Below are 57,318 nucleotides of genomic sequence, written 5' to 3'. Positions count from 1 at the left end.
TTTCTAGGAAGTGAGAAGGGAAGAGGAAGGGGAGCTATAAGTGATGATGAGCTCAATGATTTTAGGAAAACATGTAAAGACTTGCATGAAATACTGAAGAGTGAAATGAGCAGAACCAAGAAAACACTGTATACGGTAACAGCAACATTGTTTGAAGAATGATTTTGAATGAGTAAGTTACTTTGACTACTAAAAATACCCAAATTAACTATAGAGGACATATGGATGCTATCTGCATCCATAGGAAGAACTGATATGTGTGTACCTATTATATCTAATGGTAGCCATCTCTAGGATTGAGGTGGGGGGAGGCAAGAAAACAAAGAAATTTTCATAATTTTGTTGTGTATTTGAAAGGAATAGCAAGTTGTGCATAGTAGATTTGTAGTTTCATGTGCAATCATCTTTTTTATTGTACTGTGTTGTGGAAATGCTTGTTTTATTCCATAAATTAAAAATAAAATTTAATTAAAAACTCATGCTTACTTATTAATGGGCTGAATGTGTCCAATGGACACTGCATTTTTTCTAATCTTGAAATCAGACTGGACACCACCATCCTCATTTCCTGTTCTACATTGATTTTTACTCAGACTGTCAAAAGCTCAGTTGCATGAAGATATGACAACAAAAACAAGAAAGCTCAAGAAGTTACTAGTATAATTGAAAATCAAAGTAAGCAAAACATTCAAGGGCGTCATGGAAAGGAATGTAGTGAAAAGTAATAATTAAATGAAACTGTGAGCTACCTCAGCTACCACAGGTTCTTGTAGTGTCTTACAGTTTAGTAGTTTTCTGAACTATTCTTGTTTATCAATTCAGAATTGCCAAATGACTGATACTAAATGTAACAAATTAGCAATACCTTTTAGAGGAGGTGAAAAAGAATAATTCTTGCCTGTAGTGCTTTTCAGATTTTTGGCAGTTGTATGTCTCTCTGACCTTACAAAATTGCTGACAGATACTATAAAGGATTGATATTTTCTTATTGTCTCAGCTCTAAATAACTCTTTGACTTACTGGATCTCTCTCACTTCTTTCGTTCCTTTAAGTTTACAAATATTATCTCATTTGATCCTCATAACAATCTTGTGAGGTAGGTGCTATCATTATCCTTATCATTACTTTACAGGTGAGGAAACTGAGGCAGAAAGATTAAGTGATTTGCCAAGGATTATACTGCCTGTGAGTATCGGGGAATGGATTTGAACTCAAGTTTTCCTGACTCCAGACCAGCAACTGTTTCCCCATTCCATTAACCTGAATATGATAATCTAAGAGAGCCACAAAATTCATATAGGAAAGCATTGATTTTAGATTTCAATTATAATCATATACACATACATACATACATAATATACATATACATCTTATAATGTTATTGCCTACCCCATGCTATCAAATATGGTTGCAACCATGCTATGTTTTTGTTACTATTTGCTATGTAGTAATAAACTCCATGGAATGTAGTTTCTTTTCTTTTTAAGTAAAAAGTACAAGAAATTTTAAAAGAGATTTTGAATATATTTGTTTTAAACATCTGTGAACTAAAATTGAGTTGCATATGCAAAATGTTATAATGTTTTAATAATATTTTGTTTATTTCAATGCACAGCAGACCTATCAGAAAACATGATTCTTTTTATATTGTGCTTTATAGATGGAATATTAAAATGTCAGACAAACTCAGCCTTCCTCATAATTTAATACAAGTGTATCTATATTAGTCTTGGATACCCTTGGTGGGGACCAGATCTTCCAGCTTATGGGTCTGGGCTTCTACTAGAGCACAGGTTCTTTGTAGAGAGGGGCTTGCCTGTAGTGCAGAGAAAATTGAAAGTTTTCTCACCCTTTACTGTCCAACACCTGAGCATAGTGTAGTAAATAAGAAGTCATCAGACCACGCTTCAGTTCTCATTGTACTTTCTTGGTTATATAAAAAAGATGTCTGCTGGTTGTTCTGTTTGTCCTTTGTTCTCGAAGAGGACTATGACACCAGGGATATGATGACATGACTTGCAGTTGATTTTGATTTGAGTGAGGGAGGACTGTGCAAGGTCACCAGCCTCACTTTCTCCTCCAGAGCCATCTGGGTCCAGTGGCCTGATATTCAGCAGGATGACTAGAGATGGCCCAGGATGCATTGGGGGACCCTGGCCCTTTTCAGCTAAAGTCTTTTCAGGTGCTCACTGTGAATGAGGTAATGCCCATTCAGTGAATAGGCCTCTTTAAGAAGTTAATCAAAGGATGGCCCCTTTAATCAAAAACAAAAAAAATCGAACTGGGAGGAGAAGACTCTCAGGGTTCCTGACCAAAAGAGAAAGAATTACTATTTAGTATTTACGTTCACTCTGTGTTAGGAGGGCAGGGATCTATAGTCCAATCTATGGGCTCCAGAGTCTGCTGGTTGTATACCCCAGTTGAAATAAGCAGTGGGTATAGAAGGATTTTACACCTTAGACTTTTCACAACACCTTTCTAACTGACATTTACTTTATAAGAGATAGGCTAGTTCAATGCTATTATAGTGGACAAAAGGTCCATCTGAGAAGGAGGGTCATTACCTATAGTCTCCAGCTTCTATTGAGAAACCTGCGAGATAACTCATACTTTTGTTGGCCAGACAGTTCAATATGCTTTTACAAAGTGTCCTCTCCCCAGGGCAGGCCTGGGAGAAATGGGATAAAACAAAGATGCCCAAATCAGGCATGATCAGAGGGTCATAGATTTAGAGGTGGAATGGATCCAAGAGGTCATCAAGTCAGAGCCTTTCATTTTACAGATGAGGAAACTGAGCATCAGAGAGTTTAAGTGACTTGTCCAGGGTCACACAGCTAACAAATATCTAAAAGAATATTTGAACTCAGGTCTTTCCAACTCCACATCCACCTCTCTATGCATTTTGCTACTTCATTTCCTAAACTCCAGGCTCACATTACAAAGGTTCCACTATCAATTTGATGCTTCTAAAGCTTCTCCATGCAAATTGATAACACTCTATTTTGTTGAGCTGTTTCCTTTCTGGTAAAGCAGATGCTGAGAAGTCCCCTAAATCTTACCGGAGGTAAAGGGTTTGGTTCATACCTCTTCTTCATGAAAAAAAAAACATTTCTTTCCTGGGTCATAAAGCCATTGTGGTACTCCCAAGTCCTTCCTCCATCTTGGTTTTCTCAGTCCAAAGTAATTCACTGAAGCAAGAATTTTCTAAGTACTTTATTGGGACCACAATAATTTCATTATACTTTTTTCTTTTTAGCATCGCTACGCTGAATTTCAAAGAGTTCATTTTTGCTTTTAACATTAGAAGAAAATGGAATGCTAGAGTCAAAAAACTTGTTTTCACATACTGTGAATACTTCAAATCATCTTTCAGATCCAAATAGTAATTACTGAATATGTTGAGACATTCTTACTGAAACTTCAAGGACCAAATGACTTGATAATTTACACATGTAAGAAAATAAGTCAAATACCAATTTTAGTTGCTTTCTCAAAAGTCAAGTTTTATCATAAATGCTTTAATGCAGTCCTACATAAATGTTGTAACCTGATTTTGACCCTGAAGTTTTAAATTCAACTCATGGAAATGGCCAGGGATATCTATAATGAAATCCAAATCCTGAAACCAGTTCATATTACTAAGTTGTTTTGGTGACTCTCATTTTTAAAAACATCTTGATGGCATGGCAGAATTGTCAAAGTCCCTTCAAAACCATTCATGGCAGGAAAGCCAGCAAACTTCTCTATGAAGTAAACCTTCCTGCTAACTTTCCATTTCCAAGAGAAATAAAGAAAATTGTTAATGATTCCATCCTTGAGAAGATACAATATTCTCTGTTTTCTTTTCTTTCTCTTTTTTTAATTTGTCAAATCTTTATTGGGTAAGTAGGGAAGGTTGGCAGGGTCCAGTTTAGTCATTCTTGGCAGCAGTCTTCCTCATGGCAGCTAGGACATCACTGAGCTCCTCTTTCTTCCTCTTGGCTAGGATGTGAGTTCCCACTCTTTTTTTGATGAACTTAAGGGCTTGCTTATTCTTGGAGACCTTTAAAAATTCCATGGCATGCCACTCTTAAGGGGCAAATCCACACACTTCCTGGATCATCTCTCTCACAAACTTAGTGTATTTAGTCAAGCACCCATGGTGGAAGCAGTGTCACAGCTTCAAAATGTTTTTGGTAACTTTGTGGCCCTTGTTGAGGCCCACAGCCATGGTGTATCAGTTGGCCATGGCAGCGGCACTACTGTAGCCCCAATGGCAGCCATAGGAGAAGGGATATTCCCTGTTTTCTTAACAAACTTCAGCATATGTTCCATTTTCAGTACTTTGGAGTACAAGATGTCCTCGTATAATAATGTGGTGAATAGGACAAAACTTATTTTTTGGAGCAATTTCATTTTGCTTAGCCAATGATTGAGCCACAAATCTATTTCTCCTCTTCATTTCTGCAGCACCATTCATAGCCACACACAGTGTAGCAATTTTGATAATGGAAGATTATACTTTTTTTTAAAAGTCCATATATTTTATTAAAAATATCTTCACTTGTAGTGTCATTAAGAGAAAGAATATCAAGAATGTTTTTACTCACAGCAAGATTTTCATTACATGTATGAATAAATGAGATTGCTTGAGCCAGTCCATTAATTTCTATACTTTCATTGACCATAATCATAAATCACACAATTTTCCAATTTAGATTTGTTTTCTACTGATGTTAGTAGCAATTTTACTAATTCTTTTCACAATACTATTTCATAATAAAATATTCTGAAAAGTTTTAGCTTTTTAGGACAAAGAATTTCAGCAGCTTTTACCATACTCATTCACAAATTTACCTTCACTAAAACACTTTGAATATTTAGTTAGGATTTCTGATATAAAATAACTATCTTTTACCACACATACTCTCTTCATGGATTTTTCTAAGTACTTTTTGTTGGTTATGAAATTCAGATTTCAAATTTCTTTATTTACTTTCTCTTACTTTACCTTAGTGTTGATAATACTCAAAATGGCATATTTCATAGGGACATTTAAAATTATATTCCTTGGGGACACTAAAACTGTGTCTACAAATTAAATATAAAGTCACAGTTTTTATTTTAGAAAACAAATAATCCAGCTCTCATCTTGTCTGAAGAGTTCTGTGTTCTTATATGGGTCTTCTCAAACTGTCTTTAGAATGTGGCATGACATATATTTCCTATAAAATAAAATTTAAAATAATTAAGTTTTTAAAATAACTTATATTTTATATTTCTAGTTAAAAACAAATTTATAATTTTCTTACATAAGTGAAAGACTTCTTTCTCTTAATTTCTCTTACCTATAGTAAAGATTCATTGAATATGGAAGTAGCAAAATACCGTTTCCTGCATACTGTTTAAGGCAGAATGAATTTCAGTGGTGCACAGATCAAAATTATAGATCAATTGTGAGAACTGTGCTTAAAAGAATCTGGAGGGCAAAATTTACTTGGTAGATGGTGGGAAGCCTTCTCCCCACAGGGACACTGATAGGGAGCAAATTTCAAAACAAGACAGGTGCTTCCACGTAGTGCAAGAGAGATAGAACATGCTATGAGAACAGTAATCAGAGAAGAGAACATGCTGCCTATAGATTATTGATTTTGGCTTCTTTTACTGTCTCAGAAATAACATTTTTTGCTTAGTTTCCATATGAGCTCCAGTATATTGCTTACCACCAACATGATATTTTGTCAACATGAATGAAAGTTGGACTTAAAAATGAAGGCTGCATAACCTATGACATGCTCTGATACTGTGTAGGAGGGAGGATTAGTCCCTATAATACAGAAGTGGACAGCATGACTAAGGATAGTGAGCCACAAGGTGCTTAGTGAAGTGAAAATATGTAATTTTATAGTACTTCAATACCAGCTACCATGCAAAGGAAAACTGATATTTCTATTGTTTACTAATAGCCCTTAAAACGCTGAACAGATCAACCTTTCCTTTGCAGAAATAATAGAGTGGCAGGCGAGAAAGATGAGAAGACCATAGGTAAAGTTCCAAGAAACTTGGTGTTTTAGAGTGTTTCCCTGGCTTCAAGATAACTGAGTAAGGAAGTCAGGAGCTCATGTTTTGGGTGGGCCATAGTTGAATTCAGTAGTGCTTGGAAGCCAGGGCACAGAGTATATTTAAACAGGGATGTAAACAGCAATGATATGCCTAGTAAATTAGAGGGAGCCAGATCCAGTCTCAGAAAGATCTAAGTTCAAATCCAGTCTCAGACACTTACTAGCTATGTTCCCTTGGGAAAGCTATTTAACCTCTCTCTGCCTCAGTATCCTCATCTGAAAAATGGGGATTGTAAAGCACATTGCAAACTTTAAAGTGCCAAATAAATTTTAATTATATTATTTATATCTAGTTCTATGCTTACATAGAATGCAATATACATTAATATATTTAGTTATTCTATTATTGGGCCTCAGACATATGTATATTCTTCTTCACTACCAAGCTTAATTTCCTATGATTCTGTGAATCAAAACTCCCTTCCCTGATCATCTTTTTCTGTTCGAATTTAAGATTCTTGAGGACAGTTACTACCTAACTTTAGTACACAGTAAGAGCTTAATTTTTCTTTCATTTATTCATCAGTTCCTTGTCAGGAAAATTGCACAAGTCTGGCCATCTTCGTTCCAGTTATTTTGTTCCATTGATCAGAAATTGTTTTTACTGATAGTTTTTTTACATTACACTTATAGATTACTCCTACTTTATAAGAAGTCCTTTATAACAAAGTAATATAGTTAAGTAAAATTAATGTAATTAATTTCATTTAATGAAAATAAAATTAATAATGCAGCAATCTTATCTAAAAGTGTATGTAGGATTTCAAATAGGTAGCACCCTCCCACCTCTGTCTTAAAATTAAATCCATTTTCCCTTCCTCCCACTGGAAAAAGAACAAAATAGTTCTTTTAATAAATAGGCAAGCATAGTCATGCAAAACAAATTCCCTCAATAGATGTATACAAACATATCCATTTCATTGTGTGTGTATGTGCGTATGTGTGTTTATATCTATATATTGGACAGGCAGGTGGCAGAGTTGATAGAGGTCAAATCTGGCCTTAGACATTCACTAGCTATGTGACCCCAGGTAATTCACTTAACCCTGTTTGCCTCAGCTCCTCATCTGTAAATAATGAGTTGGAGAAAGGAACGGCAAACCACTCTAGTGTGTTGACCAAGAAAATCACAAATGGGGTCACAAAGAGCATGACTGAAAACATTTGAAGAACAATAACAAATATCTGTATATAGACCTACTTATACATATGCCTATGTCTCATTCTCCACCGTAAATCTGCAAGTTTATGGAAACTCCTGGACGAAAATTTCACAAGGAAGGTACAGATTACCTAAGGTCTACATTGGAAGCACTCACAACATTAAAATCCTGGATATCAAAGTATGAATTGTTATTGCTATTGTGACCTCTGGGGTCCATCTTTTCCACTTGTTTGTAGTTAATAGAACAGTTAAAGAGACTGATATTGGCAGACATAATCTTTGGAGACTGTCAGGAATTACATTTTAATATGCTTCAAACACCATAGACAATACAAATCACTGTAGTTTATACCAGTCAAGTCATTGAGGGCCAAGACACAGGAAAACTATCAGAAGTCTCTGGCCTCAAATAATAAACACTTGTCTTCACAATAACTATCTATCTAATGATTACTGGAGGAGGAAAAAGTAATCTATTCTCACAGTTCACACCATATACTACTGGGATTGCCTCTAAGGGCTTTCAGGGGTGAGGTTTCTTTGGCTGACTTCCTCAGAGCTCAGGGGGTTTGGGGTATAACTTGGATCTGACATCATGGGGGAGCAGATGTTAATAAAAGATACCCCTTGAAATGAGTAACATCACAATTTATAGCTGTTTCCTTAAGGCAGTTTCTCAGAGGTACAGACCAACGGATCAAAAGCAACTTTCTCAAATATCCAGGTCAAAACTAATTACTTGCTTTCTTTTTGCTCAGTTACTTATGTTACTTTCCGAGCCAAATCAACTTCTGGCTCTATAAGATAATTGGGAATTAAACTGGGAAAAGTTTATAATGCTTTGAAGGTAAAACTGATATCTCTTGTATGAACATCAACTTAATGTAATATTTTCTTATAAAACCATTTCAATGGTAAGCTTTACAAGGTTCAGAGAGAAGAATCATGAGCAGCAACAGTGGGTCCCAGCCTGCAGCAGTGCAGCTCTGCTATGAGAACATCAATGGGTCCTGCATTCAGACTCCCTACTCCCCAGGACCCCGAGTCATCCTCTACTGGGCCTTTGGCTCTGGGGTTCTGCTGGCTGTCTTGGGAAACCTCTTGGTCATAATTTCAATCCTTCACTTCAAGCAGCTGCACTCTCCAGCCAATTTTCTTATTGCCTCCTTGGCTTGTGCTGACTTTTTGGTGGGAGCCACTGTGATGCCCTTCAGCATGGTGAGGTCAGTGGAGAGCTGCTGGTATTTTGGGGAGAGTTACTGTAAACTGCATACCACTTTTGATGTGGCATTTTGTTATACTTCTGTCCTTCACTTGTGCTTCATCTCTATTGATAGATATATTGCTGTTACAGATCCTCTAGTCTATCCAACCAAATTTACCCTCTCTGTCTCTGGGCTATGTATTTCTCTCTCCTGGACCATCACTATGTCTTACAGTGGTTCTGTTTTTTACACAGGTGTCAATGATGATGGGCTGGAGGAGTTAGTAAGTGCCCTCACCTGTGTGGGAGGTTGTCAGCTTGCTGTGAATCAAAACTGGATCATAATAGATTTTTTGTTGTTTTTCATACCCAGTCTGGTTATGATTATTCTTTACTCTAAGATTTTTCTTGTAGCTAAATTCCAGGCTAGAAAGATTGAAAACACAAGTAATAAAGGGGAATCTTCGTCCTTGGAGACTTACAAATCTAGAGTGTCCAAGAGGGAGAGAAAAGCAGCAAAAACACTGGGCATTGCTGTGATTGCATTTCTAATTTCATGGTTACCCTACTCACTTGACTCATTAATTGGTGCTTTCCTTGGCTTCACCACCCCTGCCTATGTCTACGAGATTTGCTGTTGGTTTGCTTATTGCAACTCAGCTGTGAATCCCCTGATTTATGCTTTCTTTTACCCTTGGTTTAGGAAAGCTATAAAACTCATTGTCACTGGCAAAGTCTTACAGAATGGCTCTTCAGCCATGAATTTGTTTTCTGAACATGAATAAAGGTTAGAATGAGGAATCTGACTATGCATTTCTACTGATATTTATAATTTTATGAAATATTCTCTTTTATTAATTCAGAATTGACAAATGACAGATACCAAATGTAATAAATTAGCAATACTTTCTGCAAGAGGTGAAAAAGAACCATTCTTTCCTTTAGTCCAGGTCATAATGCTTTTCAGAGTTTTGGCAGTTATATGTCTCTTTGACTTTACTATAAAAAATTCCTAAAAGATATCACAAAGGATTAATATTAGTGCCTCAGCTCTAAACAGCACCTTGGCTTATTGGGTCTCTCTCTCACTTACATCTTTCACTCCACTACTCTTTTTTCCCCTGATATGCATTCTTAAGCCATTCTTCTCTACTTCATTTTCTGTCTCCAAAATTTCCCAGGATCCTGTGAAATGTCCCAGCTCTTTCTATCCTGTCCGTCCCTATTTGTTCAATTTCCATTTCTGTGCACTGGTTCCTACTTGTCCCTGTCTGTCCACAGAGATTGACAGCCTCTGGGAAGAGCCTTATTCTCTCTCACCACCTAAGGAAAAAGCACCATTTAACATTTCCCTGTGATATTACTCAAGCAGCACCCTGAGTAGCACAATTTTTATTGGGTGCTGAGTTAGACCCAGGTCCAGTGTGTGATGCGTGGGGGATAATTTTCTAATATTGATTGTCTTACTGATACTATTTCTGCTCTCTAGCTGGTATATCAATACGCTCATCACCAACTTCACTAACACAGTGGTTGGGAATTGCCTGATAACTCTTTTCCCTACACTCTGAAAATCCTGTGTTCTGCTGATGCTGCCCTGAGCCACTTTCACCAACTCATTCACAAAATATCTTGGCTGATTGTATGGCACTAGAGTCTTTCCTTTTCATGTAATAAAACTGAACTGCAACTGATTACTGATGCTTTTTTTGTTTATATGATTGTAAATTATTAAAGAGTTTTTCTTGGTTTTGCTTCAGCAAGTCTTAAGATTCTTTGAGTATTTTCACTCAAGAAGTCCAAAGCACCTAATATTTACATGATACCATTCAACACCTTGAGTGATACACAGATATATAATATATAGACCCTTGCCTATATTTAAAGGTAGAGGACATAGGAAATGTGCACAAGACAAGTTAAAAAACCATGCAGGAAAGAAGAATTCATTTGCCAACTCTCCCCATGGCATATTAAATACCCCTTTGCAGAAGAAAATGTCATGTGACCTTGTTTAATTAAGTATGTATCCTATAGATTACAACTCCTCTCTGACAAAGGTTGAATACCTGCACCAAAAAAAGTTTTCCTGTAATTATATGTAGTACTGTATTGACTCATTAAGTTCACAGATTTTAGAATATTTTATCAAAACTGAAAATGGAAGTTCACAAGCTTTGCAAATTACCTAAGTTCCTTTTGTAATTGTTGGTTGGCATGTAGAAAAGTCAGTGTTTGGGCAAATCTCTGAATAGGCTGGTAGCTCCCCTACATCCAGACTGGTGGCCCCCTCAAACCTCTAGTCCCCATGACTTCATTCAACAACCCCTAGCAGGAAGCCCATATAGATGTGATACTGTGGCTCAATAAAATTTTGTTATTAATGACAATGAAAAGATATTAATTCAATTGTAAATTTAACAAACATTTCTTTTAAAAAACTACTCATTTGATCAGTACTGTGTCAGAATCTGGAGATACAAAAATTAGACAGATATATGGATATTGACATATATAAGGCAGCTAGGTGGTATAGTAGAGAGAGTATCTGGCCTAGAGTCAGGAAGACCTGCGTTGAAATCCAGCCTCAGACACTTACTTGTGTGACCCTGAGCAGCCATGCCCTGTTTGCCTCAGTTTCTTCATCTGTAAATGAGCTGGAGAAGTAAATGGTAAACCACTCCAGTATCTTTGCCAAGGAAACCCCAAATGGGGTCATGAAGAGACAGAAACAACTGAGCAACAATAAGAGAAACATATAAATACATATACATGATGTGTTTTATAATCTACCTGGGAAGAAGCTACGTATACCAATAACTATAACACAAAGAAGAATGAAATAAGTGCAAACAAGGAGACCAGATAAAAAGCTATGAGAATAACATAACCAATTTAGGTCTTGCAGATCATGTAGTCCAACACTCATATTTTATGGAGGTAGAAACTGAGGCTGGGAGAGGTCCGGTGATTCCCCAGTGTCTTTACATGGCTACTAAAGGCCTGAGGCAGAATTAGGAACCAAATCTTCCTAAGTCCAAGTCCAATGCTCTATCCACTATACCAGGTTACCTTTCTAGTTTGGCCAAGGGTTGGAGGGCATCGAGATTGCTCTCACCCAGGAAGGTGGGAAGAGGAAGTCTGGAATTACTTGAAGGATAAAATGGTGCTTGAATTAAGTCTTGAAGGAAAGTACTTCAATAGATTGAGGAGGGGGGAACATACATTACAAGAAAAACTGGGTAAAATGAGCAAAGGCATGAAAATGTGAGAAGTGAGGATGGGACAGAAATTGGTCAGAGGCAATAGCAAAAAACCCTGCACTGGGATTCAGAGGATATAGGTTCAAACCTTGCCTCATTCATGATCTGTGTGAACAAGTCATTAGAGTTTTCTAGGCCTTATTTTCTTCACCTGTAAACAGATAACCCCTGAGGTCCTATCTACCCCTAAATCTCTGATCCTATGATTAAATGTACTGGTTTAACTTAGAATGCAGTCTGCAGAGGTGAATGATATGAGACAAGGATAGAAATGTCCATTGGTGTCAGACTGTAGAGGGCCTTCGATATCAGGCTCTGGAATTGTGTGGTAAGTTAGGGGGAGCCACTGAGGGTATTTGAGTGAAGGAGAGACATAAGAAAGATATCTCCACATATCTCACAAAAGTATCCTCATTATTCACTCTACCATGAATGGAGTTCAGGCTCTCATAAACCTTTGATCAGATTACTGCAAACGTTTCTTACATGATTTCCTTGCTTGACAGTGCTCCCTACTCCAATCTGTCCCTCACACAGCTTCAGATGTTATTTCCCTTAGAGAACAGCTCTGACTATGTGAAATATATTCCAGTAGTTCCCTATTATCTCTAGGATCAAATATAACCTCTTTTCATATGTAAAACTAGTGTCTGGGTTAAAAAACACCCCAAGGTTACAGTTTTAACTATCTATTGCTGTATCCCCAAATAGATCAAAGAAAGAGCAAAATAATTTATATGTACAAAATATTTATAGTAGCTATTTTTGTCATGTTAAAGAACTTGAAATTAATGGGTTGCCCATAAACTGGGGAAAAGGATGAACAAGTTATGTTACATAAGTGTGATGAAATACCAGTGGCATGCTATAAACACATCATGAAGGGAACCGTTTCAGAGAAGCATTAGAAGACTTGCATGAACTGATGCAGAATGAACAGAACCAGAAGAAAAATTTATACAATGACATTATAAAGACAAATAACTCAAAAAGACTTAGAAACTGAACAACGCAATATGATTCCAAAAGACTCATGATTCTTCTGACAAAGAAGTGAACTCATGGTGCTGACTGAGACTTTTTTTGTATATGATAAATGCAGAATTATGTTTTACTGATGATTTTATTGACAAACAGTACTCCCTTGAGGGATGCATTATGGAAAGATTCATACCTGATTTACATTTGTCCCCTGGATGCCTTTTTTATTTCCTTACACCACTTCTTGGGAGGACTACTAGGACTACAGTTAGAAACAGAATTGTTCCTCAGGACCCTGAAGTGGTGGTGGAATTGGAGCACTGGGCATCCTACTTCCCCAATGCAGAAAAAGACAATCATTTCCTTACAGCACACCCTAAGAACTCCTAGACCTTTCCATCCACTCTGATGATGAATCCTAAGGACTGCAAGCCTCTCCATCCTCTGTACAACTGAACTCTCCTTTATTGTCTTGGAGCTTTTCAAGACTGGAGACTTTCATAATTTATTATTAATATTCCTAGAATTTAGCATAGTGCTTGACACATAAAGCCTAACAATCTGAAATTCAACATGTCCAAATCAAAATTAATTTTCTTTGCCCTCAAAACCACCCTTCTTCTGAACTTACTTATTTCTGTAAAGAGTACTATCAGATAGGTTTGCAAAACCGAAATCATCCCTAATTCTTCACTTTATCTCACTTTACAGATCTAATCTTTTGGCAAGTCTAGTTGGTTTTACTATCCCAAGATATCTCACATCTATCCCTCTGTTTTCAAACATGAGGCCCCCACTCATGTTTAGGTCCTTTTCACTATTAACCTGTATTATTGCAACGGCCTTCAAATTGGCCTCCCTTCCTCAAGTTTCTTGTTTCAAATTCATCCTCCACAAAATTTCCAAAGACTGTTAAGGTGACATTCCTAAGGTACTACATCACTTCACTTCTCAATAGACTTCATTTATTCCGTATTATCTCCAGGATCAAATACGAATTCCTCTGTTTGATATTGAAGGTTCTTCACATGTTGACTTGAGTCTCTCTTTGTAGGCATATTATGTATTACTCACTTTCATGTTCTCTAACATCAACCAGGGCTTACCCACAAAATTCCATCCACACAATGCCTTTGTGCAGACTGTCCCCCAACCCTGGAATGCATTTCTTTATCACCTCTGCCTCTTAGAATGCTTAGCATCTTTCAAAGCTCACCTCCAGTGCCTCCTTATAGGGGGGTGCTATCCTTATCCCCCAAATTGTTCAAAGAATCCTAAAACTCGAGCCAAAAATTACCTCAGAGTTCACCTATTTGAAACCTCCCTCCCTCCCCCTCTCTCTCTTTCTCTCTCTTAACAAATGAAAAAATAAAGGCACAGAAATTTATCAATTAGCCAAGAGTCACAAAAGTTCTAATAACAGAGACTTGAACCTAGGTTCTTTGACACTACAATCAGCATTTTTCTGCCTCTCTCCTCAATATTATGTTGTTTTTATATTGTAAGCATTTTTAATACTCTTGTATGTGCACATGTTGTTTTCCTGGGTAGAATATAAGCTCCTTGAGAGTAGTGAATATTTTCATTTTTATCTATTTATCCTTAGAACCTGGCACATGGTAGGTGCTTAATAAATACTTGTCAATAGATTATTTCATCATCAGAAACTTATTTATCTAAAAAACATTAGCCTTTGTTTCAGGGTGAGGCTTAATTTTATTAAAAATACCAAACAATTTCACAAAGGCAATCTTGCATATCCTATTCATATTTAATCATAGGACCAATTCTTTGTTTATCCATAGTGATTACCCAATGCATGTGCACACACATGCACATGCATATACACAAATACACACACACATGAACCAGTTCAATTTTTTTGTCTGTTCACCTACATAAATTAAGCTGATCAATAAGTACTCTTTATCTGCTTTTTATTGTTAGACTGAAATGTTTCTGCATAAATATAAATCTCATTCAGGTCTCCTGAATATTTCTGGTCTTTGTGTAGTTATCATACTGTCACCAACAAATAGGACCACTTGGAAGACTTCATCATCTTTAGGGCATTGATCTTCCATTTGAACTCTGCACTAGACATCATCCATATTGGAGCAAAAAATCTTTGGTGAATATATATTCATGTGTTTTATGTCTTCCTTGGTCTTAATGAGGGCCATTGAACAAAAGAATCTCTTGTGATTTTAACATATGTATGGGAGTTACCCAGTTGGAGGAAAGACTTTAAGGTGTCATTTTGTTCAACAAAATAAAATGTTTATTTTTGCAAAGTAGAAGCTTGTATTCTCTTCATGTTCATACAGGTGTATGACTTCAAGACATGACCTGCTATGGAATGTCATTTACAACAGGTTGCCTATTTTTCTATATTACTTTATCAAGAATGACCTGTCATGAAGTGTGCGATTAACAAATACTTGTTAATTGATTGGTGTGCATAAATTATTCTAATAAATATTTCATAGAGATTACAAAGGATGTATGTAACTCAATAGTTATTGATGTTTTCTCAATTTCATTTTTAATAGGGTCTGATTTTTTAAATCTCCCAAATTTTAGAGATTACATGTCCTCCAGAAATAATCTCCTAACTGTATAATTGGTTTAATCTGGATGTTCTTCTCACCTATATTTTCTTTATTGCTATTTGAAAAATATCCTTAGGTGAAAAAAAATCAAATTAAATCAAGATTGTGATGTTAGAGGACAAATATGGTGACTCTGCTCTCAGTTATGAGCCCATAGAAATCTTGACAGCTCTTTTCCAATTTTTTGCTTGTTTTTTGGTCCCCCTCCCAGTTTCCTTTGTCAACACCCTTAGGAAGAACTGCCTAAATTAAGCCACCTGCCAATTTTCTGTAAATTCCTTCCTTCCCTGCTTCTTGCTGTCTTATAAAGCAATACTGCCCCATAATCTTTCATTTCCCCTTCCAAAGGATTTTAGAAGGATGATGATAGAAAACTATTATTGTCATCGGTCCACAAGCATTTATTAAAAACTGCATCCCAGGTATTACCAAAATGTGCCATAGATACAGAGATAAAAATGAAATAGTCTCTGCCCTCAGGAGTGTTCTATTCTATCCAGGGACACAACATGCACATAAATAAATATATAGGAAATAACTACAAGGTAATTTAGAGGGGAAGGCACCCACAGCTGAGGGGCACTGGAAAGGCTTTAAGTAGAAAGTGGCACTTGAACTAAATTTGAAAGGAAACAGGGGCATTCTTAGTGACAGAGGTGAGGAATGACTACCTTTCAAGCATGGAAGATAGCTAATGCTAAGGCAAAGAGACAAGAGATACAGCATGAATGTAAGGGAACAAGATAGTCCATTTTATTTAAATCATAGAGTACTAATAGAGTAGAAATAAAGAAAGCTAGAAAGGTAATTTGGATGTAGGTTGTAAACAAATGTGAAAATATAGTCTCAGGAGTTCTTATTTGCCCGGTGAGGTAACGGTGAGTAGGAAGTGACATGATCAGACCTGTGCTTTAGGAAAATCATGTTAATAGCTTGTGGAAAATGGATTGGAGAAAGGAAAGTCTTGAATCAAGGAGAGCAATTTGGAGCCTATTACAATAATAGGCAAGAGATGATGAGGGTTATGATATTGCCAAGGTTGGGTGTGGGGGAGTTGAGGATATCTTCTTACAGGTCCAGAGTGGCCCCAGAAGCCTGGATACACCCATCCAAGTAAACTAGTGTCATAGCTGTATGAATAGAGAGCCGGGGACAAATTGAGAGATGGCGAAGTTGAAGAAACAGAAAGATGATAATATCAACTCATTGAATATGTGGGATGAGTGAGAGTGAAGAGGTGAAAATAATTCTGAGGTTCACAGTGCCTGGTATATAATAGGTGCTTAATAAATGTTTATTGATAAATTGAGGTTGTAAACCTAGGTGACTAGAAGGAGAACAATGCTTTCAATAGCCATAGGAAAATTCAGAGGATAGTGTGCTAAAGATGAAGGACAGTGAAGGCTGTTTTAAACATGCTCAATTTGAGATGCATAGGCAACATCTAGTTTATGTGTTTGTTCTTAGTCATGTAGCTCCTTGCTAGGATCAAAGCTTTACAGCCCAGCTCTTCTGTTGCAGGGGGAGGCAATGATTGATGTGGTTGGAAAGGCTATAGAGCTGAATAGCTGTGTGACCCTGGATAAGTGCTTGGCAAACCTTCAAGCACTATGAAAGTGCTAGGTATTATTATTTGTGTTATGAGGCATAACATCTTGTTTACTTTTCAAGATTTCATGAGTCATCCCTGCTTCTGGGGAGGCATAGCCCCATTTATCAGCAGAAAATATCCCACCCCTGCCAAATTTACCACATTCAATTCATTAACTGAGAATAATAATTCCTTAAAGTGGAGCTATACTACTGCTGCTGCTGCTACTACTACCACTACTACTACTACTATTACCACTCCTACTACTGATCAGCTAGCTTTTGTATAGTGAGTTACAAATATTATTTTATCTTCACAACAATGCTGGGAGATAGATACTATTAATAGCTCTATTTTACAGACTGAAGTAGACAGTGGTTAAAAGACTTTCCTAGTCACAGAGTAATTAAGGGACAAGATTTGAACTCAGGTCTTCCTGCATCCACATCCAGTAATCTATCAGTTACATACATCTGGCTGCGTCTCCCTTCGAAGGTAGGAGCAGAGGTCCTACCTTGGATCCTAGAAATGGAATGCATGACAAGGAACATGTGACCTGATTTGACTGAAAGAAGTAAGCCTGGCTTCAGTCATTAAGTCAGTCAGTCAATAAGTATTTATTAAGTACCTACTTCAGAGAGGTTTTCTTTCTTGTGATTTGATTTCTTTTCTTTTCCCTTCCCTTCCATCTGGCTTACACAATTATTGCAGTACTGTTAGGAGTCAGTTAGAAGAAGTGGCTTTTTCCCTTTCCAATAGTTGAAGGTGTCAGCTGTCAGCTATGATATTGCCAAGAGTGGGTGAGAAGGAGGTGAGAAGACCTCACTATAGGTCTAGAGTGTCCCCAGCAGCCTGGATACATCCATCCAGCACCATTGCTTCAGTGGTGGTATTTGAAATAAAAATAGGCTGACAAGACAAGTTCATGCCCCTACTGGGTATTAGAATAACAAAAGAAAATGACCTGGCGCTATAAATGTTGTATGTCCTGAGGCACCACTCACTTCCCAGTCAGATTGGACAATACCATTCTAGATGCATCCACTGTGACAATGCCAAGAAGACATTGATTTCCTCTGTATTGGGTCTGAGAAAGGTCTGTGCTACTTAGAAACTGTGCTCATTTTAATCAGGGGCTTTTTTATTCAGTCAGTTCCATTATCTGACTCTTCATGCCTCCATTTGAAGTTTTCTTGGCAAAGATACTGGAGTGGTTTGCCAGTTCTTTTTCCGGCTCATTTGACAGATGAGGAACTAAAGGAAACAGGGGTAAGTGACTTGCTCAGAGTCACACAGCTAATATGTGTCTAAGGACAGATTTGAACTCAGGAAGATGAGTCTTCCTGGCTCCAGGCCCAGCACTCTATTCACTGCACACCTAGCTGCCCAAATGATAGGAGCTTAGTATCTTCCTATTCATAATGTGAATTTTATAGCTATTAGGTTACTGTGCACATAGAGAAGGACAATCTACTTATTTATAATAAATGCAGAGAGAGGCAGCATGACTTAGTGGATTGAGGCTTGGTCTTGGAGTTAGAATCTTGACTTGGGGTCTTGGGATCTTCTCCTACCTCTGACACCTAATATACTTGTGATCAAGGTCAAGTCACATACCCTCTCAGTGCCCACAGCCAACTCTCAAGGATTATAAATGACAGACAAGTTACCAGCTGTCATTAGTGGAGGGAGTTTCCATACCATCAGTTGCCCACAGCAATGGAATACTAGGTAGGTGCAGTCCAGGGGTGTATAGGTTGTTCCAGGACTAGCACCTGTGGACTCAGGGCTTAACAATCCATTTTCAGGGCTGCTCATCCACCTTTGGTTTCCACCTGCCACCCAATTCTCACCTGTGGCTCTAAAAGCTGTAGCGTGCAAAGCCGACAAACCTGGGTAAAACTGTCTTGGCAGACAGGTTAACCAGGTAGAGGATAATCAACAGTCTCAAACCCCTCAGTGAGTTAGGGGTATGACTACCTCAAGCATGTGAAGACTCCTCACCCCTATCAGGAGAATATCACAAAGCTGAATAGTGGGATGACTTTTACGATTAAACACTCTCAGAAACTTTTTAAAGCTCTGGCTTACGTTCGGGAGTGTGCCAGGCTGCATTATCTGGGCTCTAGGATTCATGCACCAAGGGATGACCTGGATCTGCCGACCTCATGCAGTAGTAAGGACTTTCCACTTTCAAAATCCCATAAAAGGACCCAGATGAACCCTTGCTTCCAACAGGAAGAGACGCAACAACGAACAGAGGAGGCCCTCAAAGAGTTATTTCGACATGTTCACAACATGCCCAACTCAGCAAAGAAGAAGAAGGTAATTCGACAGTTTAATAAGCAGCCAACAGCTCAAACTCCAGGAGCAGATGGATTTACTCCCCAGTTTCAGAAACAAACCCATTCACGCTCCTTCAGTGGACTTATTAAGCGGAAAGTCCTGGGGAATCAGATAATAATGGAAAAGAAAAACAAGTGTTGTATCCCAGAATCTGTGGACATCGGTGAATTGAACAGATCCAGCAAAGAAAATGTGAACTTAGTTTTTTCTGGATCTCCAGCACTAAAAGTGACACGAGCAAGATTAAAATTGTCTGAAGGCAAGAAAGAAGGGAGAAAAGGAATCCTATAAAAGAAACCAGAATCCTCAGGCTTTCTAACCAGGAGTCTTCCATGTAGTGCAAGCTAGATGGGAGTCAACATGTCTAGTAAAGGCAGCCTGCCTCCTACAATTTGAATTTTCAGAGCCACTAATGCTATGACTTGACTGTTGCCTCTAATTCTACTCAATGGATAATTATTTGGAAACTGTGAACTTGTGGATGCTTTCATTTTTTTATTATTTCAAAATATGGGGAAACCACTATCTAACAAACAACTTACACAATGGAATGAATACTTGGAATAAAAGTGGGTGTGAGAGCTCATGCACTGTAGCAGCTCAGTAACTTCTTTTTATTCTGATATTTGTGTTCCTCCATCAGTATCTGTCTTTTCAATATTGCCTCAAGCTTTCTTTGGCTACTGGCAAATTTATTTTTGTACTGATATTTTTGGGTTTTCTTTGTTTTAATACATCATTTTCTTCTCAAAAATCTTTCATTTCCAATGATAAAAGCCTCAACATATGAAGCTTTGAGCCATTTTTTAATATGTCATTTGACCCTCCACTTTTGTCTTCGGGAAGAATCCTCTTAGGATTGGGAAAACTGTGTAGTCTCTTGCTTTCATGTCTCTTATTTCAATGTTTATATCTTCATCTGAGACTGTTCAGGAATCTCTTTTTGGAATATTTTCCTGTGATCCAGAGATTGGAATGTGTTTTTCTGAATTAAAGCATGAATAAACCAACAGTCTGCATAAATGCTCAAAAATTTAACAAATATTTTTGTTATTTTATATTTTATCATTTAAACTATCACATACTTCTTTTTCCTGTTTTTCCTTTTGTCATCATTTACAATGACAAAACAATGTGTTGTTGCCAAGCTTCTCTCTTCAGTCAGTTGCCTCTTGCCTAAACACATGTCTCTGTTTTCATTTTAGAACCTTTGCCCTTTATTGTTTCTGTGGCAAATATATGGGAATCAGATCAGAAAAGTTGCTGACAGCTCATAGGAGATCTGTTAAAATATATATAAAATATATGTACAGCTGTATGTGGTAGAAGCTCTGTACTGTGAGTGGGATAGAGACAGCGTGCCTGGTATTGAGAGTTGGTAGAGTCATATGGGGAGGAAAAAAAATGCATAGGCAAAGGAGAAAGAATCCAACCACAGAAATCTATTATGGGAATAGAGATGACCGGGCTTCATCTTCAGAGGAGGACACTGAAATAAAGAAATCCCCAAAAAGCAATGTAAAATGGTCACTTACCCCAAAAGAATTTATAGAAGATCTTAAAAAGACTTTAAAAATCAAATGACAGAGATGAGGGAAAAACTAAAAAAAAATAATCCAAGAAAAACAAGAAGGTTATGAAAGGAAAGTCAACCAATTAGAAAAGGAGATCCAGAATCTCAAGGAGGAAAATGACACCTTGAAAATTAGAATGGGCAAAGTGAAGCCAGTGAAATTATAAGAAATCAAGAAATAATTAAACAAAACATGAATAAGGAAAAAATAGAAGAGAAAGTGAAACATCTTATAAGAAAAACAACAGATTTGGAGAACAGATCAAGAAAAGAAAATATAAAAATAATTGGAGTAACTGAAAGTTATGTTCAAAAAAAGAATCTGATACAATAACACAAGAAATGATTAAAGAAAATTGTCCTGAAGCATGAGAACAAGGCAGGGAAGTAGAAATAGAGAAAATCCATCGATCACTACTTAAAAGAGATCCTATGAGGAAAACTCATAGGAATATCATAGTCAAATTCCAAAATCCCCAGATTAAGGAAAAAAATATTAAAAGCATCAAGATTAAAACAATTTAAATATGATGGTGCCACAATTAGAATTACACAAGGACTAGCAGCAGAGACATTAAAGGACCACAGGTCTTGGAACACAATATATTGAAGAGCAAAAGACTTGGGGCTCCGGCTGAAAATATCATACCCTTCAAATTTCAGTATTATTGTGAATGAAAAAAATGGACATTTGACAAACCCCCAGACTTTCAAGACTTTGTTAAAAAAATCCTCAACTTAATAGAAGATTCGACATACAAGAACTAAGAGACACATAAGGTACATACCAAAGACTGACTATAAAGGATTCATAAAAACAGACTGCTTACCTTTTATGTAACACAAAATGTAAAATGTATGTCTAACATTCTTTAATAATTGTGGAACTTGAAAGAAAGGGAATGAACCTGAATATATGAATTTAAAAAGTAAAACCATGTAGAAACAGCTAAAAAGAGTAACTATTTTTTATAAGAGAGGAGCAACAAGGACGGATACAGAGGATTTAGACCGGGGAGGAGGGCTGGTAGTTCTGGTAACCTACTTTCATTGGGAATAGGTTTAAGAGGGAACAATACATATATATATTTAAAAGAGTATAAAAGTCTTCTTAATTTGGAAGAAATAAAATGGTAGGGGTATAGTGAGGGGGGAGAGGACAAGGGAGGGATTTTTAGAGGGGATAATGAGGGAGTAGCTAAAAGGAGTTTAGATTAATGGGAATGGGGGAAGAGAGGGGTAGGCAAGTAATAGGAAGGCGATGTAGCAGGTAGAAGTAAAGTAGAGGAGGCAAGAAGGATAGGAAACAAAAGATGTGTACAAACACAAAAAACAAAGATCAGGAGTAGATTATGTTTGGGAAAGTATATGTCTGTATACACATGTATGTATAAGTGTATGTATATATCTGTATGTACATGTATATATAAAGAAATATCTAAATTATATTGTAGCCTTCTGGGGGTGGGGGGAGGGGAAAAAGAACAAAGTTAAAAAGTGCTCAGCAGAGAACAAAAGAAAACAAAGAAAAGATGGACAATTCTCAACAAAAGGTGTATTATTTATCACATAGGTTTTCTTGAAATGAAAATTTATTGTTACATATTTTGAATCCTCTCCTATGTTCTGCTATGCATATGATATGCTTTTTTTTCCTTTCTTACTTTATATTTAAGTTTATGATATGTTTTTGTTTCTTTTCTCTATTTTGTATTTGTGTTCTGGTAAAATAAAATTTTAAAAAATGACATAACATAAAAAAAGAAAGATGTGTCCACAATGGAATTTTCTCACATTGATTAAATATATACACATTTATGTCATACGTGTATATGTATGTATGTACATATGATGTGCATTCATAGTTTCCAATAAAATCCTCCTCTGATGCCTCAATGTAAAATGTAAATGACCAAGGTTTCTCAAAATCTTAAAGTAAGGATGCAATAATTGCTTGTTTGTTGTCTGGGGATCAGCTAGCAATGGAAAAATTTCTAAAAACTTATTGAGGTGTGATGCCCTAACATGGGCAACTGGTAGGTAATATAGTACAGATTATTTTTTAGTATCAGTAGAAACTGTTAAAAGATACCTACATATGTGTATATATGTATTTTATACATATATATGTGTGTATATGTTTTTATTCCCATGTAGGCAGGGTGTCCTAAAAGACAGCACAATTTTAAGCTTTAATAGCTGCACATGGAAACATATGCACACACACATAGCTATACATGTGTACATATATATGTATATACCAGCATTTGTGTTTGTATACACACATATATATGATACCAGTACATTCACTATAAAGTCGACCTTCAAAAAATCCATAGAACAAAAGGACATACACATGAATGTGCAAATCTTACAAAAGAAAATGCATAATTTATGTTCCTATAGATTAAACAATATTATAGCAGTGTAAGTTCCTTACTAATGATTATTGGAAAAAAAGTTTCTTCTGATTCACACCTAACCCCACAGAGATTGTATCTTAGGGGTTTTCAGGCACATCTTTGGCACAGTTCCAGAAAGGTTTTTGTACTTTGGGCATTAACTCAGAATTGAAAAAGTGAAGAAGGGCAAAGTAATAAAATGTGACCCTTGAACTGAGGAATCCTTTAGTATCTCACTGAACTTTGCAGAGGATCTTGTCAGAGGTACAGAACCAGAGGATTAGAGGGAAATGTTACCAAGCAGAGAAGCACTGACTGTCTTGGTAGCAATCCTTACTAGACTTATTCAAAGCTATTTATTTAGTGTTTTTAGATTAGGGGAAGCAGTTCTACTGAGTTAAATGGACATATACTGAGTTTAACAGAGAATGGAGGCTTTGTTATTTATAGGAAAGTGGGAAGGAATTAAGCATCTATGTAGTGCCAACTCTGCCAGGCAATGTGTTAAGTGTTTTACAAATATTATTCCAGTGAAATGAATTATAATTCATGAAGGATAGTATTTAACTTTGTACAGACATGCATTTTATTTATCTTTTTTCAAGAATATTGAAAATGTCAATGATAATTTTCTGTGATTATCAGGAAAAACAAAGATGCTTATAAGCTGAGAGAGAAGAATGTTGAGCAGCAGCAATCAGTCCCAGCCTGTAACTGTACAGCTCTGCTATGAGAACATCAATGGATCCTGCATTAAAACCTCTTATTCCCCAGGACCCAGAGTCATCGTCTACCTGGCCTTTGGCTCTGGGGCTCTGCTGGCAGTCTTGGGAAACCTCTTGGTAATGATTTCAATCCTTCACTTCAAGCAACTGCACTCTCCTGCCAATTTTCTCATTGCCTCCTTGGCTTGTGCTGACTTTTTGGTGGGAACCACTGTGATGCCCTTTAGCATGGTGAGGTCAGTGGAGAGTTGCTGGTACTTTGGGGAGGGTTATTGTAAATTTCACTCTTGTTTTGAAGGGTCATTTTGTTATTCTTCTATTTTTCACTTGTGCATCATCTCCATTGATAGATACATTGCTGTCACTGACCCTCTGCTCTATCCAACCAAATTCACCGTGTCAATTTCAGGAAAATGCATAGCGTTCTCCTGGCTCCTTGCTATTACATTTAGTTTTTCACTTTTTTACACAGGTGTCAATGATGATGGGTTGGAGGAATTAGTAAGTGCCCTCACCTGTGTGGGAGGCTGTCAGATTGCTGTGAATCAAACCTGGGTATTGATAGACTTTTTCTTGTTCTTCATTCCCACTCTGGTCATGGTCATTCTTTATTGTAAGATCTTTCTGGTAGCTAAACAACAGGCTAGAAAGATAGAAAGTATGAACAGCAAAACTGAGTCCTCCTCAGAGAGTTATAAAGCTAGAGTGTCCAAGAGGGAGAGAAAGGCAGCCAAAACTCTGGGCATTGCAGTGATTGCATTTCTGATTTCATGGTTCCCATACTTTATTGAATCAATAATTGATGCTTTCCTAGGGTTCATCACCCCAACCTATATTTATGAAATTTTAGTTTGGTTGGCCTATTATAACTCAGCTATGAACCCTTTGATTTATGCTTTCTTTTACCCTTGGTTTAGAAGAGCAATTAAACTGATTGTCACTGGGAAAGTCTTCAGAGGTCACTCTTCAACAATAGATTTGTTTTCTGAACAAGTTAAGGTTTTAGACTGAAGAAGTTAAAATGTGGAACAAAGTTATAAAAGGAACAGGTGAATTATTTTGAGATGAAAGTGTGTTTTCTTCAGTCCCAATCCCATTTCCAGAGCTGATGTTTAATAAAATTTATTTACCTCGCTAAATTGCATGAGAATAGTGTTTACCAGCTGTTTGCAATGTTGCACTCCTGTTCCTGTCTTTTCTCATTTGAAGTTTGTTTTTGTTCATTATTCCTCTCTTGGAGCAAGAGGTAAAAGGATTTTTTTTCTAATGTATATCTTATCTAAACCCCTTCCTCTGTTAGCCTTTCCTTTGCAGTAGATAAGGAACCTGTTTTGCTTCTTCTGATTCCTTCCAAGATCATCTCTGATATCTTTTCTTCCTTTTAAAAAGTTTTTCAAAAAAATTTTCACATATAATAAATCTGAATAATTTTCTATTGTGCAGTTAACAATTGTGTTTACTAAAATCAGTGGATCTGAAAAGTTTTCAGTTGTGTACTGGATTATAGAATATTGTTGCTGTTGTATTCTTTGTATTTTCTTTCTTTACTTTTTTAAAGAAAGTAAAATGGGGGATCAATTCCTCTGTCAGCCAATAATGAAGCTGAGCCTTCCAGTGAAAGGAGTCTATAAAATAACAGTGGTTTTAGGCAGTCAAAATCCTTGACTTTCTTTATATTCTAGACAATGAGAGAACTTAGATCTTCAAAGGGTTGGTTTTTTTTGAAGTGTAACTGCATTTTATCATTACTTCTTATAACATTACTTCATTAATAAAAATAATCATAAGCATTTAGATAGCACACATACCAGTAACTGTGCTAAGTGCTTTACAAATGTTTTTTTCCTTTGCTTGTTACAATAAACCTGGGGATCAGGTGCTATTATTATCCCCATTTTACAGTTGAAGAAACTGAGGCAAACAGAGGTGAAGTGACTTGCCTAGGTTTACAAATGTCTGAGACTGGATTTGAATTCAGGTTTTCCTAACTTAAGGCCCATAATTGTATCCACTACCCCAAGCAGCTGTCTCATTAGCAACAATATATTTCAATAATGTAACACTACCAAACCAGCAGTTACAGCAGAATCTAATTTGCTTTTACAACTTCTTGCGTATTCCATTAATATAATAGGCTACTTTAATCACCTAAGAAAGTCACAAAATTAATATGGGACAACAATTATTTCAATTGGGTCCAACTATTCTTGATCCATTTGGGGGTTTTCTTGGCAAGGATATTGGAGTGGTTTGCCATTTCCTTCTCAGGCTCATTGTACAGATGAGGAAACTGAGGCAAACGGGTTAAGTGACTTGATCAAGGTCTTCCAGATTTTAACTCATGAAGATGAGTCTTCCTGAATCGAGTCCCAGAACTCTATCCACCGCACCTCCTAGCTGCTCTAATTTTAGGCTGCAATTAGAAATTATAATATGTATATATACATATATATATACACATAGTACATATATGTATATATACATACACATGCACACATATATATGTATATAATGTAATTGCCCAGCACATGCTATCAAATATGTTGCTACTATGTATGTTATACTTGTTGTTACTACTTGCTGTATAGTCATCAATTTCATGGAATGTGGTTTCCTAATAGTACAGGAAATTTTAAAAGAGATTTTAGATGTATTTGTTTTAAATTTTGGGGAACTAAATTATAGATGTATGAAAAAAATGTCGAAATGTTTTTGATGATTTTTGTGTATTTCAATTTACAACAGACCTCTTAGAAAACACGATTCTCTTTGTGTTGTGATTCTTGCGTTGAATATTAAAATATGAGACAAACTGTGTCTTCCTTATAATTTAATACTTTGCCTCACATCAGTCTTGGATCCTCCTGGTGTGAACCAGATCCTACAGCTTGTTGTCCTGGGCTTCCACTAGAGCACAGATTCTTTATAGAGGGTCTTGCCTATGGTTCTGGGGAAATTGGGAAGTTTCTTACCCTTTGTTGTTCCACATTTGAGCGTAGCTTAGTAAGTGGTCAGAGGATGCTTTCAGTCTTCATTGTACTTTCTTGATTATGTAAAATGAGTGTGGGCTGGTTGGATACTCTAGTTAGAATATACAGTGAGTATAGAAGGATTTTACACCTTAAATTTTTCACAACACCTTTCTAACTAGCATTTACCTTAAAAGAGATAATCTAATTCAGTGCTATTGTAGTGGGCAAAGGGCCCACCTGTCAGGAGTGTCATTCACTATAGTCTCAGCTTCTATGGAGAGTTGTGAGCTGTGAGTTGTGAGTTGAGACCATCCACATTTTTGTTAGAAAGTCCAATATATATACGCAGATTGTCTTCTCCTTAGTCAGGTCTAGAGAAAATGAAGGAAAACAAAGACATTAAAATAGAGTACGGAGGATCATAGATTTAATGCTGGATGGGACCTTCGAGGCCATCAAATCTAAGGCCCTGATTTTACAATGAGGAAACTAAGGGTTAGAGAGGTTAAGTGACTTGTCTGGAATCACACAGCTGTCAAATGTCTAAGTGAGAATTTGAACTCAAATCTTCTCAATTCCACATTCAGAATCCTATAGGCTTTCCCAATTAGCTGTCTAATGGCTCCAGTGTCTGGAGAGTAGGCTCAGATTACAAGGGCTTTTGCTCACAAATTGATGTTTCTAAAGCCTTCTTATTGGAGTTGTTTACACTATACTCTGCTGGACTGGTTCCTTTGCCGATAACACTGATGCTGAGAAGTCCCCTACATCTTTATTGGAGGTAAATGTTATAGTATATCTCTCTTTTTCATGAAAAAAATCCAAAGTATTTATTTCTTGGGCCAGAAAATCACTGTGTTTCTCCCCAGTCCTTCCCCCATCTTTGCTTTCTTGGAGGGCCACCTCCAGTTGTCCTGATCTGCATCTGGCCACTGGACCCAGGTGATTACAGAGGAGAAATGAGGCTGGTGACTTTGCACAGCCCTCCCTCACTTATCCAATTCACTCCTATGTTATGGCATCACCTCCCTCATGTCATAGTCAAAGACAAACAGCAGCAGCCAGAAGTAAAATAGGGAACAAGGATTTTAAAAAAGTACTTTTTAAAAAGTAGCCAGCTCTGGCTGTTTGCCAGTTACTAAAATTTCAACATAGCTTGGTAATACAGGACTTCATATTCTGAATCATCTCTATCTCCTGCCATAACACTGATGTTCACAAAATTCACTCCATTGTCCTCTCCCCTGAATGTCATACATCACTTCAAATTTCCAGAAGTCCAAATTTCCTGACTATATAAATTCAGATTTAACCTACATGTGTCTCAGCTTTTTTCACATTAAATACGAAAATTGCTCAAAATGAACACTAAGATACCTTAAAACTAAATCTTTAGATAGTCTGGGCGTTCCTGATGTCTTTTTTGGAGATGGTATCCTTATTGGTGTCCAGTGAATATTGCTGTGTTTCCATTTCAAGATCTGGTCCATTTTCTCTTGTATTTCCTGAGATAAAATGCTTATAAAAATAATGTAACAATGCAATGCTAAATGGGGGCAACTAGATGATGTACTGGATGGAATACCAGGCCTGGGGTCAGGAAGACTCATCTTCCTAAGTCACTTAACCCTGTTTGCCTCAGTTTCCTCATCTGTAAAATGAACTGGAGAAAGAAATAGCAAACCATTCTAGTATTTTTGCCAAGAAAACCCAAATCGAGTCACAATGTCACACATGACTGAAAAAAAGCCTGAATAATGCCAAATGATAAGAAAACAACAAGATTTGCTAACAAGACTATTTTTAAATACTATTGAGATTATATCTAAATACTTTCAAGGTAATTGAGCTGTCTACCGCAGAGCTTCCTCCTTACTTGACTCAGTCTTTTGTTGGTTAAGCTGGAAAGTTTAAGCACATAGTTATTATATGATATTGACTCTCAGAAGGTCAACTTACCTCAGAGGTCATTGAATTCCATTGTTATTTGTGATCTAGGCATGACAAAAGTCCCCAGACACTGATAGTTTCTTAAAACCCCTTCAAAAACATTAGTAGTCATATAGTTTAATTCCTCTTATTTTGAAAATAAGGAAATTGAGTTTCAGAGAGACTAGGTGATTTCCCTAAGGTCACAGTAAGTGGTATAAAAAGGAATAGAACCAGGTGGTTTGATGACAAAGGCCCTGTCCTTCCACTGTACCACATTACGCCTCTTCCTGTTGTCTGTCCTTCATTTTTGAAGATGACCAATGGCATCATGGTGTGAAGTCTTGACTCACACACTAATTAGATTTAAGTGAGGTAGAGTTGCACAATGTAGTCAGCCACAGTCTCTTTTTCAGTCATGGAAGTCCAGTGGCAAGAGAAAAGTCATGACAACTTGTGATGACCCAGGATACAGTGGATGACCTTGGCATCTTTGATGTCTGACCAAGCTCTAAACCCTCCATGGTGTCTACTTCTGCCACCTTCATGGCTGTTGGAACAAATTGTTTTCATCCACACATTCCTCAGCCCCAAAGTCTTCACATGCTTGAGATAAACATCCTCCTAACTCACCAATAGGTTTGAATCCTGTTAGTTACCCTCAACCTGGCTTATCCCATCTGCCAAGACATTGAGGCAATGTGGTATAGTAGACAGAAAAGTGAACTTGGGAGTTTATAGACCTGAGTTCAAATGCTAGTTCTAGAACTTACAACCTATTACATTCTAGGAAATTAACATCACTTCTCTTCATCTGTTTCCTTACATGTAAAATGAGTAGGCTAAATGAGATGAGTTCTAAAGTTATCTCATAAATCTATGATCTTCCAAATCCCAAACTTATTTGACCTAATACCTCCTTTTAAAAACATTACTCAGTGCTCCCTAGAAACCTTCTTTCTTTAACCCTTTAACATTTCAAAAAATTTGCTTCATTTAAAAAAATATAAAGTATTACTTTAAAAATGACAAATCTTAAATTTAATAATTTATTGTAAATTTGTGGGTTTTTTCCTGCATTGAAATTTTGATGACACAATAGTGTGTTATATAGGAGTGAACTATTGCATTGTATACAAGCCATTACATGCACATATTCCTGCTGATACATGCTGGACTTCCCAAAAAGGCTTGAAGCTTGTCTGCCAACACCTCCTTCTTATAACCTGTTAGAAGACTTGACCCCTCATATGTTATAACCAGCATTTTGTGTGTTTGATTGTGAAAAAATATAATAACTATGACTTTAACTCTGTTACACAACAGATGAAACATGTATAGTTTGAGGGGGCAGAGCCAAGATAGTGGCTGGAAAGCAGTGATTTGTGTGAGCTCCCCACTCAGGTCCTTCCAAAAACCTGTAAAAATGGCTCTGAGCAAATTCTAGACCTGCAGAACTGACAAAATAACAGAAGGAAGCAGGGCTCCAGCCCAGGAAAGCCTGGATGGTCACGGGGAAGGGTCCATTGCATGGAGCTGGGAGCAGAGCAGAGCCCAACATGGACTGTGCCAGGACCAATCAGACCAGGAGCTGGGGGGAACAGGCCCTAGGGCCCTGAATCAGTGAGCTGTGGCAGTTACCAGACTTCTCAACCCACAAACACCAAAGACAACAGAGAAGGTAAGTCGGAAAACTGCGGAGACAGGGTGAAACGAGTTTGCAGTTTGGCTGTCACCCCAGGGGCAGCGGAGGTGGTGCAGCTCTGAGGACAGAACTACAGCTACAGTTGCTTCCAGCCCCAGGCCCACCTGGTGGGAAGAATTAAGTGGCAGATCAGAGCAGGGGTGCAGAGCCTGCTTAAGATCTGAGTCAGGATCCAGGTTGGCGGTTCTTGGGGAAGGAGGAGCACTGGCGTGGCAGAGCTTGCTGTGTAGAAATAGCTCTGAAAACAACAGAACATCACCTCAAGCTTGGGACAAAGTACTCTACTCTACAAGCAGTCATACCCTGACAAAAAACTCGAGGGTCAAGTAGTTGTCTGGGAACATGGCCAGGTAGCGAAAATGGACTCAGATTCAGACTCAGACTCCGGAATCTTTCTTTGGTGACAAAGAAGACCAAAACATACAGCCAGAAGAGCCTACAAAAAAAGCCTCCAAGAAAAACATGAACTGGTCTCAGGCGATGGACGATCTCAAACAGGATTTGGAAAAGCAAGTTAGAGAAGTAGAGGAAAAATTGGGAAGAGAAATGAGAGTGATGCGAGAAAACCATGAAAAACAAGTCAATGACTTGCCGAAGGAGACCCAAAAAATACTGAAGAAAATAACACCTTAAAAAATAGACTAACTCAAATGGCAAAAGAGCTCCAAAAAGCCAATGAGGAGAAGAATGCCTTGAAAGGCAGAATTAGCCCAATGGAAAAGGAGGCCCAAAAGACAACTGAAGAAAATATTACCTTAAAAATTAGATTGGAGCAAGTGGAAGCTAGTGACTTTACAAGAAATCAAGATATTATAAAACAGAACCAAAGGAATGAAAAAATGGAAGGCAATGTGACATATCTCATTGGAAAAACCACTGACCTGGAAAATAGATCCAGGAGAGATAATTTAAAAATTATTGGACTACCTGAAAGCCATGATTCAACAGAGAGCCTAGATATCATCTTTCAAGAAATGATCAAGGAGAACTGCCCTGATATTCTAGAGCCAGAGGGTAAAATAGAAATTGAAAGAATCTACCAATCACCTCCTGAAAAAAGATCCCAACAAGAAAACTCCTAGGAATATTGTTGCCAAATTGCAGAGCTCCCAGATCAAGGAGAAAATACTGCAAGTAGCCAGAAAGAAACAATTTGAGTATTGTGCAAACACAATCAGTATAACACAAGATCTAGCAGCTTCTACATTAAGGGATTGAAGGGCTTAGAATATGATATTCTGGAGGTCAATGGAGCTAGGATTAAAACCAAGAATCACCTACCCAGTAAAACTGAGTATCATGATCCAAGGAAATATATGGATTTTCAATAAAATGGAGGACTTTCAAGCTTTCTCAGTGAAAAGACTGGAGCCGAATAGAAAATTTGACTTTCAAACACAAGAATCAAGAGAATCATGAAAAAGTGAACAAGAAAGAGAAATCATAAAGGACTTACTAAAGTTGAACTGTTTTGTTTACATTCCTACATGGAAAGATGAGTATAATTCATGAGACCTCAGTATTAGGGTAGCTGAAGGAAAAATATATACATAAATATATATGGACAGAGGGCACAGGGTGAGTTGAATATGAAGGGATGATATCTAAAAAATAAAATAAAATTAAGGGGTTAGAAAAGAATATATTGGGAGAAGGAGAAAGGTCAAGACAGAATGGGGTAAATTATATCAAAATAAAGTGGCAAGAAAAAGCAGTTATAATGGAAGGGAAGAGGGGGCAGGTGAAAGGGAATGAGTGAATCTTGCTCTCATTGGATTTGACTCAATTGGATATCTTACCCTACAGGAAAGTTGGGGGGAAGGGGACAAGAGGGGGATGATAGAAGAGAGAGTAGAATGGGGAATGATGTAGTCAAAAACAAACACTTTTGAAAAGGGAAAGGGTCAAGGGAGAAAAGTGAATAAAGGGGGACAGGATAGTATGGAGGGAAATATAGTTAGTCTTTCACAACATGACTAATATGGAAGTGTTTTGCATAATGATACATGTGTGGCCTATCCTGAATTGCTTGCCTTCTCAAGGAGCGTGTGTGGGGCAGGAAGAAGGGAGAGAATTTGGTACTCAAAGTTCTAAAAACAAATGTTTTAAAAAAAGTTGTTTTCACATGCAATTGGGAAATAAGATATACAGGTAATGGGATATAGAAATCTATCTTGCCCTACAAGAAAGTAAGGGGAAAAGGGGATTAGAGGTGATGGAAGGGAGTGGGGTGATAGAAGGGAGGGCAGACTGGGGAAAGGGGCAATCAGAATTTATGCCATCTTAGGGTGGGGGGGAAGGGTAGAAATGGGGAGAAAATGTGTAACTCAAAATCTTGTGGAAATGAATGTTGAAAACTAAAAATATTAAATAAAAAATATTAAATTTTTAAAAAATTGAAGGAAGGAAGGAAGGTGGGAAGGAAGGAAAAAAGGGAAGAAAAAAAGAAAAACAAAAACTCCTCTTAAGAGTTTACTACATGGCATCACTCTACTTCAGGGCTGTCCAACCTTAGGCTATCTCAGGGATGCACTAAAATAAAATAATTATTCGAGGGCCGCACCTAGAATAAAAAATACAGTACACTAATATAATAGTTAATTTGTAGTCTTACCTTAGTTATTTAGCAAGCACTGTGAAAAGGCATGGTACTTTCAAAAGTTTTTACTGAAACAATAGTCAATATATTTTGATTTGCCATTTTAGTGAGAGCTTTGCGGTAGCTCGGCTTCATTTACTAAAGCATCTATGTCAATTTCTATACTTGTAGGCCGGCCGCATAAAATTGCACTGTGGGCCTCATGAGGCCTGCCAGGAGGCCATATTTTGGACAGCCCTGTTCTACTTCTAGCTTAGGTCCTCTTGGGTCTTGGAGCTACTTGCATCATGGCTTCAGTTTGGCCCTGTGACTTGGCGCTTAGGGAGTGGGGGGGGCGGCCTGGAGCCTTGTTAGTTTCAACTTCCTGTCTGTGGTGGAGCCTCAGGCAATGGATGGTCTCTTTTCCACACCTTTCCTCTATCCCACCTCCTTGCAGAAACCCAGCTGAACAGATACAAGAGAGCATCCAACGTTTTGAGCAGCAGGCAGGGTTGACAGACGTGGGATACACTCCCCAGAAAGGCCTCACCGCAGAAGAAACCAAGTATTATCATGTGGCAGGGGTAGTCCATAAATTGAAGTTACAAAATGGAGAAATGACAAAAGAAGATAGATTGGTTGCTTCAATCCAGTCTTCTCCAAGTAGTATACCCCATACTTCTCCTAAGCAAAAGCCTAGAGGCTGGTTTACTCATGGATCTTCTACTTCCTTACCTGTCCTAGATGTCAGCAGCATGGACTCTGGAAATGAAGATAGAGACAAACCTTCATCTAAAAAAATGGAGCCTTTTTGGACCAAGAACCCTTCAGAAATCTGACTTGGCTTTCAGTGTCCAGTCCTACAGAGGTGCTCAGAAGCTATCACTGATGGAGCTTATTCAGGGTCAGGCTACCAGAATTTCAGAAGACCCAGCAGCCTTCAAGCCACCTAAGATGGACATTCCAGTGATGGAAGGAAGGAAACAACCTCCACGAACCCCCAACATCAAACCAAGAGACATGAATGTGTTGACTCCTACAGGGTTCTAAAGCTCCCTTTTCATATGAGCAAAGTTGTTTTCCCTGGTGAACCCCCTTTTATGTAGAGAGAATATCTTAGACTTTTCTTTCTTCCTATCCACCTTGCACTTGACATAGGAAAGATGTCCATTTACAGTTCTGCTGAGGACAATATTCCTGAGGAGGTAGTAATTGTTTCTTTAAATATTTGTGCAAAGCTTGAATCTTTCTAATACAGGAAGACCTATTCTGTAAGGTCTCAAAGTTGGTCTGAATGACTTCTCAAAGTATAGTGGACTATACCCAATTACTGATCTATAGAACTAGATTGCAGGGGGCAAGGGAAATAATTAAAATCTAGTAGACTTTATTCTGCATATTTTATCCAAGATTAAAAAAAAAGAGATTACTACATGCCAGATACTCTGCTAAGCACCTTCTAAATATTAATTCATTTGGATCTGCTCAACAAAATTATTGAGATAGATGCTGTCTTTCCACCCATTTTATAGTTATGTAAACTGATTTTGACAGTAGTTAAGTGACTTGGCAGAGGTCATACAGCTAACAAATGTCTGATGCTGGATATGAACCCAACCTAGCTACCTCTAGATAAAAACCAATTGGATGGAAGTATTTAAAAGATATGCTTATTTAAATAGTTCATAGAACTCAGATTAAGTCCTCTAGGGGGACCTTTGAATTATCTCACTTAATGACGCTTTTCAGCTCTTCTGGGTTTGACTACACTCTCTGGGCAGTTTCTACTCCTATTCTAGGGTCTCTATTCCTAGATCTGTATTTCCAACCCTAATCTCCATTTTAATCTTTAGTTCTACATTTAATAGTCTTTTGTACATATGAAATCTCTCATCCTGTAGGCATCTTAAGATCACTGTATTAAAAAATGAGCCTATTATCATTCTACCCAACCTCTCCCTATTTCCAAACATTCATATTTATATGGAAGGCACTACTATCCTCCCAATCACCATGGTTCCCAACCTCAGAGTCATGCTGGTTTTTTCACTCAATGCACATAACCAATCTTGCCACGTTCAAATCTTGACAATCTTTGCTATCCTTTCTACCTTCACAACCTCTCATATATGTCACCTCAACAATCACATAACTACCTCTTTGGTGGAGTTCTCATCACTTTGCTCTTGGATTATTATTATCGTTTGAGTGGTTTCCCTATATCAAGTCTCTCTCTATTCCAATCTACCCTCCACTAATCTGCCAAAGAGATTTCCAAAATCACTGATTTGACCATGGCATGCCTCTACTTAACAAATACCAATGGCTCCTTATTACCTCCAGGATCAAATACACAATACTCTTTTTGGTATTTTATATATATATGTATATATATAAATATATAAATTTATAATTTTACAATTATTTCATAATCTGGTATCTTCATACCTTTTTATTCTTCAGGCACTTTACCTCTATGATCCAGTGCCTCTGGCATTCTTGCTGTTCCTCAATCATGACACTCCATCCATTGACTGGACCTTTTTACTTGCAGCTGTTCCCCATGCCTGGGATGCTCTCCTTCCTAATGGATTCTCTGGTTCCTTCAAGACTCATCTTAAATCCCACCTTCCGCAGGAGCCTTTGGTGTCTCCTATGTCCCACCCTGCCAATGCCTTCTGTCTGAGATTACTTTCTATTTGGATCATATGCAGGCTGTCCCTAAAGTTTCAGGATAGTTTTAAGCAATTAAACTTTAAAACTGCACTAAGGATTTTGGCTTAATTTTTATTCCATGTATTTATAGCTATTTACATGTCATCTCCCCTATTGGAAGATGAGCTACTGGAGGCTAGGACTGGTTCACTTCTTTTATCCCTAGTGCTTACCACAATGTCAGCACATAATAAGCCTTTATTACCTTCTGCTTGACTGAGTGGCCAACCCTAAGTCCCTGCTACTCCCAAAGAAAGAGAACTCACTATATCCCAAGATTGAGCATTTTATTTTGACATGTACTTTCATCCTCATTGACTACCACTGTTCCTGGAATGTAGTAGGTATTTAATAAATATTTATTAAGACATTTTCCCACTGCTTTCTCTTGGGTGTGCAAATTTAGAGGAGATTGAAGTGTAAAGCTGACCTTTATAGAGTGCTTTCAGGTCGGGAAAGCATTTTACAAGTTTTCTCATTTTATTCTCACAATACTGTGAGGGAAAAAACAGCATTCACCATGTGTTAATTATCCAGCAAGGTAATATAGTATCGGCATTATCCATTAGGAGGCATTTTCTTGGAGCCATCAGCCTAGCCTTATTGGCGTTTTGTTGTTGTTGCTTCTCCTTGGTTCCTGAAGAAGACCAATGGCAACAGGAGGGCCATGTCTTGACTTGCAAGTGAATTGGATTCAAGTGAGGCATAGCTGTGTAAAGCCATTAGCCTCACTCTTTCCTTCAGAATCGTCTGAGTACAGTGGAAAGACACAGGTCAGGATGACTGGCAATGGCCCAAGATGCAGTGGGGGATTTTGCCTTTGTAAGGTAAGGTCTTTCCCAGGACTCAGTTTGTTTGAGGCAATATCCACTCAGTGAGTAAGGCTAAGTAGGAATTGAGGCAAAAGATGGCCTTGATTGACTTATGGTATAGTCATGAGAAAGCCCTGTCCTAAGAAGCTGCAGTATCCTCTCTGGACATCAGAAGGCACTCAACTTGCAGCCCATAACTGTTCCTCCTCTGCCAAGATCAAATGACAATCTCCCTAAGCAGCTTTGATTAATCTCTTGTTACCAAGGTATAAGATTATTTGAGGGGATAAAATGCACTATGCTTATAATGTTAAAATATGAAATCTGTTCTCTACCTGGTTCAGTTTTCCCACCCTATCTGGATTCGTCATCATCAAATCACTTTTAATTTTATTAATTTTATTTAATTTTATTTGCCAATTAAGAATTTAGCATGCCATGACTACATATGTACATTATGGGCTAACAATCACTACCATACAAATATATTTGCAACCATCTTGTTGAATTCATATCATTTTCCTCCCTCATCTTCAGTATAGTTGTAGGGAGATGCAACCACATATATTCCTACCCCTTGTGAGAAAGGTATGGGGGGAAGGGCACACACTTCATGACCCAGACAAAGAAAAATGGGAAAATAAGAGAAGAAAGTAAGACTCTCATGGGGAGTCATGCTGGCCACCCCCTGTTTCTTCTGAGATGTGCTGATCACAGCTCTCATACTTACTTGCTAGGGGAGAAGGGTGTGTAGTCACAGACCTGAAGGCAGGAAGACCTGAGTGCAAATCATGTCTCAGGCACATACTAGCTATGTGACACTAAGCAAGTTACTAAATTTATTCTTGCCCTTTTTTACTCGTCTCTAAAAAGAGGATGTTAATAGTACCTATCTCCCAGGATGATGAATTAATTAAAATGAATGAATGAATTAATATGAATTAATGTTGGTAATGTTGCAAATATTAAAGCATTATATGAATATGCGATTATTATTAATATAGTATTATTATTATCACCCATGTTGGTCCAACTCTTCCATCATCAGCATCATACGTGTTTATGCTGATAAAATATGTATCAGTTAGTCGATCAACTAGTATTTATTAAGTATATCTCAGAGCAGCTATGTGGTGTGGTTGATAGAGTACTGGGCCTGGAGTCCAGAAGATCTGAGTTTAAATCCATCCTCAGAGACTTACTAGCTATGTGACCCTGGGCAAGTCACCTAACCCCTATTTACCTCAGTTCTTCATCTATTGAATGGGGATACACTGGAGCGGGAAATAGAAAACTACTCCAGTAGAGTTGGACATAACCAAATGACTGAACAACAATATGCCAGGGATGGTGGCAAGCCCTGAGGATACAAAGCAAGGCAAAATAAGTCTTTCAAGGAGCTCCCAATTTAGTGAGGGAAACAACAAGTAAATAATTAGGTGCCAACAAAACATAGGCAGAATAAGTTTGGGGGAGTGTCAGAAGGATGGCACTAAGAATAAGAAGGACTGGTAAAAGTTCCTTGCAAAAGCGTGTGTGTGTGTGTGTGTGTGTGTGTGTGTGTGTGTGTGTGTGTGGAGGGGTGGGGGGTGGGATCTTAGGTGACGATTGAAGGAAGCCAAGGGAGCTTGGAATCAGAGATGAGGAGGAAGAACATTCCAGGCTTGGGGAGGAGATAGTGAAAACACTCAAAGCTGGGTGTAGGAGGAACAACAAGGAAGCCAGTGCCACTGAATCTCAGATGACATTGAAGGGAGTAAGTCATAAGGAGAATGGCAAGTTTGAAAGGAGCCAAGTTCTTTAGAAACAGAGGATGTTATACTTCACGTGGAGTAACAGGGAGCCACAGAAGTTTATGGAAGAGGGGGATGCTATGAACAGATATGTGCTTTAGGAAGATCTATTTGACAGCTGAGGAGAGAATGGACTAGAGTGGAATGTGTTGGTCTGTAGCACTACCATCTCAGAGGAAAATTGCATCAAAAAGTCAAAGGAAGAGAACTGAAATTGAAGGAAAAGACCTTCTGGTCCTGATTTCAATCCTTCACTTCAAGCAGCTGCACTCTCCAAACAATTTTCCCATTGCCTCCTTGGTTTTTGCTGACTTTTTGGTGGGAGCCACTGCAATGCCCTTCACCGTGGTGAGGTTGGTGGAGCGTTGCTGGTACTTTGGGGAGAGTTACTGTAAATTGCACTCTTGTTTTGATGGATAATTTTGTCATTCTTCCATTTTTCACTTGTGTTTCATCTCTATTGATAGATACATTGCTGTCACTGATCCTCTGGGTTATCCAACCAAATCCACTCTGAATGTTTCCTTGCTGTGCATCACATTCTTATGGCTTCTTGCTATTACTTACATCTTTTTTCTTCTTTGTTGTCAATGTTGTAAATGTTGCTGTCAATGATGATGGGCTGGAAGAATTAGTAAGTGCCCTCACCTGTGTGGGAGGCTGTCAGGGTGCTATGAACCAAACCTGTTCACCAGTAGGTTTTCTCCTGTTTTTCATCCCTACTCTGGTTATGGTCATTCTTTACTGTAAGGTTTTTCTAGTTGCTAAACAACAGGCTAGAAAGATCAAAAACACAGGTAGCAAAGGAGAATCTTCATCCTCAGAGAGTTACAAAGCCAGAGTGTCCAAGAGGGAGAGAAAAGCAGCAAAACAAAAACACTGGGAGTAACCTGGAGAGAGGCAGCATGACATAGCGGATTAAGGCTTGGTCTTGGAGTCAGAATCTTGACTTGGGGTATTGGGATCTTCTCCCACCTCTGACACTTAATACACTTGTGACCAAAGGCAAGGCACATACCCTCTCAGTGCCCACAGCCAACTCTCAAGGATCATAAGGGACAAACAAGTTGTCAGCTGTCATTAGTGGTAGGAATTTCCATACCATCAGTTCCTCACAGCAATGAAATGAAAGGTAGGTACAGTCCAGGGATGTATGGGGTGTTCCAGGAGGACTAGCACCTCTGGAGTGAGGGTTTGACAAGTCCTTTTCAGGGCTGCTCATCCACCTTTGTTTTCCACCTGCCACCCAATTCTCATCTATGGATTGAAGAAGTTGTAGCATGCACAGCAGCCAATCCTAGGTAAAACTATCTTGGCAGACAGGTAACCAAGTTGAAGATGACCTGCAATCCTCAAACCCAACAGTGAGGTAGAGGTATGTCTACCTCAAACATGCGAAGATTCTTCACCCCTACCACCCATCCCCACAGAATGGGCAGGTGAAAACAATTTGTTCCAACAGACATAAAGGCAATGGAGGCAGTTGGTATGGAAGGCTTAGAGCTTAGTCAGACATTGCAGGTGTCCAGGTGCATCCCAGGCCATTGTCAGTCTGACCTTGTCCTGCCGCTGGACTTTGATGACTCTGGAAGAGAGAGTGAGGCTGATGAACCTGTGCAACTCTGACTCACTTAAATCCAATTCACCCCTGAATCAAGATATTCTCCCCTTGATGTCATTGGTTGTGCCAGCAGAGGTGCAAGTATACGATGAAGTAATTGACACAAAAAGACACAAACATGGGACTAAGTGAGTCGTATAGTCTGGCTATAGACTGACTTTAATGGGGACAATGACAACCTTTTATACAGGTTAATTGCTGAGTCATTCTGACTTCTCAGAAAAGGACAATGATGTAATGAATTAATACAGAAAAATTTTTTGTCTCCTTGTTCCTGGGAATGAGACACTATTTTCCCTCAATGTTAACCAAATTGAAACATTTCTGTACTTTCCCATGCAGGTAATCATCTTGAAATATTTTTGTTCTTTCCCATGTGAGTAACAGCTGAGAAGGTGGGTTTTCTTCGTCACTTCTTATCGTTAGCGTCTGCCTCACATAGACCTATCCTCAATTGATCTTGCCTTGAAGAGGTCTGAGAGGCCTAACTGCTAACCAGCATGTAGCTGGCTCCCCACAATTGGTCCTCTTCAAAAATGAGGGATAAGCAACAACAGGTGCAGTCCACCCCAGCCCCAACTTATTGCAGTTGTTTAGAGATATATCGAGACAGATTACAGTTTGGGGGCAGGCACCACTGTGAAGTCTTATTCCAGTCTGGGTTCATATCTTAAAGACAAGTTGGGAAATTCTTTATGCCACAAAGAAACTCCCAATGAGATCTAATACTGATTTTGATTTTAAGGTATTACTTAATTCAAACATCTTGTTCTGCTGTTTCCCGTACAATGCACATATGTGTCTTACATGCATAGTTATGAGTATAGGGGTATGTGTGTGTACATGTTCTGTATACATATATTGCATATGTGTATAAATATATACATATTATATATAATGTATATGTGTGTATACTGTATGTATATAGGGTATACCACAAGTCTTGGCCCAGTCTTAAGCTATTAAAGTTTAAAACTGCCCTAATACTTTTGAGTTATCCTATATATGGAGGGGCAGCATTGACTAGTAGAAGGAAGGTTTGCTTTGTAATTATGAAGCCCTGTGTTCTCACACATGCTGGCTCCTGAGACAGTTCTTTAGCCTCTCAGTACCCTCCCTAATCCCTCCCCCAGAACTCTCTAACACTGTGAGTTACACAGTATTTGCCAATTTGCTTTGTAGAAAGATGTGTCCACAATGGAAGCTTTTCACATTGATTATGTATGTGTGTCTGTATATATGTATATGTATATGTATGCATGTATGTATAATATGTATTCAGAGTTTCCAATAAAATCCTCCTCTGATGCCTCAGTGTAATATGAAAATAACCAAGGGTTCTAAAAGATTCTCCCGATGAATCCCAGTATATTCAGGCAGATCGAAACTAAAAAAGACTTAAAGTAAGGATACAATAATTGCTTGTATGTTTGTGGTCTGGAGATCAGTTAGCAATGGAAACATTTCTAAAAACTCATTGAAGAGTTATGGTATAACATGGGCAGCCAATACCTAAGAAAGTACAGATAACTGCTTAATGATCAGGAGAAACTGTGAAAATACACCTACACATGTGTGTCTGTGTGTATATATTTATACATATGTGAATGCTTTTATACATATGGAGGCAGGGTATCCTAAAAGACCGTGCAATTTTAAGCTTTAATAGCTGCACAAACAAACATAAGGACACGAATGATAGCTATACGTGTGTACACTGGTATGTGTATACTTTCATCTTATGTATATGTGGGTATATATGCACACCCAAACATATACACATATATATGAGATGCCAGTACATTCACCACCAATTTAGCCATCAAAAAATCCATAGAATAAAAAGACATACACATGAATGTACAAATCTTACAAAACAAAATGCATAATTTATGTTTCTATAAACAGCGGTATAGCAGAATAAATTCCTTACTAATGGTTATTGAAAAAAGTTTCCTCTCCTTGTTCACACCTAACCCCACAGGGATTTTCTCTCAAGGGTTTTCTGGCAATTCTTTGACTGAGTTCCAGAAAGGCCCTTCAGGCATTAACTCAGCGTTAACAACATGAAGAAGGGCAAAGCAATAAAAGGTGACCCTTGAACTGAAGGATACTTTAGTACCTCGTTGAACTTTGCAGAAGAGCTCGTCAGAGGTACAAGAGAATATTAGAGGGAGATGTTACAAAGCAGATAAGTACAGATTATCTTGGTGCTGATCCTTAGTAGACTTATTGAAAGCTCTTTATTTAGCAGTTTTGAGATTAGGGGAAGCAATTCTACTGAGTTAAATGACCATATACTTTGTTTAACAGAGGATGGGGCTTCACCGTTTAAAGGAAAGGGAGAAGAGAATAAGCTTTACATAGTGCCTACTCTGCCAAGCAATGTGTTAAGTGTTTTACAAATATCTCAGTGAAATGGATCATTAACTCATGAAGGATAGGATTTGACTTTGTACAGACATGCATTTTATTTATCTTTTTTTCAGGAATGTTGGAAATGTCAATGATAATTTTCTGTGATTACCAAGAAAAACAAAGATATAAGCTGAGAGAGAAGAATGCTGAGCAGCAGCAATCAGTCCCAGCCTGCAGCTGTACAGCTCTGCTATGAGAACATCAATGGGTCCTGCATTAAAACCTCCTACTCCCCAGGACCCAGAGTCATCCTCTACCTGGCCTTTGGCTCTGGAGTTATCCTGGCTGTCTTGGGAAACCTCTTGGTCGTGATTTCAATCCTTCACTTCAAGCAGCTGCACTCTCCAGCCAATTTTCTGATTGCCTCCTTGGCTTGTGCTGACTTTTTGGTGGGAGCCACTGTGATGCCCTTTGGCATGGTGAGGTCAGTGGAGAGTTGCTGGTACTTTGGGGAGAGTTATTGTAAATTGCACTCTTGTTTTGATTTCTCATTTTGTTATTCTTCCATTTTTCACTTGTGCATCATCTCCATTGATAGATACATTGCTGTCACTGACCCTCTGGTCTATCCAACCAAATTCACTCTGTCAGTTTCGAGAATATGCATTGCATTCTCCTGGCTCCTTGCCACTGTATTTAGTTTTTCACTTCTTTATACAGGTGTCAATGATGATGGACTGGAGGAATTAGTAAGTGCCCTCACCTGTGTGGGAAGCTGTCAGATTGCTGTGAATCAAACCTGGGTACTGATAGACTTTTTCTTGTTCTTCATTCCCACTCTGGTCATGGTCATTCTTTATTGTAAGATCTTTCTGGTAGCTAAACAACAGGCTAGAAAGATTGAAAGTATGAACAGCAAAATTGAGTCATCTTCAGAGAGTTACAAAGCCAGAGTGTCCAAGAGGGAGAGAAAAGCAGCCAAAACTCTGGGCATTGCAGTGATTGCATTTCTGATTTCATGGTTCCCATACTTTATTGAATCAATAATTGATGCATTTCTAGGGTTCATCACTCCAACCTACATTTATGAAATTTTAGTTTGGTTTGCCTATTATAACTCAGCTATGAACCCTTTGATTTATGCTTTCTTTTACCCTTGGTTTAGAAGAGCAATTAAACTGATTGTCACTGGGAAAGTCTTCAGAGGTCACTCTTCAACAATAGATTTGTTTTCTGAACAAGTTAAGGTTTTAGAGTGAAGAAACTAAAATATGACACAAAGTTTAAAAAGGAACAGGTGAATTTTTTTGAGATGAAAGTGTGCTCTCTTCAGTCGAAATCTTAATTACAAGGTTGATGTTTAAAAAAATTTATTTACCTTGCCAAATTGCACATGAATAGGTTTATCACCTGTTTTCAGAGCTGCACTCCTCTTCCTGTTTTTTCTCGTTTGACACTTTTTTTGTTTATTATTCCTCTTTTGGACCAAGAGGTAAAAGGATTTTTTTTCTAATTTATTTCTTAATAATCTTATCTAAACCCCTCCCTCTGTTAGCCTTTCCTTTGCAGTAGATAAGGAACCTGTTTTGCTTCTTCTGACTGCTTCCAAGATCATCTCTGATATCTTTTCTTCCTTTTTAAAAAAGTTTTTTTTAAATTTCACGTGTAATAAATCTGATAATTTATATTATGTATAATATATAAATATATATATATATAAAATTTTCTATTGTGTAGTTAACAATTATATTTATTAAAATCAATAGACCTGACAAGTTTTCAGCTGTATACTGGATTACAGTATATTGGAGTTGTTTTTCTTTTTTTGTATTTTCTTTCTTTTCTTTTTTTGAAAAGAAAGTGAAATGGGGGATCAATTCCACCTTCAGCCAATAATGAAGCTGAGCCTCCCTATGAAAGGAGTTCATACAATAACAATGGTTTTCTGCAGCCAAAGTCCTTGGCTTTCTTTATATTCTGGACAATGAAAGAACTTAGCCCTACACAGGGTTTTTTTTAAGAGTATAAGTGCATTTTATCATTGTTTCTTATATCATTACTTCATTAATAAAAATAATCACAAGCATTTAGGCAGTAGACATACCAGGCACTCTGCTAAGTGCTTTACAAATGTTTTCTCCTTTGCTTTTCACAATAACCCTGGGGAGTAGGTGCTATTATTATCCCCATTTTAGAGTTGAGGAAACTGAGGCAAACAGAGGCGAAGTGTCTTGCTCAGGATAACAAATGTCTGAGGCTGGATTTGAATTCAGGTCTTCCTGATTAAAGCCCATAATTTTATCCACTACCCCAAGTAGCTGTCTCATTAGCAACAATATATTTTAATAATATAACATTACCAAACCAGCAGTTACAGCAAAATCTAATTTGCTTTTACAACTTCTTGCTAATTCCATTAATATAAGAGGCTACTTTAATCACCTAAAAATGTCTTAAAATTAATGTGGAATAACACTGATTTTACGTTGTTGTTCTATTGGGTTCAACTATTCTTGATCCATTTTGAGGTTTTCTTGGCAAAGATGCTGGAGTGGTTTGTCATTTCCTTCTCAAGCTCATTTTACAGATGAGGAATTAAGGCAAATAAGGTTAAGTGACTTGATCAAGGTCACCCACCTAGTTAAATGTCTGAGGCCAGATTTGAACTCATGAAGATGAGTCTTCCTGAATCTAGGCCCAGCACTCTATCCACTGTGCTACCTAGCTGCCCCAATTTTAGGCTGCAATTAGGAATTATATATATGTATACACACACATACATACACAATACATATACGTCTATGTACACATATCTGTACATATACACGCATACATACATAATGCTATTCCCCACCACATGGTATCAAATATGTTGCAACCACGTATGTTATATTTTTTGTTACTACTTGCTATATAGTCATCGATTCCATGGAATATAGTTTCCTTTCCCTTTAAGAAAATAGTACAGGAAATTTTAAAAGATTGTGGATGTATTTATTTTAAATCTTTAGGAACTAAATCAGAGATGTACAGAAAAACAATGTTGAAATATTTTAATAATTTTTGTGTATTTCAATGTACAACAGACCTGTTAGGAAACATGATTCTCTTTGTATTGTGATTTGTGAGTTGAATATTAAAATATGAGACAAACTGTGTCTTCCTTATAACTTAATACTTTGCCTCACATCAGTCTTGGATCCCCCTGGTAGAAACCAGATCCTGCAACTTGTAGGCCTGGGTTTCCACTACAGCATAGATTCTTTTTCTTTTTTTTTAGATTTTTTATTTTTAGTTTACAACACTCAGTTCCATATGTTTTTGAGTTCCCAATTTTCTTTATTCCCCCCAGCTCCCCAAGATGGCATGGAATCCGAAATATGTTCTACATATACTTTACATTAAACTTATTTACAAAATAGTCAAGTTGTAAAGAATTATTATGACCAATGGAATGAATCATGAGAAAGAAGAGACAAAACTGAAAAAGAAGAGGAAAAAAAAGCAAATAATTTGCCTCAATCTGCATTCAGACTCCATAGTTCTTTCTCTGGATATAGATAACTCTTTCTATCATAAGTTCTTTGGAGCTGTCTTTGAACCTTGTATTGCCGAGAAGAGCCACATCTATCAAAGTTAGTCATCATAGAAGCAATACGTCTGTGGTTGTGTACAATGTTCTCCTGGTTCTGCTCCCCTCATAGAGGACAGATTCTTTATAGAGGGTCTTGTCTATGGTTCTGGGGAAATTGAAAAGTTTCTTACCCTTTGTTTTTCAACATTTGAGCATAATTTAGTAAGTGGTCAAAGGATGCTTTCAGTCTTCATTGTACTTTCTTGATTATATAAAATTGGTGCTGGCTGGTTGTATACCACAGTTGGAATATACAGTGGGTAGAGAAGGTTTTTACACCTTAGATTTTTCACAATACCTTTCTAATTGGCATTTGCCTTAAAAGATGTAATCTAGTTCAGTGCTATTATAGTGGGCAAAGGGCCCATCTGTCAGGAGTGTCATTCATTGTAGTCTCAGCTTCTATGGAGAAATCTGAGACAATTCACATTTTTCTTAGAGAGAAAGTCCTCTCTCTCTCTCTCTCTCTCTCTCTCTCTCTCTATATATATATATATATATATATATTTATGTATATATATACACATATATATACACATACATATGTATATGTATGTGTATATATATGTGTATATATATACACACACACAGAGATTGTAATCTCATTAGGCAGGTCTAGGGAAAATGAAGGAAAACAAAGACATTAAAATGGAATATGGAGGATCATAGATTTAGTGCTCAAAGGGACCTTAGAGGCCATCAAATCTAAGGCCCTGATTTTACAATGAGGAAACTAAGGGTTAGAGTGGTTAAGTGACTTGTCCAGTCACACAGCTGACAAATGTCTAAGGGAGGACTTGAACTCAAGTCTTCTCAATTCCACATCCAGAATCCTATAGGCTTTGCCACTTAGCTGTCTAACGCTTCCATTGTCTGGAGAGTAGGCTCAGATTATAAAGGCTTCATTCCCAAATTAATCTTTCTAAAGCTTTCCCATCCAAGTTGTTTACACTATACTATGTTGGGCTTGTTCATTTGCTCATAACACTGATGCTGAGAAGTTCCCTGCATCTTTATTGGAGGTGAAGTAGTTAGTATATCCCTATTTTTCATGAAAAAAACCAAAGTATTTGTTTCCTGGGCCATAAAATCACTGTGTTTTTCCCCAGTCTTTCCCCCATCTTGGCTTTCTTGGAGGGCCATTTCCAGTTGTCCTGATCTGTATCAGGCCACTGGACCCAGATGACTCCAGAGGAAAAAGTGAGGCTGGTGACTTTGCACAGCCCTACCTCACTTAAATCCAATTCACTTCTATGTCATGGCATCACCTCCCTCATGTCATGGTCCTTTTTGAGAACAAAGGACAAAGAGCAGCATCCAGAAGTAATATAAGAAACCAGGATTTTTAAAAAGTACTTTATTGGGACAACATAGCTCTGGCTGGTTGACAATCACTTCAATTCCCGACATTCCCTGGTAATACAGGATTTCATATTCTGAAACATCTCTATCTCCTCCCATAACACTGATCTTCATAAAATTCACTTCATTCTCCTCTCCCCTAAATGTCATGTGTCACTTCAAATTCCTAGAAGTCCAAATCTACTGACCATATAAATTCAGATTTAACCTACATGTGTCTCAGTTTTTTTCATATTTAAATAAGAAAATTGCTCAAGATGAACTCTAAGATACCTTAAAACTAAATCTTTTTAGATAGACTTGACATTCCCGATGTGCCTTTGGAGATGGTATCCTTATTGGTGTCCAGTGAATACAGCTGAATTTCTATTTCAAAATCTAGTCCATAGTTTCTCTTGTATTTCCTGAGATAAAATGCTTATAAAAATAATGTATCAATAAATACTAAATGGGAGCAGCCAGATGGTGCACTGGATGGAATTTCAGGCCTGGAGTCAGGAAGACTCATCTTCCTAAGTTGAAATCCGGCCTCAGACTTTTGCTAGTTGGGTGACCCTGGGCAAGTCACTTAACCCTGTTTCCCTCAGTTTCCTTGTCTGTAAAATGAGCTGAAGAAAGAAATAGGAAACTGCTCTAGTATCTTTGCCAAGCAAACCCCAAATGGAATCACAGAGTCAGACATGACTGAAGAAAAAAAGCCTGAACAATGCCAAATGATAAGGCAGCAGCTAACAAGACTATTTCTAAATACTATTGAGATTTTTTTCTAAATACTTTCAAGGTAATTGAGCTGTCTTCTACAAAGCTTTCCTCTTTACTTGACTCAGTCTTTTGCTGGTTAAGCTGGAAAGTTTAAGCACAAAATTATTATATGGTATTGACTCTCAAAAGGGCAACTTACCTCAGAGGTCATTGAGCCCCAGCATCTTGTTTGTTGAAATGAATAAAAGGGAAATATGATCTAGGTGTGACAAAAGTCTCCATAGACACTGATAGTTTCTTAACCACCACACCCCCCAAAAAGTTTAGTATTCATGTAGTCCAATCCATTTCATTGTAAAAATATGGAAATTGAATTTCAGAGAGATTAGGTGACTTGTCATAATAAGTGGTACAAAAAGGAATAGAACCAGGTGCTTTGATGACAAAGGCCCTGTCCTTCCACTGTACCATATTACACCCCTTCCTGTTGTTTGTCCTTCATTTTTGAACATGACCAATGGTATCATGGTATGATGTCTTTACTCACCCACTAATGGGATTTAAGTGAGGGAAAGTTGCACAAAGTAGTCAGCCACACTCTCTCTTTCAGAGTCATAGAAGTCCAGTGGCAAGACAGAAGTCATGACAACTTGTGATGACCCAGGATATAGTGGATGCCCTTGGCATCTTTGATGTCTGACTAAGCTTCTACAACCTTCAGGGCTGTTAGAACAAACTGTTTTCATCCACCCATTCGTCAGCAGCAAAGTCTTCACATGCTTGGGGTAAACATCCCGCAACTCACTAATAGGTTTGAGGCCTGTTGGTTACCCTCAACCTGGTTTAGCCCATCTGCCAAGACACTGAGGCAATGTGGTGTAGTGGAAAGAAAAGTGAACTTGGGAGTTTATAGACCTGAGTTCAAATGCCAGTTCTAGCACTTACAACCTTTTTCATTTTGGGAAATTCATATCACTTCTCTTTATTTGTTTCCTTACATGTAAAATGAGGAGACTGAATGAAATGAATTCTAAAGTATCTTAACATCTATGATCTTGTAAATAAGAGGTTCCTAAACTTATTTAGCCTAATGCCCCCCTTGAAAAACATTACTCAGTGCCCCTTTCTTTAAATCTTTAACAGGTTTTATTTGAAATTTGCTTCATTTCAAAAAACATAAAGTATTTCTTTTTTAAAATGATGCATCTTAAATTTAATAATTTGTTGTAAATTTGTGCTTTTCCTGCATTGAAATTTTGATGACACAATATTATATGTCATATAACATTATACTATTGTATTGTAAACAAGTCATTATGTACACATATTCCTGCTGACACATGCTGGACTTCCCAACACTGCTCAAAACTTGACTGCCAACATTTGCTTAAGACACGTTGGCAGGCTTGACCACTAATAGTTTATAACCTACATTTTGTGTTTTTATTTGGGAAAAAATATAATCACTGTGACTTTAATTCTGTTACACAATAGATGAAATGTGTATGTTTTTTCAAAATTTTCTTATCTTCTCTTCTTTCCTTAAGCTTCCATGACCCCCTTATTTTTATTCAATGTTTCCCAATTGCACCTGAGGCTACTATGATTCTAGTACCCTGCAGGGGGCAACATCACCAAATCTGGGAACTTATGCACAAAAAAGTAAATGCAGTATAATTTTATCGGGCAGGAGGCACTTATAATTGGGAGAAATTAGGAAAGATTTTATGTCAGATGTGGTACTTAAGATAAATTTTGAAAGAAGCTGTGGATTCTAAGAGTTGTAGCAACAATGTTAGTAGCAGCTACTGTGGAGGTGTAAGGCCAATAACACCAGCACACAGGAGGGCAGTTAGCACAGGTTCTTTGATCTGCTTTTCTAAGAAAAGCAACTTTAAGGGGCTTACAATCTCATTTTAATTAAGCATACATTTATCATTCACTTAGTTCAGGGGAAAAAGTCAGGACCCTGAACTTCAGAGAAAACACAAACAGTAATTACAAGCAGAAATTATACACACAGAGCAAATAACACAGATCAGCAGATAGGGCTTCTAACTATCTGTCCATAGCAATACATACATAGTTACCAGAGAGAGAAGCACCAACATTTAGGTTTTCAAAGCTGGGGAACTCCTTAACAGCTATCGAGAGTCTCATCTGGCAAAATTATAGGAACACTCTTCCAATGAATGAGCCCCAGAAGCAAAATGCTAACCTCAGAGTATATATACAGTTTCAAATCATGGATTCTTGATTCAAAGACTCTTGATTCAATCAAAGGCAAGACTTAATGAAAGGCACTTGATTGCCTTAATGCTGAGAAGCACTCCAAAAAAAAACAGCAAAAGTACCACTTCGCCATTACAACTAGCTATGTAATCCTGGGCAAGTCAGTTAACCACAATTGACCTCAGTTCTTCTTCGGCAGAACGGGTACACGCTGGAGAAGGAAACAGAAAACTACTCCTGTAGAGTTGGACACAACGAAATGTCTGAACAACAATGCGCCAGGGACTGTGGTAAACCTTGAGGATACAAAGAGAGGCAAAAAACAGCTCAAGGGGCTCACAGTTCAATGTTCATATTTACAGTACATGTTTACAACATGTGTATAATTATGTACAATCAAAATATAGGCAGAATAAATTTGGGGGAGTCTCAGAAGGATGGCACTAAGATTAAGAAGGACTGGTAAAAGTTTCTTACTAAAGTGGGGAGGGGTCTTAGCTGACACTTGAAGGAAGCCAAGGAAGCTTGGAATCAAAGATGAGGAAGAAGAACATTGCAGGCATGGGGAGGAAATAGTGAAAACACTCAAAGCTGGGTGGAGGAGGAACAGCAAGGAAGCCAGTGCCACTGAATCTCAGATGACATTTAGGGGAGTATGTTATAAGAAGACTGGCAAGTTTGAAAGGAGCCAAGTTCTTTAGAACCAGAAGATGTCATATTTTACCCAGAAGTAACAGGGAGCCACAGAAGTTTATGGAATAGGGGATGCTATGAACAGATGTGTGCTTTAAAAGATGTATTTGACAGTTGAGCAGAAAATGGATTATAGTGGAGTGTGTTGGTTTGTAGCACTACCATCTCAGAGGAAAAACACATCAAAAAGTCAGAGGAAGAGAACTGAAACTGAAGAAAAAGAAAAGAAAAAATGAGTGGGAAAGAGAAGAAAGTATCACAGGGCATGCATATTTCTAAAACCTATCAGGGGTGGGGAACCTGAAGCCTTGAGGCAACATGTAGCCTTCTAGGCCCTTGGGTATAGCCTTTTGATTTAGCCCAAGTTTTACAGAACAAATCCTTTTATTAAGGGGATTTGTTTTGTGAAGTTTAGATTTACTTGAAGGGCTACACTTGAGGACCTAGAGGGCCACATGTGGCCTTGAGGCCCCCAGGTTCTCCTACCTGGTAGAGCATAGGGCTTAGAGGACATCTAGTCCAAGCCTCATATTTCATACATAAGAAAACTGAGGTGAAATGTTTGTGACTTCCCAAGTGGCGGTGCTGGGATTTGAACCCACGACTCTTCCTCCATTTCTTATTCCTCCATGCTTTAGTACACAGCAGACTACTCCACAGTCCTTTCTCTGACCTAAGGACAAAAGAGTCAGGGCTCTCTTATTTTCAGTAGTTTCCTTCATAAATCTATTTCCTTTTTGGGAAAAATTTGGGAGACTGAAGATATACACAGAAATTAAAAAAAATGTTCAGAGAACTAGAAAAAAAGCAGCTAAGTGGATCAGTGGATAGAATGCAGGAACTAAGAAGTAGGAAGATTTGAAATAGATTGTTTCCTCAGACACTTTCAAGCCATGTCACTGTGGGCAAGTAACCATCTCTCAGCCTCAGCTTCCCCATCTGTAAAATGGAAATAATAGCATCTATTTCACAGTGTTGTGAGGATTGAGATAACATGTATAAAGTTCTTAGCAAACCTTAAAGTGATATGTAAATGCTCACTATTATTATTTAAATGTACATATAAGTACGTATATATATGTCATTTGCCATCAGAGAAATTCATGAAACAAAGTACATGTGAATAGATGTGCATATATTACAAAATCAAAAGGATAAGAGATTTCCTATAGCACTTTTTTTGATAATGACTGAAAAAAAAGTTTCTTTCCTCAGTTCACACCTCACACTACAGGGATTTGATCTTGGAGATTTTGAGGGGATGAGATTTCTTTGGCTGATTTCATAAGTGTTTCCAAAGTACTTTGGGCACTAACTGTTCACTGATACCAGGGGAGAGAGCACTGGAATAAAAGCTGACCTTTGAGCTGGGTGATCCTGTGACACCACCCTCCTCTAGAGAAAGAGAAGCTCCTCACAGGTAAAGAACTAGGGGGTCAAAGAGAAATTTTCTTAGGTAAGGAGCTAAGGCATTTACACGGGTTCACAGCAATCTTTAGTAGATTTGCTGAGACTATTATTACTTGAATTGCACTGAGATTATTTCCAAAAGTGTTTCTGTGTTATATGGGCATTTTCTGAATAGGTATGAGAAGATTTGTAAGTTATAAATTATGAGTATATAATTAATAAAATGGAAAAGATTCATAATTTAGTAAAGATAGTAACTGGCAGATTTTTAAGATTTTAATTCAATGCATCTTTTATTTTAAGGAGAGAATGAGAGATTTCAATAACACCCAAAATACACAAGCTAATGAAAATTCTGCAAGGTTCAGAGAGAAGAATCATGAGCAGCAATCAGTCCCAGCCTGCAGCTGTACAGCTCTGCTATGAGAACATCAATGGGTCCTGTATAAAAACCTCCTACTCCCCAGGACCCAGAGTCATCTTCTACCTGGCCTTTGGCTCTGGGGTTCTACTGGCTGTTTTGGGAAACCTTCTGGTCATAGTTTCAATCCTTCACTTCAAGCAGCTGCACTCTCCAAACAATTTTCTCATTGCCTCCTTGGCTTGTGCTGACTTTTTGGTGGGAGCTACTGTCATGCCCTTCAGCATGGTGAGGTCAGTGGAGAGTTGCTGGTACTTTGGGGAGAGTTACTGTAAATTTCATTCTTGTTTTGATGGATCATTTTGTTATTCTTCCATTTTTCACTTGTGTTTCATCTCCATTGATAGATATATTGCTGTCACTGACCCTCTGCTCTATCCAACCAAGTTCACTCTGAAGGTTTCCTTGCTGTGCATCATATTCTCATGGCTTCTTGCTATTACTTACATCTTTTCCCTTATTGGTACTGGTGCCAATGATGATGGGCTGGAGGAATTAGTAAGTGCCCTTACCTGTGTGGGAGGCTGTCAGGGTGCTGTGAATCAAACTTGGTCACTAGCAGATTTTTTGCTGTTCTTCATCCCCACTCTGGTTATGATCATTCTTTACTGTAAGATTTTTCTAGTAGCTAAACAACAGGCTAGAAAGATTGAAAACACAGGTAGCAAAGGGGAATCTTCAGCCTCAGAGAGTTACAAAGCTAGAGTGTCCAAGAGGGAGAGAAAAGCAGCCAAAACACTAGGCATTACAGTGATTGCATTTGTGATTTCATGGTTCCCCTATTTTATTGAGACAATAATTGATGCTTTCCTAGGGTTCATCACCCCAACCTATATTTATGAAATTTTACTTTGGTTTGCTTATTTTAACTCAGCCATGAACCCTCTGATTTATGCTTTCTTTTACCCTTGGTTTCGAAGAGCAATTAAATTGATAGTCACTGGGAAAGTCTTCAGAGGTCACACTTCAACAATAGATTTGTTTTCTGAGCAGGTAAAGGCTTCAGATGGAAGAAGTTAAAATTCATTTGAAAGAAATTTATTAAGATACAGGACTTTTTAATATGTAAAAATTTTGTTGCTCTTCACATTAGACACAAACTTCCCATTTAAGTCCCAATAAATAAATCGCATTTGCTAAAATTCATGTGCCAAGTAAGATCACAAGGTATCAAAGCTTCCCACCATTGCCTGCCTCTACTCACTTGGCATCTGTTTCTGCCTTTTAGTGCCGGGTTCCCTTGGTTCTTTTTTTCTCTTATTTCATAGCGCTTTTCTTTCTATTCCCTTTCTTGGTTTAGTGTTTCAAATGAAGTAGAAAAGTCACCTATTTTAAGTTTTCTCAAAAACCCTTCCCATATTTCTTTGGCTTTTAAAATTTATCTCTGATGTATCTGCACTGTTCCTTCTTTCTTTGTCTCTGAGTCAGGCTCTCTTTTTATTTCCCTCTATTTGTCTCTGTGCATCTCTCTCTATATGTCTCTGTCTCCGTTTCTCTCTCTCTCTCTGCCTCTCTCTGTCTCTCTCTCTCTCCCTCTCTCTCCCCCCTCCCCATCCCTCTTTTACCCTCCCTCTTCCTCCCTCCCCCTCTCATTCTCTCCAGCCCATTCAACATCAGCTCCATTCTGTATCTAAGAACTTTATTTCTTTTTTTCCTACTGTTTTAAAGACTGGGGTAAAGTATGGCTTACATCTCCAACAAATGGTAAAAACTTACTGCCACCTTTGCACAGGCTGTCCCCTGGGTCTTTAATGCTCTCTCTACTCAGATTTCCTCCTGGTATCCCTAAATCATTTTAAGGTTCACTTCAAGAACCACATTATTCAAGAGTCCTTTTGCAGTTCCCCCAATTGTTAGCCACCCTCCACTCTCCATATTACTTTATATTCATTTTGTATATATGCTCTGTTTATTTATAAATGAACATGCTAAATCTCCCAGGAGACAAAAAGCTCTTTGCGATCAGGAACAGTCTAACTTTTGCATTTGTATCTCCGGTCCCTAGCACATAGTAGGTACTCAATAAAATGTTCATTGATTCATTGCCTAAACAGGTAAAGAAATCATTCTCACAAACAATGGCTTTATTATCATAGATGTCCTTTACTTTTTATGTTCCTTTTTCCTCCTTAACCATGAAACTATCTGGGGCTGCCTTTACCCATCCGAGAGTTTTGTTTGGTTTACAAATTGCTTTTTATTCCTTCCTATTCTTTTTTATTAATATTTTATTTTTTAATCAGTTAAATGTAAAGACAATTTTTAACATCTGTTTCATCGCTATTATTTCACTAACACCAATAACGATGACAAATTAGCAATTAAAACAGGCTGTGATTTGCTTTCACATCCATTTGATTATTCCATTAATATAATAGACAACTTCCATGATCTGACAGGTTCAATAATTCCTGTTCAGTTAATTTTCTACTTCCCCAGTTGACAAATGTTCAAGGGATATGAACAGGTAGTTTTCCAATGAAGAAATTCAAGGAATTTAAAGTCATATAAAAATGCTCTAAATCATTATTGATTAGAGAAATACAAATTCAAACAAGCTTGAAATATCATTTTCTATCTATCAGACTAGCTAAAATGATTGAAGGGGAAAGACACAACTGTTGGAGGGAAATGGAAAAATTGGGATGCTACTTCTCTGTTGGGGGAACTGTGAACTGATTCATCCATTTTGGAGAGCCATCCGGAAATATTCCCAAAGAGTTATTAAACTCTCAGCAATTGACTCCGCAAGAACACTACTAGGTCTGTTCCCAAAGATGATTAAGGAAAAAGGAAAAGAACCTATATATTCTAAAATATTTATAGGAAATCTCTTTGTGGTAGCAAAGAACCAGAAATTGCAGGGATGACAGTCAACTGGGGATTGGGTGAACAAATCATGGTTTATGATTGTGGTGGAACACTACTGTACTATAAGAAATAAGGAACTTGATGATCTGAGAAAAACATGAATAGACTTGCATGAAATAATGAAAATGAAATGAGCAAAACCAAGAGAACATTGTATACAATAACAGCACTATTTTTTAAGAACTACTTTGAGTGACTGAATCATTTTGACTAGTATGCTCAAATTTACTACAAAAACCTACAAAAGAACAATATATTCATCCAGAGAAAGGAAGAAGTGATAAATAGAAGTATGTATAGAAATATAGATTATATATATATACACACATGTATACATATTTGTGTCTAATGGTAGCCATCTCTAGGGTAGGAAAAAGGAGGGAAGAAAAAAGGGGAGAAAAGAAAGTTATGTGATACCTTTAATATATCTTTAAGAGAAATAGCAATACATTTGCAGTTTTCATGTGCAATCATCTTTTTTCCCTATTCTACAATGTTATGAAAATATTTGTTTTATTTCCTAAATTCAGAATAAAATAAATAAAACCAAAAATGCTACACGTATTTCAGTTTACTATTATAATAAGGATACAAACATTACTATCTTCTGTATAAATAGAAAAGCTATCATTTAAGTCACTAAGGATGACATGCTTTTTACTACCTCATATATTCAGAAATTTTAAAGTATTTTACTTTTCAAATAAAAATTAAATGAAAACAAGTTGTGGATGTATTTGTTTTTAGGAAGCACTCCATTAAAGATCTTAAAATGCTGAAAAGTTTTACAAGTTTTTTGTCCATTTCATAGTATGCCAGGAACATTAGGAAACCTCATTCTTTTTGTGCTCTGAAAATGTGAGACAAATTTTGTCTTGTGTCTAATTAGATACACATGCATGTCAGCCTTGGAACTTGTTGTGGGAGGTAGATTTATTTTTCTGGGGAACAATTTGTCATCAGAGTCTAGCTCAGTTTTAGTGCTGAGCCTTCCTAACCCTGATTCTAAGGACTGGCTAACTCTGCTCTTTCCAACACTTGAGGCCTCACAGGAGGCAGAGGCAGCTAGGTGGCAGAGCAGATGGAAGGCTGGACCTGAAACAAAGAAGACGTGAATTCAAATCCAGCCCCAGACACTTATCTGTATCACTGGGGGACTAATTTAACCTCTGCCTCTACCTTCTCATCTGTAAAATGGGGATAATAGTAATACCTACCTACCAGCATTGTTGTGAAGAATAAATAACCTAACATTTGTAAAATGTTTTGTAAAACTTAAAGTTCTATATAAATGCTAGCCATTATTATTTACACTCTTACTAGGTTATCTTGTTTATGTAAAAGTGAAAAACAGAATGGGCCTGAGAGGATCTGAAATTTTTACTTTTCATACTTTCTCTTTAAATGACTTTTGCAGACAAGTTTTGTCTATGTCAGTATCGTTGTATAAGCCTTTTTATAAAAAATAATGAGAACTTGAGGATTGTTGAGCTCCCATTCAGAAAACTAAGACAATCTTTCTGCTACCTAGACAGACAGACCGCTCT

At 37.6% G+C, this 57,318-nt stretch overlaps 4 protein-coding genes and 2 pseudogenes across 4 annotated transcripts; all 6 read left to right on the top strand.

Moving 5' to 3' along the window:
• The first annotated feature begins 8,202 nt into the window (after nucleotides 1-8,202).
• Nucleotides 8,203-9,255, top strand: LOC118857648 (trace amine-associated receptor 8b-like). The gene has a single exon (XM_036768248.1). The coding sequence runs from the start codon at nucleotides 8,212-8,214 to the stop codon at nucleotides 9,253-9,255; it is 1,044 nt and encodes a 347-aa protein (XP_036624143.1). The 5' UTR covers nucleotides 8,203-8,211.
• A 14,663-nt stretch (nucleotides 9,256-23,918) lies between these two features.
• LOC118858156 (trace amine-associated receptor 7a-like) lies at nucleotides 23,919-24,974 on the top strand. Its single transcript, XM_036768615.1, has one exon. The coding sequence runs from the start codon at nucleotides 23,919-23,921 to the stop codon at nucleotides 24,972-24,974; it is 1,056 nt and encodes a 351-aa protein (XP_036624510.1).
• Nucleotides 24,975-33,560: 8,586 nt separating this feature from the next.
• Nucleotides 33,561-34,198, top strand: LOC118857647 (annotated as a pseudogene).
• Nucleotides 34,199-38,611: 4,413 nt separating this feature from the next.
• On the top strand, nucleotides 38,612-39,356 carry LOC118857646 (annotated as a pseudogene).
• Nucleotides 39,357-42,649: 3,293 nt separating this feature from the next.
• On the top strand, nucleotides 42,650-43,705 carry LOC118858155 (trace amine-associated receptor 8b-like). The gene has a single exon (XM_036768614.1). The coding sequence runs from the start codon at nucleotides 42,650-42,652 to the stop codon at nucleotides 43,703-43,705; it is 1,056 nt and encodes a 351-aa protein (XP_036624509.1).
• A 9,120-nt stretch (nucleotides 43,706-52,825) lies between these two features.
• Nucleotides 52,826-53,920, top strand: LOC118857645 (trace amine-associated receptor 8b-like). Its single transcript, XM_036768246.1, has one exon. It carries the CDS (start codon nucleotides 52,826-52,828, stop codon nucleotides 53,918-53,920), a length of 1,095 nt encoding a protein of 364 aa, XP_036624141.1.
• The last annotated feature ends 3,398 nt before the right edge of the window (nucleotides 53,921-57,318 follow it).

The sequence above is a fragment of the Trichosurus vulpecula genome, chromosome 7 (genome assembly GCF_011100635.1).
Source record: "Trichosurus vulpecula isolate mTriVul1 chromosome 7, mTriVul1.pri, whole genome shotgun sequence".
In the NCBI taxonomy this organism is placed as follows: domain Eukaryota; kingdom Metazoa; phylum Chordata; class Mammalia; order Diprotodontia; family Phalangeridae; genus Trichosurus; species Trichosurus vulpecula.
The sequence above is the reverse complement of the archived record's forward strand: the minus strand, read 5'-3'. Positions and strand labels throughout refer to the sequence as shown.

What these genes read in the sequence shown, in the direction of transcription:
- LOC118857648 (XM_036768248.1), top strand. Translation starts at nt 8,212, where the DNA reads ATGAGCAGCAACAGTGGGTCCCAGCCTGCAGCAGTGCAGCTCTGCTAT.
- LOC118858156 (XM_036768615.1), top strand. Translation starts at nt 23,919, where the DNA reads ATGTTGAGCAGCAGCAATCAGTCCCAGCCTGTAACTGTACAGCTCTGC.
- LOC118858155 (XM_036768614.1), top strand. Translation starts at nt 42,650, where the DNA reads ATGCTGAGCAGCAGCAATCAGTCCCAGCCTGCAGCTGTACAGCTCTGC.
- LOC118857645 (XM_036768246.1), top strand. Translation starts at nt 52,826, where the DNA reads ATGAAAATTCTGCAAGGTTCAGAGAGAAGAATCATGAGCAGCAATCAG.